Here is a 72089-nt window from a genome sequence, read left to right on the forward strand (position 1 = left end):
CCTTACTAAGGCTCAAACACAATTATAATCATTAGCATATTAGCCTTGGGACTTAGCCGGGTGGAATTCAAATACTCATACACACATAATCAATAATCATACACATCCATATTTCATCTCACATAATTCAAGTAAGGTCACTTCTTGAGGACTTACCTCGGATGTTGTCGAACGGCTTTTACGGCTATTCGATCACTTTTCCTTCCCTTGTCCAATTGTGGACCTCTTAGCTCTTGAGCTAATTCAAACAAATTCAATTTATTAAAACCTCATTGTGCTAGCTTATGGCGAATATGACAAGGAATTTAAATGGTCATATGGCCACTCTTTAACTTGAATACACAATGGTCATGCACATTTTATACTACATCAAGCAATTCAATACAATTTATTTGAGCATCAAGGAAATGCTAAGGCCTTCAATAGGCTACCCAAGGCGAATATTCATGTACATGTTGAGGCCAATTATGCACTTAATACCTCACAAAAACAGCATGCATTTTACTAGTTAATGCTTTTCATATTGTGGCTCAAAACTTATAATATAGCATCAAGCACTTATATGTGTGCTAGGCCGATTTGTGCTTGCAATTTCACAATTATTCTTCAACATCTTCTTCGTTAAACAAACTTATTCATCACTTCCTTCATAACCAAAACATCATGTGCAAACATATATATACATATATGAGCATGGCGAATTTCAAGGTGTCCATAGCCATCCAAAACACAAATTTTAACTAACATGCAAGAAGCATGAACCATGCTCATGAATGCATCATGGCGAATATGACAATCATGCTCCTTTTCAACTTCAATCATGATAAAACAAAAGAAAGCTCAAAATCTTACTCAAGAGTAGACAATCCATCATTGCATGCATCATCATCAAGCTTCACACTTAGCATGCAATGGCTTTATCACCATAACAACTTTGGCCAAATACCATTTCCATGGCTTAACAAAGATTTGAGCCATGGCTAACATGCACATCAAGTTAGCAACCAAAACATGCATGAAACTCCTAACACAACCTCATACATACCTTAGTCTTGATGCAAACTTAGCCAAATCTCCTTCTAGATCTCTTCCAAACCAAGCATGAAGCAAAAATCCTCCTTCTTCCTTAGTTTTGGCTCAAAGAAAGGATGAAAAAATTTTTTTTCTTTCCTTCTCTACAACTCACGGCAATGGGGGGGATTACCACACTCACACACATTTTTTTTTCATTTTTTTATCACCCATACACCTTTGTTTATTATTTCACCCTAATGCACCAACAAAACATGTTTCATGACATGTTTAGCCCATCCTCCTTGTCATGGCCGCCACCACCTATAAAGGGGAATTTGACATGCAAGTCCATTATTTTGCATGCATGCTTTAATTAGTCATCACACATTTCCCTATCATACTTTCAAAGTTCATTACTAAGTCCTTTCTTGTGGAATTCACCCTTATAACACTAAATCAATCATCATAAAATGTCATACATGAGCACACACATGTTATAGGCATCAAAATAAATTTTAATTATTTTTATGCCTCGGTTTTGTGGTCCCGAGACCACCTTCCGACTAGGGTCAATTTTGGGTGTCACAACTCTCCCCACTTAAGAAATTTTCGTCCCGAAAATCTTACCGTAAATAGGTTTGGATATCGCTCTTTCATAGAGTTCTCGGTCTCCCAAGTAGCATCTTTTATCCGTGCTTGAGCCATAACACTTTTACTAGCGGAACCCGCTTGTTTCGCAACTCTTTCACTTCTCGTGATAGGATACGAATCGGTTCTTCCTCATAACTCATATTAGCTTGAATTTCAATTTCGATGGACTAATCACGTGCGATGGATCGGATCTATAGCGTCAAGCATCGAAACGTGAAAGACATCGTGAACCTTTTCGAGTTCGGGGGCAAAATCAAACGATATGCCATCGGATCGACTCGCTTCGGATATCTCGATGGCCCAATGAACCTCGGGCTCAACTTGCCCTTACGGTGAATCGAGTATCTTTTTCCAAGGCGATACCTTGAGAAACACTTTATCACCCACGATACCGATATCCTTACGCTTGAGGCCGCGTCGACTTCCGACGATCGGAGGCTATCTTCGAGACTTTCACGGATTACTTTCACTTTCTGCTCAGCATCTCTAATCAAATCCACCGAAAATCTTACTTTCACCAAGCTCGGTCCAAAACAATGGTGTACGGCATTTACGACCGTACAAGGCCTCGTAGGGTGCCATCTTAATACTTGATTGAAAGTTTGTTGTAAGCGAATTCAATCAACGGCAAATACCGTTCCCATGAACCACTAAACTCGAGGACGCAACATCTTAACATATCCTCAAGTATCTCGAATTATCCGCTCGGATTGACCCTTGGTTTGGGGGTGAAAGGCGGTCTTGAAATGCAACTTGGTACCCAAAGCCTCTTGCAATTTCTTCCAAAATAGCGATGTAATCTTGGGTCTCTATCCGACCACGATAGAAATAGGCACCCCATGCAATCGAATAATTTGGGAGACGATAATTCGCCAATTTATCGGCGAAAAATCCGTGCGGACGGGGATAAAATGAGCGAGACTTGGTCGATCTATCAACAATGACCCAAATCGCATCTTTCTTACTTGCCGAACCGGTAATCCGGATATAAAATCCATTGTCACTCGATCCCATTTCTATTCGGTATCATGATTGGTCAAGTAATCCCGATGGCACTTGATGTTCCGCTTTCACTTGTTGACATATCAGACACCTTGAAACAAATTCAGAAATGTCTCATTTCATACCGGGCCACCAAAATTGGCGTTTCAGGTCATTGTACATTTTAGTACTACCCGGGTGGATTGACATTCGACTACTGTGAGCCTCGCTCAAAATCATCGAAACAAGTTCCGAATTCCTTGGAATACATAATCGACCCTTGAACGTCAAGCAGTCATTGTCGTCAATCTGAAATTCCGATTCTTCATCCGAAACACATTCGGCTCGCTTAGCGACCAATTCAGCGTCGACCTTCTGAGATTCAAGTATTTGATGAATCAATAACGGTTTGGCCTCTAATTCGACTACTAGCACCTCCTCGGGTGAAACGGATAAATGAGCATCCATCGCTCTCAAAGCAGACAGTGCCTTGCGACTTAAAGCATCAGCCACCGCGTTGGCCTTTCCCGGGTGATAATCAATGATGAGTTCATAGTCTTTCAACAACTCAAGCCAACGTCTTTGTCGCGAGTTTAAATCTTTCGAGTCATCAAATATTTTAGACTCTTGTGGTCCGAATAAATATGACACCTTTCTCCAAACAAGTAATGCCGCCATATCTTCAAGGCGAACATTATGGTGCTAGTTCAAGGTCATGGGTCGGATAGTTTCTCTTATGCGGCTTTAGTTGTCTCGACGCCGAAAGCCACAACTCGACCTTCTTGCATCAACACACAACCTAACCCAAGCAAGGATGCGTCATCAGTATATGACAAACTCTTTACCGGACTCTACTTTGTACTAGCACGGGGCCTCGGTTAAACAAGTTTTTAGTCGATCGAAACTTTCTTGACAATAGTTCACCACTCGAACTCAACATCTTTTGGAGTAGTTTTAGTCATCGGTAGCAGCTATCATCGAAAAACCTTTCACAAATCGTCGATAGTATCCGGCAAGCCCCAAAAGCTCCTAAATTCGGTAACATTCCTCGGAGGTTTCCAATTGACTATGGTCAAATTTTGTTCAGTCCATCCCGACACCCGATCACGGACACCACGTGCCCCAAAAAAAGCTAACCTCTTTCACCAAAATTCACATTTACCAAACTTTGCGTATAATCGCTTATCTCGTAAGATTTGCAACACTAGCCTCGGTGTTCGGTTTCATCTCTCGAATTGACCTAAATGTCATCGATAAATACAACTACGAACCGATCCAAGTATGGCCTGAAAATTCTATTCATTAAATCCATAAACACCGCAGAGGCATTAGTGAGCCCAAACGACATCACCAAGAATTCAGTAGTGACCGTACCTCGTTCTAAAAGCGGTTTTGGGTATGTCCGATTCTCGGACCCTCAACTGATAGTACCCCGACCTTAAATCTATCTTTGAAAACACCAAGGCTCCCTTTAATTGATCAAACAAATCGTCAATTCGTGGCAACAGATATTTATTCTTTATCGTCACTTTATTGAGTTGACGATAGTCGATGCAAAACCTCATGCTTCCGTCCTTCTTTTTCACAAACAATACTGGTGCGCCCCATGGAGAAAAACTCGGTCGAGCGAAACCTCTATCCGTTAATTCTTGCAATTGGACCTTCAATTCTTTTAACTCCGTTAATGCCATACGATACGGAGCTATCGAAATTGGAGTGGTACCAGGTACCAATTCGATGCCAAATTCTACTTCCCGAACAGGTGGTAAGCTTTAATTCTTCGGAAAACATTCGGGTATTCACAAACCACGGGCACAGATTCGGGTTTCTTTTCTGATTCCTTGTCATCGAGCACGTACGCAAGGTACGCTTCGCACCCTTTTCTTACATATTTCTAGGCCAACATCGCTGATATTACAGCTGGCAACTCCTTTAAGTCCGTAGACTCAACCCGTATTATCTTGTTATTCGCGCTCCTCAAATCGATAGTCTTGCTCTTGCAATTTACAACCGCATCGTGCATGGTCAACCAATCCAAACCAAGAATAACATCGAACTCATCGAACGGCAAAAGCATCAAGTCCGCCGGAAAACAAGAACCTCGGAACACTAGGGGACTTTTCTTGCACACTTTGTTGACAAGCACGTAATGACCCAAGGGTTTGACACCGAATTACAAACTCGATGAGACTCAATGGGCAAAGTCTTCTTTGGATGCTAAGGTTTCACATATATATGAATGAGTAGAACCGGGGTCAATCAAAGCAATCACATTTGTATTGAAAAGAGTGAAAGTACCGGTAATAACATCTGGAGAGGCAGCATCCTCGCGTGCGCGTATGGCATAAGTCCTAGCAGGAGCACGAGCCTCAAATCTGATGGTAGCATCTCTAGATCCTCTCGACCGCCAACGACATTGCCCATATTTCTAGGTGGCCTACCTCGGCGATGGTAGCACCGGGTTTGCACTCGACTTACATTCTGCTCATGCATCCTCGGGCAATCCTTCATAAAGTGGTCGGCCGATCCACACTTATAGCAGAGCGATCACGAAACCAACAGCTCCCGAATGCCATTTGCCACAATGTGGGCACTCCGCCTCTCTCGGCGATCATTTCCACCACCGTGATCGAGGTGACTCGTGTGGTCACAGGGGTCGATCGCGTCCTCGTCTAGAAAAGCCCAAACGCCTCTAGACCGGCTCACATCATCTCGAAATCTCTTCGATGCTTGTTGAAGAGACTTTCCGAGGACCTCTTCGAATTCTCCGGTTCCCACATCAACTTTTTGTTTCTCCTTTCTAAGCTCTTGACTTTACAAGCTCGCTCAACAAGTACTACGAACTCTCGTATCTCGAGAATGCCAACGAACATCCTTATATCATCATTCAGCCCATCCTCGAGCGTTTACATATAATAGCTTGGACGAAATGCATTCTCAGCGTCTGCTAAGCCTCACAAACTTTCGTTCGTAGTCGATAACGGACATAGAACCTTGCTTAAGATCAAGAAATTCCCTTCGCTTTTGGTCGATGAATCTCGACTAATATACTTTTTTGAACTCGGTTTGAAAGAATTCCCAAGTCACTTGCTCTCTAGGCACCACGAAGTCGAGTACTCCACCAATAGTAGGCGGACTCACGTAGCAAGGAGATGGTACACTTTAAACACTCATCGGTGTACAGGATAGCTCATCGAGCACCGGATAGTGTTATCCAACCAAAATTCAGCTCGCTCGGCATCATCATCATCCGTAGCCTTAAATTCAGTGGCCCCATGTTTTGAATCCTATCGATTGGGGCTTACTTGACCTTATTTGGTCATCCACCGAGGTATTGTGGGTGCGGGGTTGCATTTGTCGGGAATGGAGGTTGTGGAACAGTAGTGTTAGTTCGAATGTATTGATTAAACCATTCGTTCATCACACTATAAAAGGCTTGCCTAGCCTCATCATTCGGATTGCTGGCCATAGGTTGAGAGTCCGTCGGCACTGTCCCTTGTGCGGGAGCAGCGCCACACTCTCACACCATCAGCTATCGCTTCGGTTGGGATCGGATCCATTCTAATAACAAACACAAAGTCAAATTGTCAGAAATCACCACACTATCGATTCATCATTTAATGGCATGTATAGCTAGACCCCAAACACATCACGGTAGTCCTAGAATCGACTAAACCGGGCTCTGATACCAATAAAATTGTAACACCCCGAACCCGAGACCATCGCCGGTGTCGGACACGAGGGGTTAGCAAGCTAAGTTCACTTGTTTTGCCCATCCATTGGACATTTCCAGTCAGGCTGGAAAAACTGCGTCACTGTCGCCTTAAAAATCATATCTCGAGTTTCAAAACTCGGAAACTGGTTTCGTAAATTTTCCCTGAATTTAGACTCATATATCCATCCATGGGTTTATTTCTAGAATTTTTGGTCGGGCCAATTGGTACAGTTTATTAGTTAAAGTCACCCATGTTACAGGGATCGACTGCTCTGACCTTCGTGCGGTATAACTTGAATATCTCTCTGTGCAGGGCTTTAATGCTGGTGCCGTTTGTTTCTAATGAAACTAGACTCAAAATGGAATCTGTACATATAAGGTATGTCTCCTAATTCTTTTGGATAATTTATAGTGAATTTTTAAAGTTGCGACAGGGAACCCAGAAACCATTCTGGCCCTGTCTCACAATAGCTTTAATATCTCTTAACCTGTAACTCCTATGACCATTTCGTTTCTTCCATAAGAAAATAGACTCATCAAGGTTCATTTACATAGCTTATTCACTATTTAATTCCATTCCTATGAATTTTGGTGATTTTTCACATTCACGCCACTGCAGCTGGCAGCATCTGTTTTTAAGGTAGGGCTTACCTATTTGGTAGTCTCCATGAATCAACTAGTCTTGCCATACATAGGTTCATATATGATCATTTTAACCATACCAATGGCTGATCATATGACCAACATTCCTATTTCCAAGCCATAGCCACATCATGACACCAAATATATATATATACAAACCACAATTAGTCTAAGTTCATGCTTCCTTTTTGAGCCATTTTCGCATGGCCGTACATACTTACATTACAACATATTTAACAAACATGAGGTAGTCCTATACATGCCATCTCAAGTTCAACCAATAATTTATACCAAAATGGAGGCTTGATAGTGTGGATGACTTCGACTTCAACAATCCCAAATCCGATTGCTTGAGCGAAATCTAGAAAACGAGAGCCAAAGCAACGGGTAAGCATTTTATGCTTAGTAAGTCTCAAGGAATATAATCAACTCTAATTAAAGCAATACATTCACATAACCAAATGCATCATTTCATTAATGCACATTCACATAATCGTACTTACTTCACCATCCCAACACTTATGTTCATACACAAATAACGGCTTCATTAAGGCCGATAACTCGCTCCATCATAGGAGCGGATATTCATACGCTCTTACTCCTAGCGCAAAGCACACACCGCACTTACCTTGTCATTGGGAAATTTCACAAGTGCATTAGCTGAAATTTTCCAGCAAGCTTATAATTTTCAAATCACATACCTTCGAGTTTAACCGGACGTCGCTACTCGTTCAATCGCCTTGGGACATAGCCGGTTATGATAACCCGCACCAAGGCCTACGGGACTTAACCCGGATATCACGATTTGCACAAATGCCTTCGGGTCTTAGCCCGGATTTAACAACTTGCACGAATGCCTTCGGGTCTTAGCCCGGATATAGCTACTAGCACAATTGCCTTGGTCTTAACCGGATATAATTTTCAGCATAATTGTCTTGGGGCTTAGCCCGGATATCATTCAATTTCTCATGCACACATACATCAATAATCATTGGACATACATATTTCATTTTCCTTACTAAGGCTCAAACACAATTATAATCATTAGCATATTCGCCTTCGGGACTTAGCCCGGGTGGAATTCAAATACTCATACACACATAATCAATAATCATACACATCCATATTTCATCTCACATAATTCAAGTAAGGTCACTTCTTGAGGACTTACTCGGATGTTGTCGAACGGCTTTTACGGCTATTCGATCACTTTTTCCTTCCCCTTGTCCAATTGTGGACCTCTTAGCTCTTGAGCTAATTCAAACAAATTCAATTTATTAAAACCTCATTGTGCTAGCTTATGGCCGAATATGACAAGGAATTTAAATGGTCATATGGCCACTCTTTAACTTGAATACACAATGGTCATGCACATTTTATACTACATCAAGCAATTCAATACAATTTATTTGAGCATCAAGGAAATGCTAAGGCCTTCAATAGGCTACCCAAGGCCGAATATTCATGTACATGTTGAGGCCAATTATGCACTTAATACCTCACAAAACAGCATGCATTTTACTAGTTAATGCTTTTCATATTGTGGCTCAAAACTTATAATATAGCATCAAGCACTTATATGTGTGCTAGGCCGATTTGTGCTTGCAATTTCACAATTATTCTTCAACATCTTCTTCGTTAAACAAACTTATTCATCACTTCCTTCATAACCAAAACATCATGTGCAAACATATATATACATATATGAGCATGGCGAATTTCAAGGTGTCCATAGCCATCCAAAACACAAATTTTAACTAACATGCAAGAAGCATGAACCATGCTCATGAATGCATCATGGCGAATATGACAATCATGCTCCTTTTCAACTTCAATCATGATAAAACAAAAGAAAGCTCAAAATCTTACTCAAGAGTAGACAATCCATCATTGCATGCATCATCATCAAGCTTCACACTTAGCATGCAATGGCTTTATCACCATAACAACTTTGGCCAAATACCATTTCCATGGCTTAACAAAGATTTGAGCCATGGCTAACATGCACATCAAGTTAGCAACCAAAACATGCATGAAACTCCTAACACAACCTCATACATACCTTAGTCTTGATGCAAACTTAGCCAAATCTCCTTCTAGATCTCTTCCAAACCAAGCATGAAGCAAAATCCTCCTTCTTCCTTAGTTTTGGCTCAAAGAAAGGATGAAAAAATTTTTTCTTTCCTTCTCTACAACTCACGGCAATGGGGGATTACCACACTCACACACATTTTTTTTCATTTTTTATCACCCATACACCTTTGTTTATTATTTCACCCTAATGCACCAACAAAACATGTTTCATGACATGTTTAGCCCATCCTCCTTGTCATGGCCGACCACCACCTATAAAGGGGAATTTGACATGCAAGTCCATTATTTTGCATGCATGCTTTAATTAGTCATCACACATTTCCTATCATACTTTCAAAGTTCATTACTAAGTCCTTTCTTGTGGAATTCACCCTTATAACACTAAATCAATCATCATAAAATGTCATACATGAGCACACACATGTTATAGGCATCAAAATAAATTTTAATTATTTTTATGCCTCGGTTTTGTGGTCCCGAGACCACCTTCCGACTAGGGTCAATTTTGGGCTGTCACAAATTCAATCCGAATCGAAATTCAAATACGAGTACATGATACGTACCTGATCAACTTAATAGTTTAGGCATATCTAAGTGAAGTTATATCGCAAATTCTCATAGTCGAAGCTTGCTACAGCTCGATCGGGATCAAGATTCATTACAATACAAAGAACCACCTTTTACTAGTCAAAATCATCACACTATCATTTTATCACTTTATAGCATGTATAAATAGACTCACGCGTGCTACGTTAGTCCTAGAATCGACTAAACCGTAGCTCGATACCAATAAAATTGTAACACCCGTGCAGAGACCGTTACGGAGTCAAACACGAGGTGCTAACCGACTAATTCATTTACTCGCAATTCAATTAAAATTTTTCCAGACGGTCGCTAACTGCGTCACTGTCACCTTAAAATCATAACTTGAGTTCCACAACTCGAAAATCAGATTCGTAATTTTTCCCTGAAACTAGACTCATATGTCCATCTACATATTTTTTCTTAGAATTTTTGGCCAGGCCAATTAGTAAAGTTTATTAGTTAAAGTTTCCCCTAATCTAGGGTTCGACTACACTGACCTTCACACATTACGAATTGGATATCTCCCTGTACAGGGCTTCAATACTGATGCCATTTGTTTCTATAGAAACCAGACTCAGAGAGGAATCTATAAATATATGGCATGACTCCTAATTATCTCTGGTTAATTTACAATGAATTTCCAAAGTCGGAACAGGGATTCCAGAAACCGTTCTGGCCTTGTTTCACAAAAACCTAAATATCTCTTAACATACAACTCATATGACCCGTTTCGTTTCTTCCATATGAAAGTAGATTCATCAAGGCTCATTTACCTAATTTATTCACTATTTAATTCCATCTCTACTATTTTTAGTGATTTTTCACATCCACATCACTGCTGCTGCCAGCATCTATTTTTAGGGTAGACTTTATCTAACACATAGTTTCTATGACTCAACTAACCCTCTTGCATATATAGTCCAAAATATAATCAAGATGAACCATTCTAATGGCTGATCGTTGCCAAACATTTCCATGCCTCTTAATGAGCATATACATATCGAATGATTATAACATTATGCTCAAAACATTTATAAGCCATTTTCGCATGGCTATCTAAAATTATACAAATCCAAAGGGTCCATGACCCACAACAAAAGGGGTAGTCCTATACATTGACCAAAATATCCTCTCACTACTAGTCTATTCCATACATGCCATAAGATATTCCAAAACGTAGCAGTACCAAACGGTGGGTAGTGATAGTGTGACTAGTTGCTGACGATCCCCGAGCCTGTAGCTTCCAATGAGATCTATAAAACAGAGGAAACAAGTAAACAGAGTAAGCATTACAATGCTTAGTAAGTTTTAAGCAAGTCAACAGATAACAACCAAATCATAACATAGTTGTTCGTATTTTTATTTCACTCTTCCTTCGGGCATACTATCCCCTTTTCCTAATATGGACATCTCATCATATACAATAGGCGATAAACTCTCACATAAAAGTGAGCTCATGTGACATAGATATATCGTATCATTTCACATAACCTCTCACACTAAACCGATGTCACATAATCATAGGAATAGTCCCATAGATTGCTCTCGTGTGCATCATATATAAACTTGGAGTACATACTGTTTAACCTTTCGCATTGCGTATATTTATAAGCAATTCTTATTACGAAGTCTTACCCGGACATAATCTCCACACGTAGTCATCGGGTCTTACCCGGACATAATCTCCACACGTAGTCATCGGGTCTCACCCGGAACATATTTCCAAGTTTCATGTACATTTAATCACATGTTACAACATTCACATTAGCCATTCGGCTTTACCACACATACACATCACACATATATTTCACATTAGCCCTTCGGCTTTACCACATATACACACCTTCACATTCATCACATCGGCCATTAGGCCTTATCACATATATACTCTTTCACATTCATCACATTGGCCATTAGGCCTTATCACATATATATACACCTTCCCATTCATCACATCGGCCATTAGGCCTCATCACATATATACTCTTTCACATTCATCACATTGGCCATTAAGCCTTATCACATGTATATACACTTTAACATTCATCACATTGGCCATTAGGCCTTATCACATATATATACACCTTCAGATTCATCACATCGGCCATTAGGCCTTATCACATATATACTCTTTCACATTCATCACATTGGCCATTAGGCCTTATCACATGTATATACACTTTCAAATTCATCACATTGGACATTAGGCCTTATCACATATATATACACCTTCACATTCATCACATCGGCCATTAGGCCTTATCACATATATACTCTTTCACATTCATCACATTGGCCATTAGGCCTTATCACATGTATATACACTTTCACATTCATCACATTGGCCATTAGGCCTTATCACATATATATACATCTCCTACATATTTCATACTTTTCTTGTACATCAATTTCAGCAATAGCTCATAAGCAACTCAAATAATTTCATCAAAGTTTACAACAAATCACCTATTCACTACAAGCAGTTTTCTTTTCCTGAGCAACAGTTGCTAAATTGTTTATAACTGGAGCTAAAAAACTCAAAATCAATTGCCGTTAATTTTCCCCGAATGTAGACTCATGTATCTTTCATCCATAAAATTTTCAGAATTTTAGGTTTGGCCAATCAATACCAGATTTTTCTTAAAGTTTCCCCTGTTTCACTGTTTGACCAATCTGACCACTCTTCACTATGAATTAAATTTTTCATTGTACAGAATTCATAATGTGTTTTATTTGATTCCATTTGAAACTAGACTCATTAAGGAGTCTAAGCATATAAATCTTATCTCATAACCATTTTTGTACAAATTATAATGATTTTCCAAAAACAGAATAGGGGATTTCGGAGTCATTCCGACACTGTCCTTCACAACTTTAAATATCTCTTTATAGGAAATTCCTTTGCTTCCACGGTCTCTTTTATAAGAAACTAGACCAACTAAGATTTGATTACATGTTTTATTCAGCCTATAATTCCACACCAACAATTTATAGTGATTTTCTAAAATCACATTACTGCTGCTGTCCAAGCAATTTATTACAATTTGCTCTTAACTTTCCAAGTCCAAACACTTATGAACTTACCATTTGGGCTTAAGACATATCATGGCCACATCATATCTTATCAAATCAACTCATTATGTCCTATTATGATTGAATTTACTCAACGATTAATCGCTTAAAACTTACCTCGGATGTGGTCGAACGATTTCGGCGGCTATTCGATCACTTCTTCCTTCCTTATCCAACTTGATCCTCTAGGCTCTTGAGCTTAATTAAACAAACAAATTGACTTAATCATTTGAGCATCGAAAAGAGGAATACAAGATACTTAGCCAATATATATACTCATTAGGCATCAAAGTCGCATATGTGCGAAATCATGAATCGAACTCAACACATTAGTTAATATTCCTCTTAGTCAATTTTCTAAGCCAAGAATAGACATCAATATGCTTGCCTCTAACCGAATGCATGCACACCAATTTCCCCTCATGTGGCGAATATACATGTCCATGTTGAGGCCAATTATACACTTAATACCACACAAAAATAGCATACATTTTACTACTAACGCATTACATATCGTAGCTCAATACACCTCTCTCATTTACTTCATAACCAAACATCATCACAAGCAAATATACACTTGAAATAGTATATATGTCATACCAATACATCATGTGCAAACATATATTCATGTAGGTGCAAGGGCGAATTCTCAAGTGGCTTATATCCAAATATATACACATATCCAAAGCTTAAATCTTACTTACCATGCAACATGCATGAATCATACTTATGGATATACCATGGCGAATACCACAACACCATAATTTTGGTCATGATTAAACAAAGAACTTAGTATCTCCTTCAAAATGCTAAAAGAAAATCTAAGAGTCCTCAATCTCCCATCACATGTTTCATTATCAAGCTTGATATTTAGCATGCAATGGCATTAACACCACATTCACTTTGGCAATTTCATTCCCATGACATAGCAAAGATTTGAACCATGGGCTAACAAGAACATTAAGCTAGCAACTAAAAACATGCATGAATCTCATGGCACAACCTCAAACATACCTTAATCTTGATGCAAGTATAGCCAACCTCTTCCTAATCCTCTTCAAAACCAAACATGAAGCAAAATTCCTTCCTTCCTCTAGTATTTTCGGTCAAGGGAGAAAAATGGATGAACAAATTTTTTTCTTCTCTTTCCTCAATACACTGCAAAGGGGGTTCACTTACACATTTTTTTTTTCATTCTTTATTACCCATACTTATTTGTTTATTGTTTCTCCCTAATGCACCAACAAAACATGTTTCATGACATGTTTTGCCCATGATTCCTTGTCATGGCCGGCCACTAGAACTTGGGGGGGAAATTTGACATGCAAGTCCTCCCCTTTGACTACATGCACTATTAGGTCCTTATAGATTAGCCTTTCACTTTTCAAAAGTGTCACACAAGTCCTACTAATTGAATTCACATGCAATCGGCTAAATCGGAACTTGAAATTTTCACACATTCATAATTACATATTCTAGACAATAAATATTACATTCAAACATTTCGGTGACTCGGTTTAGCGGTCCCGAAACCACTTCCCGACTAGGATCAATTTTGGGCTGTCACACATAGACGGATTTGGTGTGTCGCGGTTGGATTATTGGGGTCGGTTGCACAGCATTGCATGTATCATATTATTGTGATATTATTACGATGTGAGCTTCGGCCCAACTGAGGCTAAGATGGGCTAGGCCCAATTGATTTTGTTATGGGCTGTGACCCAAATGATATTGCAACGGGCTTTGGCCCACGTATGCTCTGAATCGGATCTGTCATCATTCGTAATGGGCTCCACTTCGATTGATTCTAAATTCATCGCTTATTGACTGTTACTCTAGTAAGGGGATTACACACTGAGTTTTCGTAAACTCACCCCATTTATTAACTGAGCAGGTAATCCCCAATGTTAGGTGGATTGGTGTCGCAGAGGGACTCGGAGATGACCACACAACTGCACATGTTTTTCTATTTCGTTTATTTAGTTAAGCACTTTGGTTTTTGATTTGGGTTTTATTAGCTCCTTTATTTTCTTAACCTTTTATTTGGGAAATTTATTTAGTATGCTTAATATCTGTTAGAAGTAGGGCACGGTTTTCCAAAACAACAACTGGATTTCAAAATATCTTGTTTGCGCAACTGTTTAAAAGTAAGCTTCCGCAGCAAGTAAGGTTTTAAGGGAATTAACATTTCACAAGTTTTAAAATGGCCAGAGGTTTTGAGTAGTAAGAAGGGTTTTCAATGAGAACATGGTTTTCGAAAAACACTTCAATGTGACACGCCAAATTCGGGCCTAACTTCTATGCCGAGTTTGGGGTGTTACATTTTGACTTGGTTTTTAATGATTTCTATGTTTGTGAGATCATTGCTTCGTACTCTAGCTAGCCTGTATCTTAAATTTTTAAACTGTTAAAGATTTAACATGTTGCCATTGTTGAATGTTTGAGTAATTTGATGGTTGATGGTGGATTTTGAATAGTTGTTAATAGTTAAACTAGTTTTGTAAAGTTATTTTTGACAAAAATGTCAAAAAGGGATTAATTTGGAAAAATGTAAAATGTGGTGGTTAAAAGTGTGAATAAATTGAAAATATGGGCTTCTAGTAACATGTATTAAATTCGGTTAAGCATGGGTTTGTACTAAATTGCATGAATTTGCAATTTATTGTGATAAGAACTAAATTATGAAAAATGTGAAAGTTTAGGGGCAAAAGTATAATTGTGCCTTAAAAAGTGTTTTGGACTAAATTGAATGAATAGATGATTAAATAAGTTAATTTTGAATATATTTAGATCAAGAAAGCAAAATACGGACTTGGATCGGGGAAAAGATAAAGTTATCGACTAATCGACTCGATTTACTGTTTTCACATCCGAGGTAAGTTCGTATGTGATAAGCATTGTTACAATTATGCTTTAAATGTTTTGATATTGCATAAATTATGTTTATGGACTTATAGTCATGTTTGACGATAATTTGGATATATATATGTGGCACTCAGTGTGTGATTCAGAATAGCTTCGTGTATATATGGCACTTAGTGTGCGAGCCGAGATAGTTTCAGCTATGTAAGGCACTTAGTGTGTGAAATTATAATATCTTTGGCTATGTATTAGCACTTAGTGTGCGAGATATCGAGTATTCGACAGTGTTTCAAAAAGCTATGAGTTGTTACAAATTTGTACAGGTATTTATATGTAAAGTTTGAGATGCAAGTATAACAAGTTATGTAAAAGCTCGATTTAGACCCTATTTGGAATGGTGGTTTTTAATACCATGAATCCGAGTTAGAAAAATATTTTAAAATTATTTTCTGTGTTTTTTATGTGTGAATTTATATCTGTGAAATTTTTGTGATTTAATTTTGTCGTTTGAGTGCTTGATTTAATAAAAAGGGCTTAATCGCTTAAAATGAAAATTTGATAGTTAAATGTGAAAGGGGCCAAACTGACGTTGTCTTTATAGCATGAGGTATTTAAGTTGCAATTATACCATAAATATATAGGATGGACGGATGTAACCTTATGTTATAATGATTTTATATTTTGAGTTAAAGGTTAAAAATGTAATATGTGTAATAATATATGTTATAATAAAACATTAAAAATTAAAAGCCATTGTTCATATTTTCTCTCATGACCGAACAAAAAAAATAAAGAAAAGAACAAAAGCTTAGGATATTCGGCCATTAGCAAGCTTGATTCAAGGTGAGTTTTTGCTCGGTTTTTGATAATTTTTACATTTTTTAGATTGTTGCAGTGTAATGTACAAAGCCCATGCTTTAATTTTTTTTATTTTGATGAATATTTTGAATTATGCCATTGATGAAATTTGAGCTTTGTGATGTTAGTTGATGAAATATGAAAGATATGTTTTGGATTAACATGTTTTGTATTGGAATTTTTTATGATTTTGACTAATTAGGACTAAATTGAAAAAATAATAAATTGAGGGACTAAAATGTGAAATAAATAAAATGTATGGACTTGTATGAACACAAAGAAAATTCAGCCTAAGCATGGTGTGTGCAAATTTTTCATGTTTTGTGTTTTGTGTAATTTGGACTAAATTGTAAAAAGTGTGAAATGTCAGGGGTAAAATGGTAATTTTCCTATTTATGTGTTTTTGGACTAAAATGAGTGAAAATATGTTTGAATGAGTTTAATTTGAATATGTTTAGATTAAAAACCAAAGAAATCGGATTTGATCGGAGGAAAACTAAAGTTGCCGATTAACCATCCCGTTCCGATTCTCGTTACCCAAGGTAAGTTTATAAGCAAATAAATGCTGTAAATTTTGAATATATGTGAATGTAATACGACGTTCGAATTCCCCCCGTACGAACCTTAGGAATAGTTAGGATACATATGTCATGACATAGGATTTTTGATATGTGTTCTCGTGTAAGACCACGTCTGGGACGTTGGCATCGATATATGTGGTTACATGTAAGACCATGTCTGGGACATCGACATCGTATTTGATTAGTGTAAGACCTTGTCTGGGATAGAGGCATCAATATGTGACAGCATGTAAGACTACGTCTGGGACGTTGGCATTGTACGATATATGTGATTATCCGAGTATACTATTTAATTCCAACTGGTTCAACAGGCAATGATAAGTTGTAATTGGATGTGTAAAATGAGCTAAAATGATCAGGTATGAGTTAATTGATTACCTATTTGAAAATAAGGTAAGTTGGCTATTTGATATGTGATGCAAATTATACAAGTTACTAATGTAAACATATATACATTTGTATAGTATATTCGGCTATATGCTATGAATATGTTTGTGATGTTATATTTTGATTCATGAGCATATATATATATATGAATGTAAATGTACTTGGTTATATAATGACATTTTTGGCTTTGAAATTGAAAGATACTTTGTTAATATATATATACACATTCGCCATGAATAAGTTTATATGTGAAAGTATATGTTACACATGAAATTGTAAGTTTGAGATTTAATGTGATTATAATAGTATAATTTGGTTTGGTTAAAATGAATTGATTATGTCATTGAGTTGTTTATTTGCTTATGACATACTAAGCTATGATAGCTTACAGTGTGTGTTTATGTTTATCTCTGTTTTATAGATTTTGGAGATTAGTTACGAGCTCGGGGATCGTCAGTAAAGTCCATCACACTATCGATCGTTTTTGGTAATTTATAAGTTTAATCTTGAACCTATGGCATGTATAAGCTAGGATATATTTGGTTAAGCTTGAAGTTGTGTATATATTAAGCCATGCGAAAATGGCTAATATGCTATGAGAGTATATAAAACTTTAGTCAAGTTTATATGTGTTATATGTATTGATGATGGTTGGTGAATTTGGATGTGGTTTGATTGAATCGGTCATGGTATATACATAAGTATGAATTATGCTTGTTATGTTACTTTTGGTTAAAATGATTTGGTTATGTCTTGTATTTAATAGTAAAGGTTTAATTTGGTTGATGAGTATATTTGGCTACATGATGAATTTAGGTAATGAATGTATTTGATTGAACATTCGGCATTAGTATATATATATTTTAGTTATGGCTTAAAATTTGCTTAATTGGAATGCATGATTCGGTAAAGAGGTAATGTTAAGCATAATGTATAATCAACTATGTTACTAAATTATTTTTAGAAGTGTTTTTATGGCATATTTTATGTAATGGATTAGTATGATTCTTGTGTATACATATTTGATGATTGAAAATTATGGCCATTTGAATAGTGAAGAGAAATGTTAAGTTAATGCTTATAATCAGATAGTTATAAGTAAAATAAGTATATTCATAAATGGTACGAGCATGTGTACTGGTCATATGAGTGTTATTTATGTTTGATAATTAGCTTGCGAATGGGATGTACTTTGGGTTGTAGTTTGTGCTCATATAACGGTGCATAGTGGTATGCTAAAATATGCACTATATATATCACATTGAAGTTATGTTCGGCCATATATTAATGGTATTAAGGTGGCATATGTGTTTGAACATTAATTGGTGTGCAATGGTATGTTTGATTTTTAACATGCGCACATGTAGAGTTATTTAAATGGTATGTTTGATATTTATTAAATTAAATAGATACATTAGCATGTATTAGATATATGTGTTGGAATGTCTTACTGTTTGTTCATGGAATTTGTCATGGGAATATCTATGTTATAATTTGATTATTTGAAGGTTATAAAGGAGATGTACAAATGATTCATACAATTGAGTTTATATTACCTTAAACATGAATAGTAATGAATGACTCTCTTAAGCTTTGAACTGTTCGGTAATGCCTCGGAACCCTAATTCGGTGACAGATATGGGTTAGGGGTGTTACAAGTTATGAATTTGCATATAAGTATATGATTGAACATATGGAATGTTTGTTGTTTTCATGAATTATATGTTATATAGTTAAAACTGATGATTTCTGTATTATGATTGTTGAGTATATTTCATACGAACTTACTAAGCTTTATAGCTTACTTTGTTTATTTTTCTATGTTTTATAGTCTTTCAAAGCTAGCTCCAACCCGGGAATCGTCAGAGACTTCATCGCACTATCAAACATCTATTTTGGTACTTTTGAAGTTATGTATATATGGTATATGGAATGTATAGGCTTGAGTCATTTTGAGCATGTTTGATGAACATGTATCTATAGGCCATTTGAGTTGGCTTGTGATAATGAATTAGTTAATGTATTAAGTTGTGTAAATGGCTTTGTTTTGAGTTAGGTGATTGACCTATATTGAGTGAAAGAAGTTGAATTGATAATGCATGTTGGAATGGTTTAACCATATGAATTATATGTGTGAATTATGTTTAGTAAAACAAGTTGAGTTGATAGGTACTTGAATAGGTAAATGTTATTGAATTGAGTATTGAAATGGTTGAAATGAATATATTATGCTTGTTTATTGATTAATGACTTTTGGCTGCATAAAATGGTACCAATTGAGCTTGTATAGGTATGTAAAAAATGGGTGGCAAAATGGCTTGGTAAATGGCCTATTTTTGTCCACACAGGCAGAGACACGAACATGTGTCTCAGCCGTGTGCGACACACGGTCATGTTTCACGGTCATGTGTCCCCTGGTGTTAAAATTAAAATGAAGTCACTATGCTCCACACGGTCTCACACACGGGCGTGTGATCGGTCGTATGGTACAAGTAGTATATCCCTTAATTTTGCACATGGCCTAGCACACAGGCGTGTGACTTGGCCGTGTTGCATAAGTCAGCATACCCTACAGGTTTGGCACAGCCTAGTACATGGCCTGGCACACGAGCGTGTGTGGCCACTTCTTATGGCACATGGGCTAGACACACGGGCGTGTGGTTGCCCGTGTGACCCAAGTCAGTATGTACCTCTTGTTTTGACACGGCTTGTGACAAGGGCATGTCTAGTGGTCGTGTGAGACACACGGCCTGCCCATACGGGCGTGTGTCCTCTATTTTAAGAAAAATTTTCAAAGTTTACTGAAAGTTTCTTGAGTTATCGGTTTAGTCCCGACCATTTCCAAAGTATGTTTTGGGCTTTGTAGGCTCGTATTAGGGACAAATTGATTGAGTTTGAATAATAAATGTATGAAATAATGTTATGTATACTAAATGGTTGTTTAATTGTTTTGTAAGTCTGGTAATGCTCTATAACCTTATTCTGGTGTTAAATACGGGTGTGGGGTGTTACAATTAAGTGACACGTGCAGTATAGAATAAAAAGTTTTTCCAAGTTGCAAATTTTACTTTGGGTTCTAGATGAATGAAAGGAATCTTGGAGTTCGACCCCACCCAAAACTCAAACAATCCAGGTTAGAATTAAAAGGGTTGCAATACAAAACAGGCAATAAAAGAACAAGGAAATTGAATGAAAATTAGGGTTCTAAGTCGATTAAGGAAGCACTTGTTCTTAATGAAATTCAAAGGGGTCAAGGCTGACAATAAATTGAAAATAAACGGTTGGACAGATTTGAAGAATAAAGATCAAAATCGAATGAAATCACAAGAAAGATTAAAGGAAGGCCCGACCAGCAAAGAACATGAAGAATCAAGTATATTAAAATGATTTGAACCTTTCTTGGATGAAAAAAAGATTCTGAATTGATATCTAAACAAAAGAAATAAAATAAATTAGATTTTTGGTTAAAAGAATGAAAAAAGACTAATGTTTTGGGGTTTACAATTTAAGATTTAGGGTTTTAAGGTTAGTGGCATGAAGATGTTCTAAGAATCCTTGAATAGATGTATTCTCAGGATTACTCAAAATCAAAGTTTCATCTTTCATCTAGAGCCAAAGAGCAAATCTGCGACTTGGACAAACTTGGAATCCTATTCCATACGTGTCCTTATCAATTATTCAAATCTTTTCTTAGTCGATTGTTTTCCCTTCTTAGCATCTTTACTTCGTTTGGAATTTATCAAGAACAAGTCCTTTTCATGAACTGATTTGATCTCTTTTATAATCCTTATTCTTGCTCGGTTTACTTGTTCTTTTTCTATCACAATCAATTGAATTTATTCGATGTTCTTTAGTTATTAAATTTTAATCAATCATTTATAACGTGACATGTGTGTTACATGATCAAAGTTTTTCCAAGTTGTAGATTTTACTTTGGGCTCTAGATCAACAAAAGGAATCTTAGAGTTTGACCCCACACAAATCTCAAACAATCAAAGTTAGAATTTGATAATGCTCTAGAATAACGTATTTTTATGTATTAATCATGTGTTTATTCTGAGCTTGATCCTACTAATTTGAGCTATTTATGTCTTTTTCTCTTTTAGGGTCTGATTTGGAGGCAAAAGCAAAATTAAGGGAGAAAAGTACGAATTTGGAGACACAATGGGCTGATATGCGACACAGGAAAAAGATTGTGCCAAAAGTACGAGCATGGAAGACACAAGGACTAAAAATGCAAAAAGAAGAGATTTTATTTTATAAGACTCCATTTTATTTATATTAGGATAATTATTAGGATTATTTAAATTTTAGGATTTTATTTTAATTATCTTTAATTAATTGTATTTATCTTTTTAGAATTTAAGTTCAATTAGATTATCTCCCTAGCACTATAAATAGGGGGTGAAGTGACTCTACTTGGGGTGTTCATCTTTTTCTGTAAACACTCTCCCCCTGAAAGTCTAGGCTTTTGTTTCTTCATATTTTCTTTCAAAAAAATTCCCTTTTCCATTTTTATATTTAGTTTCTTTCCCACCATTACCATGAGCCACTAAAACCTATCTAGCCAAAAGTTGTCAATATTCCCCAAAAAAGGTTCTTGAAGCCTAGATTCCATACTTAGCCTTCTCGCCAAGTATTTATCATTTCTCCACACTACAGGCTGACGCTTCCGTCCATGGCCCTTAAGAAGTAAGCTTTTCAGCATATGCAAAGGTGGCCGCTTTGTATGTTTTGGAAGGATTGCACAGTCGGTTCGTTAACTTACTGCGTCAGAGGTTGGTGAGCCAAAGAGACAAAATGGCGTGGGATTCGCCATTGAGAAGCGTTGATCTAGCATAGATTACTGGCTAAAGTCAGGTTCCCTAAAAATCGTAAGTCTAATCTTTGGAGCTGGTGGTCGTAGGCGTCCTCTTCCACTATAACTGGCTTACTTGAGTTGAGAAGGGTCATTTAAAAGCTGAGGATCGAACCCAAGGCGGAACGAGACAACTGGAGGCTGGAATCTACCAATAAGAATTTCTTTTCCTTCAACTCTCTTTATTACTTTTATTATTTTCGTAATCACAATTTCAGTCAACTTTAGTGTGACAGCCCAAAATTGACCCTAGTCGGAATGTGGTTTCGGGACCACAAAACCGAGGCATAAAAATAATTAAAAATTTATTTTGATGCCTATAATATGTGTGTGCTCATGTATGACATTTTATGATGATTGATTTAGTGTTATAAAGGTGAATTCCACAAGAAAGGACTTAGTAGTGAACTTTGAAAGTACGATAGGGAAATGTGTGATGACTAATTAAAGCATGCATGCAAAATAATGGACTTGCATGTCAAATTCCCCTTTTTACAAGTGATGGCCGGCCATGACAAAGAGATATGGGCTAAACATGTCATGAAACATGTTTTGTTGGGCATTAGGGAGAAATAATAAACAAATAAGCATGGGTAAGAAAAGAATGAAAAAAAAATGTGTGTGAGAGAGTAGCATTCCCCCATTGCCGTGCAACCAAGAAGAGAAAACAAAAAAATTTGTTCATCCTTGTTCTCTCCTTTTTGGCCAAAAATACTAAGAGGAAGAAGAGATTTTTGCTTCATTTCCTTTGTTTAGAAGAGATCTAGAAGGATATTTGGCTAAACTTGCATCAAGATTGAGGTATGTACGAGGTTGTGTCATGAGATTCATGCATGTTTTAGTTGCCAACTTGATGTTCATGTTAGCCATGGTTCAAATCCTTGTTATGCCATGGAAGTGGTATTTGGTCAAGGTTGGTATTGTGATAAAGCCATTGCATGTTAAGTGTGAACCTTGATGATGATGCATGCAATGATGGATTGTCTACTCTTGAAATTTCTTTGTAGCCATCTTGAGTAAGACTTTGAGTTTTCTTTTGTTTAACCATGATTGAAGATAAAAGGGCATGATTATGATGTATTCGCCATGATGCATTCATGAGCATGGTTCATGCTTCTTGCATGTTAGTTAAAATTTGTGTTTTAGATGGCTATGGACACCTTGAAATTCGCCATGCTCATATATGTATATATATGTTTGCACATGATGTTTTGGCTATGAAGTAAGTGATGAATATGTTTGTTTAAAGAAGAAGATGTTGAAGAATGCTTGTGAAATTGCAAGCACATTCTACCTAGCACACATATGAGTGCTTGATGCTATATTATAAGTTTTGAGCTACAACATGCAAAGCATTAACTAGTAAAATGCAAGCTGTTTTGTGTGGTATTAAGTGCATAATTGGCCTCAACATGGACATGTATATTCGGCCTTAGGTAGCCTATTGAAGGCCTTAGCTTTTCCTTGATGCCCGAATGAATTGTATTGAATTGCTTGATGTAGTATAAAATGTTCATGACCATTGTGTATTCAAGCTAAAGGGTGGCCATTTGACCATTTAAACTCCTTGTCATATTCGCCATAAGCTAGCACAATGAGGTTTTAATAAATTGAATTTGTTTGAATTAGCTCAAGAGCTTAGAGGGCCACAATTGGACAAGGGAAGGAAAAGTGATCGAATAGCCGTAAAAGCCGCTCGACAACATCCGAGGTAAGTCCTCAAGAAGTGACCTTAATTGAATTATGTGGAATGAAATATGGATGTATTGATTATTGATTTATGTGTGTATGAGTATTCGAATGATACCCGGACTAAGTCCCAAGGCGATTATGCTAGTGATTATAATTGTGTTTGAGCCTTAGTAACGAAAATGAAATATGTATGTCCAATGATTATTGATGTATGTGTGCATGAGAAATTGAATGATACCCGCTAAGCCCAAGACAATTATGCTGAAATTATATCCGGTTAAGACCAAGGCAATTGTGCTAGTGGCTACATCCGGCTAAGACCAAGGCATTCGTGCGAGTCATTCTATCGGGCTAAGACCAAGGCATTCGTGCACGTGGTTATATCCGGTTGTATTCAAGAAGCTTGGGCTGGAGGTGAGTGTTGGTTGCTGTAATAAATTCAATTAGTACGCTCGAAAAGCCCAAAGAATAAGGTACGCTTATATGTGCATTGGAAAGTCGACATATTTGAGCAACATTCGCTCAATCGACTAACAATTTCAGCTATTGGAATGGTTGATACTTTGTGAAAGTATATAATAATGAAGTGTGAAGTAAGAATGATTATGAGAATGTGTATTAATGAAATGATGCATTTGGTTATGTGAATGTATTGCTTAAATTAAAGCTGATTTTATTCCTTGAGACTTACTAAGCATAAAATGCTTACCCGTTGCTTTGGCTCTCTGTTATATAGATTACGCCGATAGCAATCGGATTCGGGATCATTAAAGTCGAAGTCATCCACACTATCAACGCCTCTATTTTGGTATAAATTTTGGTTGAACTTTGAAATGGCATGTATAGGACTACCCTTGTTGGTTTAAATATGTTGTGATGTATATGTGTACGGCCATGCGAAAATGGCTCGTAAAAGTGAAGTACTGAACTTAGACTATTTGCGGTTTGTATATATATATATGGTGTCATGATGTGATTATGGATTGGAGATGGGAATGTTGGTCACATGATCAGCCATTGGTATGGTTAAAATGATCATATATGAACCTATGTATGGCAAGACTAGTTGGTTCATGGAGACTACAAAATAGGTAAGACCTACCTTAAAAACAGATGCTGCCAGCTGCAGTGACGTGAATGTGAAAAATCACCAAAATTTGTAGGAATGGTATTAAATAGTGAATAAGCTATGTAATTGAACCTTGATGAGTCTATTTTCATATGGAAGAAACGAAATGGTCATAGGAGTTACATGTTAAGAGATATTAAAGCTATTGTGAGACAGGGCCAGAACGGTTTCTGGGTCCCCTGTCGCAACTTTAAAAATTTACTATAAATTATCCAGAAATAATTATGAGTCATGCCTTATATGTACAGATTCCATTTTGAGTCTAGTTTCATTAGAAACAAACGGCACCAGTATTAAATCCCTGTACAGAGAGATATTCAAGTTATAACGCGCGAAGGTCAGAGCAGTCGATCCCTGTAACATGGGTGACTTTAACTAATAAACTGTACCAATTGTCCCAACCAAAAATTCTAGAAATAAATCCATGGATGGATATATGAGTCTAAATTCAGGGAAAATTTACGAAACCAGTTTCTGAGTTTTGAAACTCGAGATATGATTTTTAAGGCGACGGTGACGCAGTTTTCCAGCCTGACTGGAAATGTCAAATTGGGGGGCAAAATATGTGAACTTGGCTTGTTAACCCCTCGTGTCCGACACCGGCGATGGTCTCGGGTTCGGGGTGTTACATTTAGATTCTGTTTTTTATTTTTTCCAAATCAAATCTTTAATTCTGTTATTTTTTATTTTTTTCCTGTCACGCAGGTTTTCTTGGGCACAATTCTGCCTAGTATTTTGAAAAATAAGCATTCGTATAATCCGATCCCTGAGGATTCGACCCTACTTCCCCTTTACTGTTCTTTTTCATTATTTTACAGGGAATAGGATATTTTTGGTGCTCTCAACGACGCATCAAATTTTGGCGCCGTTGCCGGGGATCGGTAACGTACTAATCTAGTTTTTTGTTTCTTATGACCAGATCTGCTCCAGGAACTCTTGCGTTTGATTCAGAGAACGAAAAGACTGCGAGAGCTAATCGCAAGGAAACAAAGCTAAGAAAAAAGCAGCCAGCAGTGGTTGGAACTCAAAGTAATCCACCGCCAGAAATCAGAATCGACGACGAAGTAGAGTCTAGGGTTAATGAAAACCTTACACAAACTTTTGAAGGTGAAAAAGTAGAAGTCGATTCCCCAGAAGAAGTGCTTAACGCTAGGGTTGACGTAAACCCAAATTTAGCACTCAACCTATGGCTCAGGCAATTTGGCAATTGGCTGAAGCGCCAACAAAACAACAGCCACTGTGCATCGCATATCCTACTATGGATACTGATTTCGAGCTGAAGTCAGGATTGATTCAACTATTGCCAACTTTTCGTGGGTTACAAAATGAAAACCCCCATAAGCATTTAAAAGAATTTCATATTGTTTGTTTGAGTATGAAACCTCAGGGAGTAACTGAGGATCAAATTAAATTGCACGCTTTCCCTTTTTCCCTAGCAGATTTAGCTAGGGAATGGTTATTTTATTTACCTCCTGGATCGATTACAACTTGGGCTGATCTATCTCACTTATTTCTTAACAGGTTTTTCCCGGCATCACGTGCAGCTGAGTTAAGAAGAGAAATCGTGGCCATAAGGCAAAAAGACGCAAAGACTCTGTACGACTATTGGGAGCGATTTAAGAAGTTGTTAGCAAGTTGCCCACAACATGGTATAACGGAACAGTCTTTGCTCCAGTACTTTTATGAAGGCCTGAAACCCATGGAGATGAATATGGTAGATGCCGCGAGTGAAGGAGCGTTAGTCAACATGACTCCGCAACAAGCAAGAGCCTTGATCTCTACGATGGCTACAAATTCTCAGCAATTCTGAGCCAACCCTGAACCCCCTAGAAGGGTTCATCAGCTAAGTAATTCAACCTTAGAAGATAAAGTTGATAGAATTGCTAATATTTTGAATTCTCTTATTGTAGAAAAAGCAAAGACAGGCCGGTTATGTGGAATATGTGCTACCCCTGAACATACAACTGATGCATGTCCCAGTTTGAATGATGATACTATGGCTCATTTAGATGCTGTGGAAAATTTTCCTAGGCCACCAGAAAGGCGATACGACCCTTACGCAAATACCTACAACCCAGGATGGAGAGATCACCCTAACTTAAGTTATGGGGCCAACCCACGATATAACCAACCATACCAGAACCGAGTTCCACAACAACCACCAAATTCAAGTAATTCTCTAGAAACTTTGGTCAATAAATTAGTAGCTAACATGCTTGATTTTCAACAGAAAACCGAAGCGTCTATAAGAGAATTGACCACGTCAATTGAGAAGATGAACTCTCAAGGGAAGTTGCCATCGCAAACAGAACCAAACCCGAGGCAAAATGCAAATGCAGTAACGCTGAGAAGTGGAAGGGTGCTGGAACCAATTCTTGGCAGAAATCTTAGCCAAAGTGCCCAGGAAAAACCCGAAAACGATGAACAGGCCCCAGTGAAACCCCCACTGCCGAAAATCCAACCTCCATTCCCAAGACGATTAAATCAGTGTCAAAAAAGTAAGGAAGACAAGGAGATCCTCGAAACATTTAGGAATGTCGAGATCAATTTACCACTATTAGATGCCATCAGACAGATTTAGCGGTATGCCAAGTTCCTCAAAGAGCTTTGCACCAACAAACGAAAACTAACAGGTAATGAAAAGGTGAGTGTTGGTGAGAATGTTTCCGTAGTGCTACAGCGAAAAATGCCAGTTAAATGCAAAGATAGGGGTATGTTCGCTATTCCATGCAAAATTGGCCATTTAGGAATTAAAAAGGCTATGTGCGATTTAGGGGCATCCATAAATGTAATGCCTTATTCTATTTATGAATCACTTAACGCGGGTTTTTTGATAAAGACAGGTGTTACCATTCAATTGGTAGACAGGTCCATTGTGCATCCTGAAGGGGTCCTCGAGGACGTATTAGTCAAAGTCAATGGGCTATCTTCCCTGCAGATTTTTATGTGATAAAAATGGAGGAGGATAACACTCCTAGGTCTTCAGACATCTTGTTGGGGCGACCTTTCCTTAGTACTGCGAATACTAAGATTGATGCATGAAGTGGAACCCTCACGATGGAGTTTGACAGGGAGATCGTGAAGTTTAACATTTATGGCACTATTAGTCACCCAAGTGAAGTCTTGGACGTAAACCGTGTCGACATAATTGACTCATCAGTAGAAAAAACTTTTGAGTCATCTTATGGAGATAAACCTAAAATGATGTTTGATGATTTTGAATCTGTTAATAAATTATTGGCTCCCATGAATACTAAACTTCTACCTCCTATTGTGTAGGCACCAGATCTGAAATTAAAACCACTTCCCGAACATCTCAAATGCACATTTTTGGAGAATGATGAGACCATTGCTGACTTAAAAGGGATCAACCCCTTGGAGGAAAATACGGAACCAAAGAAAGAGGTGCAAGGACGACTAAATCCAAATATGTTGGACGTGTTAAAAAATGAGAATTTCCAAGCTCATAAGAACAAAAGAATTCAGCTGGAACAGCCTCAATACTAGTTGGGGCGTCAAGCTAGTGACGTTAAACAAGCGCTTGTTGGGAGGCAACACAATTTTTATTTTTTATTTTTATTTTATTTATTTTATCTTATTATTTATTATTTTTAGATATTAATAAAATTCTCTTCTTTTGTCTAGGTAAACCGAAGCAAGAATAGGGAGAACTTATTACCATAATGCGCGAACGACAATAACTACATGGGGAGTTCTTCTAAACTTTTCTTCTACCTATTTATTTATTTATTCCACATCAAGGACTATGTGGCTTAAGTAGAGGGGAGGCATTCCTTATTATTTCTGTCGTTTAAGATGCTGAATCTTTGTTTTTGCTGCTGATTCGGTTGTTGCTGCCCATATAATTTTTTTAAGAATATTTTGCCTCTTTTCATACCCAAGAATTTGACCACGACTTGCCCACTGTTTGACCCATATGCATGATTCTTATTTACTGAGTTAATTATGATTTTGCTTGATAGATTTCATCTCCACTGTTTTATTTCTTTTAGTTTAAATAACTATGATTAATGGAGTTAACCCTATCTTGATTTGGGTAAATTTGATTAAGTCTAAATACAAAGAGGACACTTAATTGCATGCTTAAAATATGTTTATGACTATTAAGGTAGTTACTGAAACTTGTTTTTGACACTTGATTGTTTTTCCTAAGTCCTCCAAAATTAAAATTTCGTTTAATAATAATAATGTTTCCGTGGTTATGAGTGCAAATTAAGACGTGACTAGCTGAGTAACCAGGGTAGGGTGCTTAGGTTGTCATCCTATTTTGCGTCAAAAGGTTGTGTGACGTGTTAGGTAAAACTCCGCTAACCGGAATTAATTTCTGAGAATGTGTTGGGCTGAGTAACCAGGGTGAGGTGCTTGGGTTGTCATCTCTCTTCGCACGTCAAAAGGTTCGATATGTTCCTAGGACTAATAGAAAAAAGTAGGAATGTGCTGGGCTGAGTAACCGGGGTGGGGTCTTGGGTTGTCATCTCTCTTCGCGTCAAAAGGTACAATATATTCCTAAGTAAAAATAAATAAATAAAATTAAAATTCTATAACAAAAAGGAAAAAAAGAAAAAAAAAGAAAAAAGTCATATTAATAAAATGTGAGGACTAAAGGTAAAATCGAATAGGGTGTCTTGATAGGTTTGGTAAATTACCTAATTTTCATGAAATAATCCAAGTCCATCTTAATTTTGTTTGTGTTAATTAGAACACTTTTTCAAATTTTACTTAAATCAAGCTAAGGGTTCTCTTTATTTTTCGTATGCATTTTGACTAATTTTTATAAAACTTTGGAGTAGAATTTCTTTCATGGCAGGATTTAATTTTCACAGTGGATAGGAACCATACTTGAGGGCAAGCATGGACTAAGTAGGGGGAATTTGATAATGCTCTAGAATAATGTATTTTTATGTATTAATCATGTGTTTATTCTGAGCTTGATCCTACTAATTTGAGCTATTTATGTCTTTTTATCTTTTAGGGACTGATTTGGAGGAAAAAGCAAAATTAAGGGACAAAAGTGCGAATTTGGAGTCACAATGGGCTGATATGCGACACAGGAAAAAGATTGTGCCAAAAGTACGAGCATGGAAGACACAAGGACTAAAAACGCAAAAAGAAGAGATTTTATTTTATAAGACTCCATTTTATTTATATTAGGATAATTAATATTAGGATAATTATTAGGATTATTTAAATTTTAGGATTTTATTTTAATTATCTTTAATTATCTTTAATTAATTGTATTTATCTTTTTAGAATTTAAGTTCAATTAGACTATCTCCCTAGCACTATAAATAGGGGGTAAAGTGACTCTATTTGGGGTGTTCATCTTTTTCTGTAAACACTCTCCCCCTGAAAGTCTAGGCTTTTGTTTCTTCATATTTTCTTTCAAAAAAATTCCCTTTTCCATTTTTATATTTAGTTTCTTTCCCACCATTATCATGAGCCACTTAAACCTATCTAGCCGAAAGTTGTCAATATTCCCCAAAAAGGGTTCTTGAGGCCTAGATTCCGTACTTAGCCTTCTCGCCAAGTATTAATCATTTCTCCACACTCCGGGCTGACACTTCCGTCCATGGCCCTTAAGAAGTAAGCTTTTTAGCATATGCAAAGGCGGCCGCTTTGTATGTTCTGGAAGGATTGCACAGTCGGTTCGTTAACTTACTGCGTCAGAGGTTGGCGAGCCAAAGAGACAAAATGGCGTGGAATTCGCCATTGAGAAGCGTTTATCAAGCATAGATTACTGGCTAGAGTCAGGTTCCCTAAAAATCGTAAGTCTAATCTTTGGAGCTAGTGGTCGTAGGCATCCTCTTCCACTATAACTGGCTTACTTGAGTTCAGAAGGGTCATTTAAAAGTCGAAGATCGAATCGAAGGCGGAATGAGACAACTGGAGGCTGGAATCTACCAATAAGAATTTTTTTTCCTTCAACTCTCTTAATTATTTTTATTATTTTCGTAATCACAATTTCAGTCAACTTTAGATTCTGTTTTTTTTTCCTAATCAAATCTTTAATTCTGTTATTTTTTATTTTTTTTCCTGTCACGCAGGTTTTCTTGGGCACGATTCTGCCTAGGATTTTGAAAAATAAGCATTCGTATAATCCGATCCTTGAGGATTCGACCCTACTTCCCCTTTACTGTTTTTTTTCATTATTTTACAGGGAATAAGATATTTTTGGTGCTCTCAACGATGCATCAGAATTAAAAGGGCTACAACACAAATCAAGTAGTGAAAGAAAAAGGAAACTGAATCAAAATTAAGGTTCTTGGAGGACACCAAGTCGATTAAGAAAGCATTTGTTCTGTATGAAATCCAAAGGGGTCAAGGCTACCAATTAAGTGAAAACAAACGGTTTGATAGATTTGAAAAATAAAGATCAAAACTAAATGAAATCACAAAAAAGATTAAATGAAGGCCTGACCGGCAAAGAACATAAAGAATCAAGTATATTAAGATGATTTGAACCGCTTTTGGATGAAAAGAAGATGCCGAATTGAGATCAAAATAAAATAAAAAACCAAATTAGATTTTTTGTTAAATAATGAAAAAGTTAGGGTTTAAGGTTTAGGAATATAAGGTTTAAGGTTTTAGTGGTGTGACAGCCCTAATTTGACCCTAATCGGAAAGTGGTTTCGGGACCACAAAATCGAGTCACAAAAATAATTAAATGTTATATTATATGTCTATTATATGTGAAATTGCATGTGTGTAAATTTCATGCTTTGATTTTGTCATTTGCATGTGGAATTGTTAAAAAGGACTTTTGTGATAAAACTTAAAAATGTGATAGATAAAATTTAGAGGGCCGAATAATGCATGGTATATTACAAAGAGGACTTGCATGTCAAATGGACCACTATTAAATTAGTGGACAGCAATGATGATAGATGATAAGTAATTTATGTATTTTGTGTTAGTAAAATAATAACTTAATGGATATTAGATGCATTCCATATTAGTATTATAATATTTAATGATTTTATAAGAGGAAATATATTAATTAATAAAAGTAAATAGGTGATGAAAATAAAGTTTTCATCCATTCTTTCTTTCATTTGCCGAAATCAAAAGAACAAGGTAAAACAAAAGGCTCTTTGATATTCAGCCTTGGTGAATCTAATTGGAGGTATGTTTGATTTTATTTCTTGATAATTTATGTGAAATTGAGTTAATTGCTAAGCTCTTTTCATAGCCCATGACTCAATTTTTGTTATTGGTTTGAAGTGATGCATTCGGCTATGGGTTGTTTGAGTGTCTTTGAAGGTGTTTGATGTTTTTGGTATTAAATGTGATGATAGATGAGTTGAGCTTGATGAATAAGGATAGTTGTGGTTAGATAGAAAATGGTAATTGGCTATTAGAGTATAATGCAAGAATTGTACATGGTAGTTTAAAATAAGGCTTGAATAGGAGATATAATTGCCAAATGATCAAATAGTTAATGAATTGAATAAGTGTTTAAAATGTTATTCGGGTATTGGTGTTAAGTTGTAAAAATTCTTGTTAATTGTTGGAAGTATGTGTTTATTTGTTAAATTAGCTTACTCCATGGTCGAATGTAATTGGTCAAGGAATGGTTTAATTGAATAAATAAAAGATGAGAGCATTCGGTCATGGTGTTATGTGCTAGCATGATATGTATGTGTGATTTAGGTGAAAAATAATAATCGGTTATTGTGTCAAAGTAAGTAGATTTTGTTAAATGTTAAAAAAAATGTTTAGATGATAATTCTGTTTGAATAATTACCGAATGACATTTTGGTGAATGAAATGAGTGATTGTTTGCAAAGTGAGATTATTGAAAGTTTGAATTAGATGATTATAGTAATCGGCTAATGTGTTTATGTGGATATAGATGTCAAATGTGGACTTAAGAAATTAATTGGAAAATTTGTTGTTTATTTAGGTGATAGAAAGTATGAAATGGTCTTATGTGATACGTGTATATAAGTAGATGGAAATGAAGTGTCGTATATTTTTGTGTATGGGATTAATTGCACTTTGATTATAATGTGCATGATTATTACTATGTTTAATATGTGTGAAAGCGAATATACTCATGATACAATGCTTGGACTAGTTGATCAATATGTGTTAAGGGAACGTGAATAAATATCTATTTGATGAGCTATATATATTCGGCTATATGGTTAAGATATGCATATGAAATTATGATAAACCATATGAGTTTTGTGTTTGTGTATGTGAACTAGGTATACAATGAATATTCAGCTATGAAGGTTAAAGGTTAAGTCATGGGAATTTTGGTGATATACATATTCGATCATTAGGGTTATATGTACTTTGGCTATGTGGGTTATGTGATAAGGTAAGTTACTTATTTGATATGTGTATTCGGTCATAAAGGTGTACATGAGGAAATGTTAAATTAATTGTATTAAATTGCTTAATGTGATTAAAAATGTGTATGACCATTTTGTATTTGAGCTAAAAGTAGCTATATGATCTATTAAATTTCTTGTCATATTTGGCCATAAGCTAGCATGATGGGACTTTAATAAGTTAAATATGTTTGAATTAGCTCAAGAGCATAGAGAACCAAGGTTGGACAGGGGAAAAGAGAAAGTAGTTGAATAGCCGATCCGAGACTGTTCGAAAATATTCGAGGTAAGTTTTAAGTAATTAAATATAAATAATATTCAATAATGACCTGACATATTATGAGAATTAAGTATTACTTGTAATGTATGTATATGGCCGAATGGCAAATATAATATGGAAGTAAAATGTGATATGCTTTTATGATCAAATGATAAGTGTTAGTTGAATATGAATGAGATGTTATGTGTAAACTATCAAATGATAAGTGTGAATGATGAAATGAAATAAAAGTGAATAAAATGTGGGATGATATATTCGAATGATGCTAGTACCTAATTTGGTGTGATTGTGTTATATGAAACTTGTTGATTTGAATATTGTATGGTACTATTCGGGCCTTTGAGCCTAGCAGGCTATGATGCCGGTGAGATACTATTCGGGCCTTTGAGCCTAGCAGGCTATAATGTCGGTGAGATACTATTCGGGCCTTCGAGCCTAGTAGGCTATAATGCTGGCAAAATTATATCGGGCTTCGAGCCTAGCAGGCAAAATGCCGGTGGATGAATTCGGGTTTAAAACCTAGTAGGCTAAATGCCGGTGATTTGATAAAAGTCTAAGACTAAGATACCCCGTGTTAGAATGACAAATGAATACATTCAATACGTTAAGTTGGCCAGGTACGTATTATGTACTTATATGTGAGTTTGATTTGAATTGAATCATAAGTGTATAATGTGATACATTTGTGAATAATTGTTATAACTATATCTATGATCATGATACATTCGATCAAGGTGTGAAAGTATGTGAAAGTATTTGATTTATTTATGTTATATGAATTCAGATTAAGTGAAATAAGAATGCTAAATGTGCATTACTTTTACTTGTGGGTGGAAAAGATTTGTTTATGTTAGAATGGCAGGTGTAGAATGAGGTAAAGAAATGAATGAGTGAAGTTTTGTCATGGAAAAATGTTGGACCGATTGCCAACATTATTGCCATGGCAATTCCAAGAACCGAGTCAACACTCAATTTGTGCCACTCTCAGCCAGTTGTACTTGTACTAGAAAGATCTACCTAAAAAAGAGGGAGGAAAAATTGTGTGCCGAGAGGGGAATCTACCCTATAAAATGTGAGGAAGATCTGGAAGAGAAAGGAGAGAGAAAACAAGCCTTTTTTAGAGGAAGGATCTTGAGGCGAAAATAGAGGGTAGCAGTAGTAGCTGAAAAGTAGAGCAAAACAAGAGGAAGAGGATGAAGGCAGTCAACTAGGTCTTTACAAAACATTGCAATGCCACAGTTGAGGGCTAGATTAGTGAAATCATGCTTCCTAAAGTTCTTTCGTATTTTCTTTTACATTCTTCTTTGTGCAATTAAATGTTTAAGATGTTGAATGGTATTTCAAATTTGGATTTGATTAATAACTCATGAGCTAACTGTCATTGGGTTGGGTTTACTGGATGATACTCTAATTTTCCATCAATTTTGAAGCTTTGATCTGATTTATTTTACTGTTTCGTTCAATTTGTTCTTCTTGAATTGTATGCTTGCAGAATCTAGACACAAATGAATGTTTAGTATGCTAATAAACATAATCTAATTCTTAAAATGTTAGGTTATTTGGATTGAAATTGAATGATACAAGTGGTTGTTCGATAAAATACCCATAGCAGTTTCTAGACATAGAGTAGTGTTTGTACAGTAAGAAGAGAAATCAATGCTGGGAATCACATCTGAGACCTATAGACATATACTGCTTTAAGTAGGGTAACATGAGGTTCTGCTCTCAAAAGAAGCATACTATCTTATATCTGTTTTTAGCAGTAAAATGGTTAAGAGTTTTTTAATGCATTTTTGGTTTATAAGGGTGGATTCCTATTAATCCCAATATTCCCATTCAGCAGATTTGATCATCTCATTCTTGCCCTGATATCTTTGCAATAGTATTTTTTTAATCTTTGTTTGTTTACATTTTGCATACATCAACATCATTTTAATTATCATTACATTTTTGTCACAGTTTTGCCACAACATAATTCATACACTTTATAGTGGTAACGTAGCCAAATTAATCCTAATTGATCCCATGGAGACGATATTGGATATCATTATAATACTTTATTCGACGTGTATACTTGCACATTTCGCGTACTATTTTCACACGTGACAACACACATTCGTATGATGTGCCCGTGCATGACACACGGCCATGTGGCAGCTCATGTGCTACACCGCATGGACCTAAAAAGCCTGCAAAATCAAGTTATTTCAAACCCAAGTCTTGCAAACCAAGACACACCTTTTCAACATATTTCCACATGCATATAAACAATTGTAAAGACACCAAAAACATGCCAAATTCAGTCATCCTAAACCTAACCAATATGCCTTCATTTGGTACTAGAACTCATATACCAAAACAATCAAAACCAAACCTATACTTTCATGTCACAAGTCTATACCAAATGGTTTGCACTTAAGCTCAAAAACTATACATTAACTCATGTCAAAACTTACCATAATTCTTCTCATTCAACAATTTCATTTGTACCGTAATTCAAACATCTTTGTAAATTTTATATCAAGTGATCAATGAGCCCAACAAGACCATAAACACACCAAGGTCTAAAACATGATTACAAACAAGCTATTACAAAACATAAACATTATTTTATCAATGTAAACAATACCACATATAATACACAACCAAAGCATATACAAATTTCACCTATTACACGACAAGTTCCACACCATATTTGAATTTTCATAACAAACCATGAACTAGCACATTATTAACTAAAGTATATATTCATCACACAAGAAGAGAACATACCATTTGTAATAAGTACTTAAAACATATACAAGATACTCCTATTACATGCCACATATCCCAAAATTAAATGTTTTCAAAATCTACCAAAAAGAATATAGATAGTGTGATGTTCGCGTTAGTCCAATTGCTAGATTCCATAAAATGTTATCTACAAGGAAACATGAAATGACACGAGTAAGCTTTAATAAGCTTAGTAAGTTCGTAGGTTAAAATGATAAAACTCACTGAATAAACATAACAAATCATTTAATAAAAATGTTAATAGACATTAGTCTTGTCAACCACAATCAATCAATGGTGATTTACACAAATATACAAGTTGCATAATCTATTCAATCAATCAAATTAAATCAATATCAAGTCACGACATACTATCATAAACCAAGAAAATATTTATACAATTCAATATGCAAGTCATTTAGCCATTTTAAATCTGCCTGATGAATGATAAAATAGATTTGGAATGCAGTTATCCATTGAAACACACCAAAACGCTCCAACAAGCCAAACCAATTGAGAACATGTCTTGGCACCAAATCCTAGCCAATAGGCTAACATCCCTCTAGAGCACAGCTTGGCACCAGTTGCCAAGCCCGAAGGCTTTACATCTGCCCCGATAACATGCTAAAAACACTGTAAATACAACATGATAGTTTGCAACAAATGCTGGACTTCGGTATATTCAGTGGACATGAATAAATTAGGAATCCTCATCTTATCTCAAGTCAGACCTGTACAGTGCACAATATAACCTATTGGCATGCCAATTGTATCCTATCCTATCTTATGTTCATCCAGGCTTAATAAAGTAATCGTATAACATTTTACAGTTCAATTCATTTTCTCACCTTGTTCCAATTTATTATAATTCAATTACATGTATATATTTATTAACATAACACAACTTAGAAATCAATATAATAATATAAATCATATCTAATTAAACCATAAGAACTTACCAGGGTTAAACTGCAAAGATAGCAAAATTTAGGGACTGATAAGTAATTTTTTCATTTCCAGAATTTGCTATTGGTTCTCTATCTATACAATAATTTTTATTTCAACTATCAGTCCCAAATACATTATAAAAGTCCGTTTAATAAATATGATTTCTTAATTGACATTTTCACCATTTTCCTAAAGTTTTACACTTTGTTCAGTTTACTCCCTAATCCCGAAACTTTAACATTTATCACAATTAAATCAAATTCAAGAAATTCAAATTCTTTCATACATAAACAACCCATAATTATTTAAATTTCTTAAGAATTTCATGTTAAATTTTTTATTTGATCAATTTAGTTCTTAAACTTTAAATCACCTAAAATCACTTTACAAAAAAGTCTTAATCAACAATCAATACCTCAAATTCATCATTTAACATAAAGAATAACAAAAATTGATCAATGGAATAATCCAAAATCTTTAATAGTTTCGAAAACGGAGATACGGGTTAGTTGAACTTAGTTGCAACAATATTAAAAATACAAAAATTGTTAAAAATGGGCTTAAAAAACATTACCATGCAAGAAAAATGTTTTGGTCGAAAGTGAGAAGCTCTCAACCATGGCTGTTCAGTGTTCAAGATTAAAAGAAGAAAATGCCACCATTCTTTATGTTTTCTTTCTTTTATTTTCACTTATTTTGTTTTTTATTATTTTAACTTATAAATTAACATATATAATCAATAAATATATACCTTAACTATCAACTACAATTGAAAACATGGTATAATTACTTACGAATCCTCATACATCTACTAAATAAACTATTTATACAATAAAATTCAATAGTGATTAGATTTTACGACTTTTGCGATTTAGTCTTTGTTTAATTAATTAACTATCTAAACGCTAAAATTTCTGGACCAAACTTTCACATATCAAAATAATAACTCCACAAATATTTAATAAAAATATTTACAAGCTCGATTTTTGGGAACGAGATCCTGATACCTCATTTTTCAAAACCACTTGACTTTTAAGGTAACCACCTATAACCAAACATTTATTTAATTAGTTAAAATTTATCTAATCAAAAGTCAATATAAAACTATAATCGACTAGTGTATTATTAATATGGATTTACTCATCAGATTTTTAGTCCCAAAACAATTGGAAAACGGCTGTTACACTATGTACTTATTCAATATATACAACTAGTAACTAATTATCTAATTATAGTCCAAGCACCATCAATTGCACAAAATAAAAAAAATGATTTTTTTTGGGGATTTTTAAAGAATTTAAAATAAAAACAAGAAATATTTTTTGATTTTTTCGATTTTTTTGAAAAAGGCAAAAATTTTAAAATGAACATACAACTAACATAAAAAGTATGAAAAATAAAATATATAACACTATGTGCGCCCCCCACTGTAACATCCTAATTTTCGGGTTTTTCGCGATTCTCGATATTTTGGTAAAGTTTTTAAAATTTGGTATTTGGTTGTGGAATTCATAATTTGAGTAGGTAAATGGGCTTATGGAAGGCCCATGTGCTGGCCAAAACCCGGTTGAATTTTGAATTTTGGATTTAAGAGGTTAGGGGCTTTGTATAGGTGGTCTTATTAAAATTTGTGGGTGAAATGTAACACAAAAGATCCTCTGGTAAAGTGCTATGTGACGCCACTAGGGAGCTATAATGGTGGCGTGTAAGTGTTGGGGGAAGACCTGGGTTCGATTCCCTGTGATGGCAAAGGTAATGTTATTTTTATGCTTGTGCATGTTAGAGTTTAAAGCTGGATGGAACTCCGTGGGAGAGAGTTTGAATCAGTCAAATGCATGAATTAAGGAGGGATAAGGGGAGAGTTTTTAGGGATTTGAGAGGAGGATAGAGCTTAGCCGAATTGAGGGGATTAGAGAGGGGATTTCGGCAGAGGGGTTTTAGTTAGGGATTTTCGGCAATAGGAATTAGGGTGTGTCGTTTTCTCCTTTTGGTGTAGTCTTTTTCTCTATTTTCTTTTCTAGCCAAATCTACCTTCCTCCCATTCATCTTTTCTTTTTTTTTTTCTTCTTTTCCAAAACCAGCCCACTACTCCCCTTCGTTCACCTATTGTTTTTCTTACCACCACTACTACCGAAATACCGCAAAAGCCAAAATCTGTGAAGCTAGGTGGTGCCGATTTCTTGTTGACCAGCAAACCTCTTTTTCTTTTCACTTTTTAGTGGCCAATTCCCTTATCTTCTAGGCATAAACAGATTCAAGACGAGAGACTGTGGTAAGTGCTCGAACTCTAAACGATTCCTATAGTAACTGTTGACAAAAGCCGAAACCCCTATAGTTTAGGGGATGGCCGAATGTGGATATAGGCTCTATTGGATTTTTTCTTTTAATCTTTTTATGGTTTGTTTAGTGGAGGAGCAGCAAGGCGTAGGGTCGAATTGGATTAGTTTGGATCATCGGAATGGCTAGAGCTAGTCATCAATTTCGGCAAAGGTAAGGTTCTTAAGGCCATTATGGAGGGTAGCCGAATGTGTAAGTGTTGATATTAGATGGTTCTCGATTTGGTTCAATTATTGTGAGCTAATCAATTAACGGTTGATTATAGGAGAAATCATGTAGGAGATCTCGTCAAGGAATATCGCAAAACAGGTGTGTAGTGAACCCCTATTCATAGCTTAAAATGATAAATGCTGAAAAGCCGAAATGCCGAAATTCTAGCATTTCGAGGACTTGTGAGCAAGCGAATGCTCATTGGTTAGTTAGATTCACCGGGTTGATGATCGCGAACATTGGAAAAGGTAAGGGCATGATTTTGGCATTCATGGTAAGTTGGGCCTCGAGCAGCTAAAATCGGGCCTAATGGGCTTCCGGGCCCGTTGGGTAGAAATGATAGAAAATGGAATCTAGAAGAGTTGCATGTTAACACGGTTAGTACTGTTGTAAAATTTGAGTTAAGTGGGTTTAGTGGGCTAAGTCGGCATTTGTAGGGCCCATTAGGGGTTTTTGGCCCAATAACTCGGTTTCGCTAAAAATGGGCCAGAATCGCTTTTTAAAACATAAGAATGGTTAGTAACTAATAATGAACATGGAAAACCCTAATATTTGGTAAATTTATGAAATTACCTTTATAATATGAAAATGACTGTTTTGCCCCTAGGTAAAAATGACCATTATACCCCTAAGGTTTAATTATAAATTGATACGTGGGATATGATATACATGATTGATATGATATGCACATGATATGTATGATATGCACATGATATGTATGAAATGCACATGATGTAATCATAAATGCATTGGGTTGGGTTTTTATATGGATGGAGGTAGTGCAAAAGGGCTATGCCCCAGTTTATTGAAAAGGGCTTATGCCCCAGTTTATTGAGAAAGGCTTATGCCCCAGTTTATTGAAAAGGGCTTATGCCCCAGTTTACCGAAAAGGGCTTGGCCCCAGTTATTAAAAGAGGCTAGGCCTCCAGATATATGATAAAGCAGCTATGCTGCCAGTGGTGTGTTGGTTGGGTGGGTTGAGTTATTCCCTACATGGTGTGTTGGTTGGTACAGGTGGAGAGTAGCGGATGGTGGGTCGAGTAGTCTCCCCAATTGGGCTTGCATTCATTCTTTCATTGACATTACTCGTGATAATGCAATGGGCCTACGGGCCATACCGATTACAGTAAAAGCTTCGGCCCAGTATATGTTGAGATTGGATTTGGGCTTAGGCCCAGCAGGCTGATATTGTTTTGGGCTCTGAAAGAGGCTTGTTGCACACTGAGTTTCCAAACTCACCCTCTTTCCTTAACCTTGTAGGTGAGCCTTGATTTGGGGACTTAGAGCCGGAGGAGATTCAGAGTGGCCACAGTGATCGCCTTTGGGCTTTTGAATAAGTGTTTGGTTTTCATTAAGTTTGCTTTATTTGTTATTTATTTTTGGGTTGTAATAAGGCCATTTTGACTTGATTTTCTTTCTTTTCTAGGATTATTTTATTTTTAATAACTCTAATCTGTTTGTTAATAAATGGGCTAGACTTAGGACGTGTTTTCAAAATGATAATTGTTGTCAAAATAATACCACGCCACGATTATCCGATTTATCAAAGATTTCAACTTAAATAAATTTCAACTCGATTTAACCAAGTGTGGCAATGGTTGTGGGCATGTCTAGGATTGGATCCATTCGAAGAGCTTGGTACTTAAGCAGACTTTATGGCTCACCTCCTCTGTTACGGATTCCTACCTGGTGCCCAGCTTCCATTCACTTTTTAGCTTAACAAAAGTCGATTTTTAAAGCACTAAAACGAAACATGGATTTTTAACTTCAATGTGGCACGTCAGATTCGGCCATAACGTCTGGCCCGAGTTTGCGGTGCTACATTTAGTGGTATCAGAGCCTGGTTACAATAACTCAGCTGTGGATTAGGTTTGAAAAACTTTTCGAAATAAAAAATTTACCAAGAAGGGTATTTTTAGGAAATAGTTTTGAAAAGATTTTCTCAAAAATGTTTTATAAAGGTATACATGATAAAATGGTTTAAGTTTTTCTGGGTTTTTTTTTAAAACGAGTCTAAAATCAAGAATTTCAAAACAAAGGTGTTTTTTTTTTCAAATTTTAAGGAAATCTATTTTTTTGATTAAATACACGGTTTGTGGTTTTTGGATTGGAGACTGAAGTGGCACTGAATCTCCGGCACAAGTCTGTAAGTATACTCTCTTTACGTTATGTGATTTTGATATGATGCTATAAATAGAACTGAGACCCTACTATGATACTTTAGATAGGGTAGAACTGAAAAACAGTAGGAATGAAACTGTAGCTAGGCTACGACGATGCGAAAACTATCCTTGAACTGTTATATTTCCATAAGACATCTCGTAATAAACAATTTAACATTATACTAATGACATAAAATTCGTAATCAGATAAGTCGATATGAGTACAAGAGGAACTTATGGACGAGGCCGCGGACGTGGTCACAGAAGGGTGCAAGCTGAATTTCATCCTCAGGGCATAGGCCAGCTGAGGAGGCATCTGTGCCACAGGCAACAGAGACTGGGTCTTATGATCTGGCTGCGGGGGATGATACTTTGTCCCAAGCCATGTTAAGGGTTTTAGAAGGAGTTGCTGGAACTAGCACTGGGACAGTAAATAGGGGATCCATCTCCGAGCGACTTCGGGCTAACGAAGCAGAAGTTTTTAGGGGCGTATCTGGAGTAGCCCCAAATGTGGCTGAATATTGGCTAGAAGCAACAGAGCGAATCATGGACGATTTAGATTGCTCTGTGGAGTAAAAACTGAAGGGGGCTGTGTCGTTGCTACGTGACGAGGCATACCGATGGTGGATCACCCTAAGGGAGAGTACCCCAATTGAGCGAGTAACCTGGGAATTGTTCAAAACTGCTTTTAGGGGGAGGTATGTTGGAGTGAGTTATATGGATGCTCGTCGGAAGGAATTTTTTAGTCTGACTCAGGGTAATAAGACTGTCACGGAGTACGAGGCAGAGTTTTTGAGGCTGATTCAATATGCCAGGGGGATAGTTGCAATTGAGTATGAGCGCAGTGTTCGATTTGGGGATGGCCTCCACGATGAGCTTAGGATATTGATAGCTCCACAGAGGAGCATGGTTTTGCTGCGTTAGTAGAAAAGGCTAAGATAGCCGAGGAGGTAAAGTGAACTGAGCGGCAGAATCGTGAGAAGGATCGACCCAGGTCTAAGAGGGATTTTAGACCCTCAGGTGCTACGAATTGGAACGTTAAAAGAGCAAGGATGGAGGAACCGGTTCGAGCAGTTCCAATAAATACTTTTAAACCGCAGGCTTGTAGGGACTGTGGTAAGGTGCATATGGGGGAGTGCTGGAAACGAACTGGAGCATATTTTCGATGTGGGTCCAAGGAGCATAAGTTCAGAGAATGTCCTCAGAGAACAGCTCAGGAACTAGCTGCGGAGCAAAGGGATGTCCAACCACAGCGAGGAGGACCACCACCACAGAGAGGTCGTGCGCAAGGTAGAGGTGATAATGGTAATGGACGAGGACGTGGGGCACCTGGCATGGGTGCTGGGCATGCTGAAGCTCGACAGCCGGCATTGGTTTATGCTGCACGACGTCGTGAGGAGGGTGACGCTCCTAATGTTATAACCGGTACGTTCTTCATTCATAGTACGCCTTTCACTACTTTGATTGATGTGGGTTCCACTCACTCGTATGTTGCTTGTGATGTATCTGGGGAATTGGGTGTGCTTCCTAAGGAGACTGTGAGTGGGGTATCGGTGATAAGCCCATTAGGACACTCGGTTAAGGTAGATAATCTCTTTAGGGTGGTGCCTTTAGAGGCACAAGGTAAGATTTTTGAAGGAGATTTGATGGAGCTGCCATTTGGGGATTTTGATCTTATCTTGGGAATGGACTGGCTAACTAAACATAAGGCGACGTTGGATTGTGCTGCAAAGAGAATGGTACTAAGAACTGCCAAAGATGAGGAGATAATGGTCATAGGGGAACGAAGGAATTATTTGTCTAATGTTGTTTCGGCTTTAAGAGCCGAGAAGTTGATTCGGAAAGGTTGTGAGGCATACTTGGCTTTTGTAAGTCAAACTGAACTGGATAAGATAACGGTAGAGTCGGTTAGGACCATTAAGGAATTTCAAGATGTATTACCAGAGGAACTTCCTGGATTACCCCTGAGCAGAGAAGTCGAGTTCTTAATCGACTTGTTACCTGGAACAGCTCTTGTGTCCATTGCGCCTTATAGGATGGCACCTAAGGAGTTGGTAGAATTGAAAGCTCAAATTTAGGAACTGTTGGATAGAGGGTTTATAAGACCAAGTGTTTCCCCATGGGGCGCACCAGTGTTGTTCGTAAAGAAGAAATATAGGACTATGCGAATGTGTATTGACTATCAGCAATTGAATAAACTGACCATCAAGAACAAGTATTCGTTACCAAGAATCGACGATCTATTTGATCAACTAAGAGAAGCCTCAGTATTTTCTAAGACCGACCTTCGGTCAGGATATCATCAATTGAGAGTTAAAGAAGTGGATATCTATAGGACGGCATTCAGGACTTGATATGGTCAATACGAGTTTTTGGTAATGCCTTTTGGTTTGACTAATGCACCGGCAGCATTCATGGATTTAATGAATTAGGTGTTCCATCCATACTTGGATAGGTTCGTAGTCGTTTTTATTAATGATATCTTGGTGTATTCGGAAACGGAAGAGAAGCATGATGAGCATCTTCGTGTTGTGCTACAAGTGCGAAGGAAAAAATAACTTTATCCAAAGTTTAGTAAGTGCGAGTTTTAGCTAAAGGAAGTCACTTTCTTGGGGCATGTTGTGTCTGCTGAGGGGATCAAGGTGGACGCTTAAAAGATTGAGGCAATTCTAGAATGGAAACCACCGAGGTCAGTAACAGAGATCCAAAGTTTTCTGGGGTTGGCAGGTTATTACCTAAGATTCGTGGAAGGATTTTCTGTGTTGGCAGCACCGTTAACTAAACTTATAAGGAAGGGAGCACCTTTTGTTTGGACAAATAAGCAGCAAAAGGCTTATGAGAACCTGAAGAAGGTTTTGACAGAAGCGCTAGTGTTGATTCAACCAGAGTCTGGTAAGGATTTCACTATTTACAGCGACGCGTCGCATGTAGGTTTGGGCTACGTGTTGATGCAAGAGGGTAAAGTGGTCGCTTATGCTTGATGACAGCTTAAGCCTCACGAAGTAAACTATACTACACATGACCTGGAGTTGGCAGCGGTGATTTTTGCGCTTAAGATATGGAGGCATTACTTGTATGGAGAGAGATGCGTTACCTATACGGATCACAAAAGTCTTATGTACTTGCTAACTCAGAAGGAGCTGAATCTTAGACAGCAAAGGTGGATAGAATTGTTAAAGGACTATGACTGCTCGATCGAGTATCATCCAGGAAAGGCAAATGTCGTGGCTGATGCGTTAAGTCGAAGGACTGTGGCAGAGTTGAAGGCAATGTTTGCTCGTCTAAGTTTGTATGACGATGAAGCTTATTGGCAGAGTTACAAGTGAGGCCGACTTGGATAGAACAGATTAAGAAGCAACAGTTGGAAGATGAGTCGTTGGTTTCTCAGTTTCAGCAAGTGAAGAAGAAGGAGAATCCAGACTTTGGGATAAATAGCGAGGGAGTTCTTTGTTTTAGAGGAAGAATTTTATGCCGAAGGACTCTGACTTGAGATTGATGATTTTGAAAGAGGCACATAATGGACCTTGTGCTATGCATCCAGGAGTGAGAAAGTTGTATCGAGACTTGCGGGAGCTATATTGCGGGAGCAAGTACTTGGGCCGAAATTGGTAACAATACCGAAGACAAGATTAAGGTGATCAGGAATCGGTTAAAGGAGGCAGTGGATCGACAAAGGTCTTATGCCGATCTAAAGTGTAAGGATATTGAATATGCAATTGGGGACATGGTCTTTTTGAAAGTTTCACCTTGGAAGAAGATATTGAGTTTTGGTAAGAAGGGTAAGTTGAGCCCACGGTTTATTGGGCCTTACTGAATTATTAAGCGGATAGGGCCTGTGGCTTATCAACTAGAGTTACCTCTAGAGCTGGATCGTATTTACGACATTTTTCATGCGTCCATGCCAAGGCGATATCGTTCGGACCCAACTCATATCGTGCCAGTTGCAGAAATCGAAGTACAGTCGGATTTGACTTTCGAAGAGGAACCTATGCAAATACTTGATCGCAATGTCAAGGTGTTGAGAAGGAAGTCAGTCCCATTAGTGAAGGTACTTTAGAGGAACCATGGCAAGGAAGAAGCTACTTGGGAGACCGAAGAGGCGATGCGTCAGCAGTACCCTCAACTGTTTGGATCAGGTAAATTTCGAGGCCGAAATTTCTTTAAGGAGGGTAGAGTTGTAACATCCTGATTTTCGGGTTTTTTGCGATTCTCGATATTTTGGTAAAGTTTTTAAAATTTGGTATTTGGTTGTGGAATTCATAATTTGAGTAGGTAAATGGGCTTATGGAAGGCCCATGTGCTGGCCAAAACCCGGTTGAATTTTGAATTTTGGACTTAAGAGGTTAGGGGCTTTGGATAGGTGGTCTTATTAAAATTTTTGGGTGAAATGTAACACAAAAGATCCTCTAGTAAAGTGGCTAAGTGACGCCACTAGGGAGCTATAAAGGTGGTGTGTAAGTGTTGGGGGAAGACCTAGGTTCGATTCCTTGTGATGGCAAAGGTAATGTTATTTTTATGCTTGTACATGTTAGAGTTTAAAGCTGGATGGAACTCTGTGGGAGAGAGTCTGAATCAGTCAAATGCATGAATTAAGGAGGGATATGGGGAGAGATTTTAGAGATTTGAGAGGAGGATAGAGTTAGCCGAATTGAGGGGATTAGAGAGGGGATTTCGGCAGAGGGGTTTTAGTTAGGGATTTTCGGCAATAGGAATTAGGGTGTGCCGTTTTCTCCTTTCGGTGTAGTCTTTTTCTCTCTTTTCTTTTCCAACCGAATCTACCTTCCTCCCATTCATCTTTTCTTTTTTTTTTCTTCTTTTCCAAAACCAGCCCACTACTCCCCTTCGTTCACCTATTGTTTTTCTTACCACCACTACTACCGAAATACCGCAAAAGCCAAAATCTGTGAAGCCAGGTGGTGTCGATTTCTTGTTGATCAGCAAACCTCTTTCTCTTTTCACTTTTTAGTGGCCAATTCCCTTATCTTCTAAGCATAAACGAATTCAAGAAGAGAGGCTGTGGTAAGTGCTCGAACTCTAAACGATTCCTATAGTAACTATTGACAAAAGCCGAAACCTCTATAGTTTAGGGGATGGACGAATGTGGGTATAGGCTCTATTGGGTTTTTTCTTTTAATCTTTTTATGGTTTGTTTAGTGGAGGAGCAGCAAGGCGTAGGGTCGACTTGGAATTAGTTTGGATCATCGGAGTGGCTAGAGCTAGTCATCAATTTCGGCAAAGGTAAGGTTCTTAAGGCCATTATGGAGGGTGGCCGAATGTGTAAGTGTTGATATTAGATGGTTCTCGATTTGGTTCAATTATTGTGAGCTGATCTATTAACGGTTGATTATAGGAGAAATCGTGTAGGAGATCTCGTCGAGGAATATCGCAAAACAGGTGTGTAACGAACCCTTATTCATAACTTAAAATGATAAATGCCGAAAAGCTGAAATGCTGAAATTCTGGCATTTCGAGGACTTGTGAGCAAGCGAACGCTCATTGGTTAGTTAGATTCGTCGGGTTGATGATCGGGAACGTTGGAAAAGGTAAGGGCATGATTTTTGCATTCACGGTAAGTTGGGCCTCGAGAGGCCAAAATCGGGCCCAATAGGCTTCCGGGCCCATTTGGGTAAAATGATAGAAAATGGAATCTAGAAGAGTTGCATATTAACACGGTTAGTACTGTTGTAAAATTTGAGTTAAGTGGGTTTAGTGGGCTAAGTCAGATTTTGTAGGGCCCATTAGGGGTTTTTGGCCCAATAACTCGGTTTCGCTAAAAATGGGCCAGCATCGTTGTTTAAAACATAAGAATGGTTAGTAACTAATAATGAGCAAGGAAAACCCTAATATTTGGTAAATTTATGAAATTACCTTTATAATATTAAAATGACTGTTTTGCCCCTTGGTAAAAATGACCATTATACCCCTAGGTTTTAATTATAAATTTGATACGTGGGATATGATATTCATGATTGATATGATATGCACATGATATTTATGAAATGCACATGATGTAATCATAAATGCATTGGGTTGGGTTTTTATATGGATGGAGGAAGTGCAAAAGAGCTATGCCCTAGTTTATTGAAAAGGGCTTATGCCCCAGTTTATTGAGAAGGGCTTATGCCCCAGTTTATTGAAAAGGGCTTATGCCCCAGTTTATTGAAAAGGGCTTATGCCCCAGTTTACCGAAAAGGGCTTGGCCCCAGTTATTAAAAGAGGGTAGGCCTCCAGATATATGATAAAGTAGCTATACAGCCAGTGGTGTGTTGGTTGGGTGGGTTGAGTTATTCCCCACATGGTGTGTTGTTGGTACGGGTGGAGAGTAGCGGATGGTGGGTTGAGTAGTCTCCCCAATTGGGCTTGTATTCAATCTCTCATTGACATTGCTCGTGATAATGAAATGGGCCTACGGGCCATACCGATTACAGTAAAGGCTTCGGCCCAGGGTTATGAAATATGAAATATGAAAAGGCTTCGGCCCAGTATATGTTGAGATTGGATTTGGGCTTAGGCCCAGCAGGCTGATATTGTTTTGGGTTCTGAAAGGGGCTTGTTGCACACTGAGTTTCCAAACTCAGCCCCTTTCCTTAACCTTGCAGGTGAGCCTTGATTTGGGGACTTGGAGCTAGAGGGGATTCAGAGTGGCCACGGTGATCGCCTTTGGGCTTTTGAATAAGTGTTTGGTTTTCATTAAGTTTGCTTTATTTATTATTTATTTTTGGGTTGTAATAAGGCCATTTTGACTTTATTTTCTTTCTTTTCTGGGATTATTTTATTTTTAATAACTCTAATTTGTTTGTTAATAAGAGGGTAAAGTGGTCGCTTATGCTTCACGACAGCTTAAGCCTCACGAAGTAAACTATCCTACACATGACCTGGAGTTGGCAGCGGTGATTTTTGTGCTTAAGATATGGAGGCATTACTTGTATGGGGAGAGATGCGTTATCTACACAGATCACAAGAGTCTTAAGTACTTGCTAACTCAGAAGGAGCTGAATCTTAGACAGCAAAGGTGGATAGAGTTGTTAAAGGACTATGACTGCTCGATCGAGTATCATCCAGGAAAGGCAAATGTCGTGGCTGATGCGTTAAGTCGAAGGACTGTGGCAGAGTTGAAGGCAATGTTTGCTCGTCTAAGTTTGTATAACGATGGAAGCTTATTGGCAGAGTTACAAGTGAGACCGACTTGGATAGAATAGATTAAGAAGCAACAGTTGGAAGATGAGTCGTTGGTTTCTCGGTTACAGCAAGTGGAGAAGAAGGAGAATCCAGACTTTGGGATAAATAGCGAGGGAGTTCTTTGTTTTCGAGGAAGAATTTGTATGCCGAAGGACTCTGAATTGAGATTGATGATTTTGAAAGAGGCACATAATGGACCTTGTGCTATGCATCCCGGAGTGAGTAAGTTGTATCAAGACTTGCGGGAGCTATATTGGTGGCCTGGGCTTAAGCGAGAAGTGACCGAATTTGTAGGGAGATGTTTGAGGTGTCAACAAGTGAAGGCCGAACATCAACTGCCTTTAGGATTGTTACAGCCGGTAAGGATACCACTTTGGAAGTGGGAAAGGATAACTATGGATTTTGCAAGTTGGTTGCCATTGAAAACTTCTAATAGGGATTCGGTTCGGGTAATCGTGGATAGGCTCACGAAATCTGCCCATTTCATACCCGTCCAAATCGATTATTCACTTTCGAAGCTAGCTAAGTTGTATGTGGCAGAGATAGTACGGTTGCATAAAGTGCCAGTATCGATAATTTCTGACCGAGACCCAAGGTTTACGTCTCGGTTTTGGCAGAAGTTGCATGAGGCGTTGGGAATGCGATTGGACTTTGGTACGGCTTTTCACCCTCAGTAGGATGAGCAGTCAGAGAGGGTCATCCAGATTCTAGAAGACATGTTGAGAGGTTGTGTTATTGAATTTAGGGGTAGTTGGGAGGACTATTTGCCATTGGCGGAGTTCGAGTATAACAACAGTTACCAAGCAAGTATTCAGATGGCTCCTTACGAGGCACTATATGGGAGAAGGTGTCGTTGCCTACTTGTTGGGCTGAATTGGGGGAAAGGCAAGTACTTGGGCCAGAATTGGTAACAGATACCGAAGACAAGATTAAGGTGATCAGGAATCGATTAAAGGAGGTAGCGGATCGACAAAAGTCTTATTCCAATCTGAAGCGTAAGAATATTGAATATGCAGTTGGGGACATGGTCTTTTTGAAAGTTTCGCCTTGGAAGAAGATATTGAGATTTGGTAAGAAAGCTAACTTGAGCCCACGATTTATTGGGCCTTACTGAATTATTAAGCGGATAGGGCCTGTGGCTTATCAACTAGAGTTACCTCCAGAGCTGGATTGTATTCACGACATTTTTCATGTGTCCATGCTAATGCGATATTGTTCGAACCCAACTCATATCGTGCCAGTTGCAGAAATTGAAGTACAGTCGGATTTGACTTTCGAAGAGGAACCTATGCAAATACTTGATCGCGACGTCATGGTGTTGAGAAGGAAGTGAGTCCCATTAGTGAAGGTACTTTGGAGGAACCATGGCAAGGAAGAAGCTACTTGGGAGACCGAAGAGGCGATGCGTCAGCAGTACCCTCAACTGTTTGGATCAGGTAAATTTCGAGGCCGAAATTTCTTTAAGGATGGTAAAGTTGTAACATCCTGATTTTCAGGTTTTTCGTGATTCTCGATATTTTGGTAAAGTTTTTAAAATTTGGTATTTGGTTGTGGAATTCATAATTTGAGTAGGTAAATGGGCTTATGGAAGGCCCATGTGCTGGCCAAAACCCGGTTGAATTTTGAATTTTGGACTTAAGATGTTTCGGGCTTTGGATAGGTGGTCTTATTAAAATTTGTGGGTGAAATGTAACACAAAAGATCCTCTGGTAAAGTGGCTAAGTGACGCCACTAGGGAGCTATATAGGTGGCGTGTAAGTGTTGGGGGAAGACCTGGGTTCGATTCCCTGTGATGGCAAAGGTAATGTTATTTTTACGCTTGTGCATGTTAGAGTTTAAAGCTGGATGGAACTCCGTGGGAGAGAGTTTGAATCAGTCAAATGCATGAATTAAGGAGGGATAAGGGGAGAGATTTTAGGGATTTGAGAGAAGGATAGAGCTTAGCCGAATTGAGGGGATTAGAGAGGGTATTTTGGCAGAGGGGTTTTTGTTAGGGATTTTCGGCAATAGGAATTAGGGTGTGCCGTTTTCTCCTTTTGGTGTAGTCTTTTTCTCTCTTTTCTTTTCCAGTCGAATCTACCTTCCTCCCATTCATCTTTTCTTTTTTTTTTCTTCTTTTCCAAAACCAGCCCACTACTCCCCTTCATTCACCTATTGTTTTTCTTACCACCACTACTGCCGAAATACCGCAAAAGCCGAAATCTGTGAAGCTAGGTGGTGCCGATTTCTTGTTGACCAGCATACCTCTTTTTCTTTTCACTTTTTAGTAGCCAATTCCCTTATCTTTTAGGCATAAATGAATTCAAGAAGAGAGACTGTGGTAAGTGCTCGAACACTAAATGATTCCTATAGTAACTGTTGACAAAAGCCGAAACCCCTATAGTTTAGGGGATGGCCGAATGTGGGCATAGGCTCTATTGGGTTTTTTCTTTTAATATTTTTATGGTTTGTTTAGTGGAGGAGCAGCAAGGCGTAGGGTCGACTTGGAATTAGTTTGGATCATCGGAGTGGCTAGAGCTAGTCATCAATTTCGGCAAAGGTAAGGTTCTTAAGGCCATTATGGAGAGTGGCCGAATGTGTAAGTGTTGATATTAGATGGTTCTCGATTTGGTTCAATTATTGTGAGTTGATCAATTAACGGTTGATTATAGGAGAAATCGTGTAGGAGATCTCATCGAGGAATATCGCAAAACAGGTGTGTAACGAACCCTTTTTCATAGCTTAAAATGATAAATGCCGAAATACCGAAATTCTGGCATTTCGAGGACTTGTGAGCAAGTGAACGCTCATTGGTTAGTTAGATTCGTCGGGTTGATGATCGGGAACATTGGAAAAGGTAAGGGCATGATTTTGGCATTAACTGTAAGTTGGGCCTCGAGGGGCCAAAATCGGGCCCAATGGGCTTCCGGGCCCATTTGGGTAAAAATGATAGGAAATGGAATCTGGAAGAGTTGCATGTTAACATAGTTAGTACTGTTGTAAAATTTGAGTTAAGTGGGCTTAGTGGGCTAAGTCGGCATTTGTAGGGCCCATTAGGGGTTTTTGGCCCAATAACTCGGTTTCGCTAAAAATGGGCCAGAATCGCTGTTTAAAACATAAGAATGGTTAGTAACTAATAATGAACATGGAAAACCCTAATATTTGGTAAATTTATGAAATTACCTTTATAATATGAAAATAACTGTTTTGCCCCTAGGTGAAAATGACCATTATACTCCTAGGGTTTAATTATAAATTTGATACGTGGGATATGATATACATGATTGATATGATATGCACATGATATGTATGATATGCACATGATATGTATGAAATGCACATGATGTAATCATAAATGCATTGGATTGGGTTTTTATATGGATGGAGGAAGTGCAAAAGGGCTATGCCCCAGTTTATTGAAAAGGGCTTATGCCCCAGTTTATTGAGAAGGGCTTATGCCCCAGTTTATTGAAAAGGGCTTATGCCCCAGTTTACCGAAAAGGGCTTGGCCCCAGTTATTAAAAGAGGATAGGCCTCCAGATATATGATAAAGCAGCTATGCTGCCAGTGGTGTGTTGGTTGGGTGGGTTGAGTTATTCCCCACATGGTGTGTTAGTTGGTACGGGTGGAGAGTAGCGGATGGTGGGTCGAGTAATCTCCCCAATTGGGCTTGCATTCATTCTTTCATTGACATTACTCGTGATAATGAAATGGGCCTACGGGCCATACCGATTACAGTAAAGGCTTTGGCCCAGGGTTATGAAATATGAAATATGAAAAGGCTTTGGCCCAGTATATGTTGAGATTGGATTTGGGCTTAGGCCCAGCAGGCTGATATTGTTTTGGGCTCTAAAAGGGGCTTGTTGCACACTGAGTTTCCAAACTCACCCCCTTTCCTTAACCTTGCAGGTGAGCCTTGATTTGGGGACTTGGGGCCGGAGGGGATTCAGAGTGGCCACGGTGATCGCCTTTGGGCTTTTGATCAAGTGTTTGGTTTTCATTAAGTTTGCTTTATTTATTATTTATTTTTGGGTTGTAATAAGGCCATTTTGACTTGATTTTCTTTCTTTTCTGGGATTATTTTATTTTTAATAACTCTAATCTATTTGTTAACAAATGGGCTAGACTTAGGACGTGTTTTCAAAAGGATAATTGTTTTCAAAATAACACCACACCACGATTATCCAATTTATCAAAGATTTCAACTTAAATAAATTTCAACTCGATTTAACCAAGTGTGGCAATGGTTGTGGGCATGTCTAGGATTGGATCCATTTGAAGAGCTTGGTACTTAAGTAGGCTTCATGGCTCACCTCCTCTGTTACAGATTCCTACCTGGTGCCCAGCGTCCATTCACTTTGTTAGCTTAACAAAAGTCAGTTTTTAAAGCACTAAAATGAAACATGGATTTTTAACTTTAATGTGGCACGTCAGATTCGGCCATAATGTCTGGGCCGGGTTTGGGGTGTTACACCCGCACTTAGACTACACATTGCCCCCAATGTGTCCCAAGAAAAAGATAAGAGGTTATCACACTTCCCTAGAATGTAGCATTAGACTAGCTCAAGGGTCCATGTCCTCATTGAAGCTTGTAATGTTGTGTAGTCTTTCAGCGTAATACGCTACACATAAGACAATCATACAAACAAAAACAAAATAACTAAACACAATATGAAAAAGAAAAGGAAAAAGAACAATAAACAAATCCAAAAGTATTTAATAGTTTACATGCTGCATAAAAAATTAAAATAAATGCAAAAACATGTAACTAAGCATTGGGTGTGCCATCCTCCGAGTTGATTTTATCAACTCTAGATATATTTCTTCTTTTGAGAGCAATTTTGTTGGTGCACAATCGGTGGATGGTTGTGCTTTGCTTTCCCAGGTCAACACCCTGTGCAGGTGTGAATACATCCTCTGTGGCCTCTGCATAAGAAGTCGCCTCATCACCCTCTAACGCCTCATCATCTACTGCTCCACCTTTTTTACTCCCCTTTACACTGGTTTCATCTTCATCGTTATCCTTTCCCTCATATGAGTCAGTTGACCTGACGGGCCATTGTATGACCTCTGACCCTTAACTTGCCTAAATTTGTTTATCGAGGTGTGTCCCCTCTTTCAACAATGACAAAGTCCTCACAGGATTTACCAGTAAAGTATGGGCTAAGGAATGGTCTCCTCCAAAAAGCCAATGACTTTCATAATACTAAGGTTGCTAGTTCAGAGGAAACAATCAAGACTAAGGATCAAACTATAATTGAGTTTCGTCGAACTGGTCAAATTTAAAAGGACAAAATTAATCAACTCAATTCTTGCATCACTGCCTAGAAGACAATGTTCAAAGATATTCAGGCTAAGTGCAACCTATTAGGAGGGAGAGCCACAACACTAGAGGAGAGTGAGTCCTCACAAAAGTAGCAGCCAAAAGCTTAGGAGCTATTCCATTGAGTTAAGTTGGATGGTCTGAACAATCCAGTGAAAAAGCCATCAGAAAGTATCAAGAAGATACCACAAAGAACTTTACTAAGACTTCGCTGGAGTTAAAGTCCAACTTGGTTCTTAACCCTCAAGTGGCCTTTGGCTCAATGAATTTAATTCAGGTAGACTTTGATTTTCTTAAGGATATCCCTATTGATTCTCTAAGCTTCACGGAATACTATCCTGAAGCCAAAGACTAGGAGGACTTTCAAACATGTTGGAAACAAATTGCTAGTGTTTTTTCCACAAGTATGCCTGAAGTAGATGATGACGAAGAAAATTTAGAAGACTCAGTTGACTTAGAGAAGGCTCCAGAGGACTTGGGACAAACAGAAGAGGTCCCTGTTGAACCTATTGAACATCAGGTTGAGGAAGGGAATTGTAATTTCTTTTTATTTTGTCTTGTAACTTATTTTTCCATATCAATATAGTGGTTTTCAAAGTTCATCAATGAATTTACCCCTGTATTTCTCTTTATTTTACTTACCACAGAATTATTTTACTAATTGTCTTTTACACAAATATAAATTTCACATACCTAAAGGACTAAGCTAGATTGAACGTATTAGCATATAGAACTACTCACTTACTCACTAGAGGATCGGCTAAACTTAGATTTGATACCTACTTGTAGTGCCCTTAACTCGACTCGATTTGTTGGGTTCAGATCTCGGGAGTTACTATACACAATACTTAATAAATTAACAAATCAGTTTCCAATTTTTCATTTCTTTAAAATGTTTTATTTATAAATTTAAGTGAATATCTTAACATCTAAAAAAAAAGAGATGTTTAAAAATAACTAATTATATCAGTCTTGATATTGATCATTACAATATAAAAGTTAGTTAACCACTGACACAAAACAGCGTATCTTAACTACGCCACATTGCACTATATGCATAATGACCCACTTCCCCACTACTCTAGTGTACTCCTGGCAAAATCTCTTTCCAAACACTTGAAAATAATAACAAACCTTATGAGTATAAGATTACTTAGTGAGCTTCATCACATCATACTCTCACGGATCTTTTATATTCTTGGAAGAACATTTAAGTTTCAACCATTATTATGAACCACTTATATCAGGCGGATACCATTACAGTTTTGATACAAACATATACACCAATTATCAAACCCTTACATATTGATTCTTTTCATATTTGACTAATTGAAGATTCTTTAGAACAGTTCTTAATTCTATTTGTTACATAAGTACTCCTCAGCAAAACGTACCTTCAAAATCTGTTTTATATAGACCACATCACTTATCTCAAAACAGTTTATCACAAACATAAATCATGGGAAAATACATACACATTTTGGCTAATACATATGTAGATCTAAGTACCATCAAATTATTAATCAAATTATAATTTGAATCAATGCCACATAACCCACACTGATAATATACTACGTAAGCCAATCAGATGACTTTCATGCCATTTTACCTTTAAACCCTAAACCCTAAACCTACCACCCAAATATGAAAGATTGCAGGTGACTCTGATTCAACTATTTCATAACGAATCCATAATGACAATTTCTTAGGTCACACATAAATATGAATATATCTATATCCAATATTATGAGACTATCGTTGCAGATACCTTTATTAACATACAGATACACATTTCTTTTCAAAACTTATTCAATTATTTCACAGATCTTGCTCAACCCTTAACCCTAAGCATATAAATATATTATTACACCCATACATTATTACAAAACTAACAAAATTTATCCATAATTTACCATAAAAACAGATATACACATCTTACTAGACATACACAATAGATTACACCACAAGGGCCAAACAGAAAATGTTGAAAAGGCATTATATAGAATCTCATTTTACTGTCTCGACGAACTTCACAAAGGATGCCATGGGTTTCTCCCTTATGGACTTATGCAAAATTTCACGTATCATGACCTGCCATTTCGATTTACACATTATCAAAGGCTACACCATGAATAATACATACAGACATATCATCTCATGCCATGGGTCTTAACCACATATTCATGTATCGTGTTTTACCATTTCATTTTTATGTATCGTCTTAATCATATATTCATGTAAAGTTTGTTAACTGCCATGGGCCTCTACCTTATGGTCTTACACTCATTTTCAATTTGTGACATCCTAGTCTGGTTAGCAATATAACTACCCTACCAGAGGCTTCATAATGGAACATTAGCTTAGCATCAACTTACCTAGACAATCATTTTCTTGCTATCCAATAGACCTTGTATACCAAAATTTATTTGCGTCTTATCAAACATCATTCTGTTAATGGAACTTTATACATATCATTACAACACATCTATCATTTTTACTACACTTATTCCCATACTATTTTTCGTAGACATCATCATCCCATTTATTTATGTATATACATATTTATACTTCTTATTTGAACAATTCATGTAAAAAAGTCAAGATGAAAACTCAGCTGATTCTCACCTATTGCAATTCTAAGCTCTAGACTCAGACATCCCTATTGAACCAGCATCAACAATAGCTTAAAAATATAATTTCACTATTATAACTCTTATACATACAATTTACTTATCATTTCAATCGCTGACATCCTTATGCAAAAATTTGTACTTAATGCTTTGTTATTCAAATAACTCTTACAATCTTACTTTTTCAGAACTTAACATGCAGAGCTGAAATACTTACCCAAAGATGAAATAACCACTGATTAAACCCAGAACCATAGCTTTAGCTTAAGAAGGAAGAGAAACCATTTGATTTAAGAAAAAGAATCAGAGAACAACATTTAAGGAAGAATAAGAACCTCTTTCAGAACCATCTCACTCATATATATATAACCTAACCTACTTAGTGGAACTTAACAAGTGTCACACGTTTCAGAATTTGCCTTCTAAATGGTCTAAAATTTTCGAGAGAAACATAAGTAAGTACCTGCATTCACAATTATTAGGCTAGGCTATAAAGTTCATTTTTAACTAGATTACTTCTAACTAGCACAATACTTTAGACAAACAAGACGGAATATACCTTTGGCGAAAACTAATACCATAGATACCCTTTTATCGCTTAATACAAAATTTTCTTTGTAATATCCTGATTTTGGGCCTAGTCGGAATAGTGGTTTCGTGACCACAAAATCTGAGATATAAATAATTATTTTATGATTATTTTAAGGTCTATGATATGATTGCATGATTGTGTGAAAATTTCGTGAAGAAATTTTATGCATAAAGTGCTTAATTTGAAATTTGGGACTAAATTGAATAAATTGCAAAACTTGTGTTCTAGAAGTATTTTGCATAAAATTGAATTAGATTATTAATTAGAGGTCCTTAAAGAGTAATTTTACCAATTTCTAAGTCTATGGACAAAATTGGACATGGATGGAATTTTGGAAAGTTTAGTAGTAAGGGCATTTTGGTCATTTAGGGTAAAATGAATTAAAATACAAAATTAAAAGCCAATTTTGCTCATCTTCAACCCCATGGCCGAATATAGCAAGGAGAAACCATGGCTAGGGTTTTCAAGATTCCAAGCTCGATTGTAAGTTCGTTCTAGCCTCGTTTTTAATAATTTTTACGTTTTTGGAGTCCCTAGAGCTCGATTTAGCTTATGCTAGCAATAATTTAACCTAGGGTTTATATTTGGAAAAATACCCATAGGTGAAATTTGTGTATTTTGGTGTTTTATGATAGAATATGAAGTTTTAAATTATGTTAGACAACTTGTGCTACTCGGTTTTAAGTGAAAACGAGCAAAAGGGCTTAATCGGTAAAAATACCTAATAGTCATAAGTACATGTTAGAGTGAGAATTTGATGTTGCCATAGAAGGAAAAATGGTCAGCATGTCATAAAACATAAGAAAATAGGCTGAATTTTAATTTACGAGCTTTGGGGCAAAAGTGTAAATATGCAAAAGTTTAGGGGCAAATTGTAATTTTTCCAAAATATGATTTTGGGTCAATTTGAATAATGTGAGTCCTAATTAGACTATATTTTAAATGATAGAGCAAGGAAAACTGAAATTCAGGCTAAAATGGGGAAAATACCAAGTTGTGGACGAAATGGTAAAATAGCCATTTTCAGCATACGAGGTAAGTTCATATGTAAATGTTGGTAACATAGTTATTATTTTAAATGTTTTAATGTTTTTACATGATATGATAATTATTATGAAATATTATACTTGTGATAATTGTTTGATAATATGTCAAATTATGTGATATACTTGGAAAATATGAAATACTACCGAGTATCGGTATCGGCATTCCGTAGAAGATGGTTGAGACACATGATTGGGAAAAAGGTCCGTTGAACCTTAGGAATGGATTAGGATACAAGTGACATGTCACTGGGGTATTTGGGCATCCGAACTCGTTGAGTTGAGTCCGAGTTCACTTATGGATGCGAGCGTCCGAACTCGTTGAGTTGAGTCCGAGTTCGTGAGATGTAACTAGGCATCCGAACTCGTTGAGTTGAGTCCGAGTTCACTTACGGATCTGAACGCCCGAGCTCGTTGAGTTGAGTCCGAGTTCACTTATGGGCGGGTTACATGGTAGCTTGGCTACATATGTGGCACTTATGTGCAAACTTTCCATGTATCCGAATTATATTCGATGTGTTCAACGGGTAAAGTTCTACTCAAATGGAGGAATACTCAAGATGAAAGGGACGTATTGGTAAGTGTTGTGAAATGAATAATTTGAACAGGTATGTACTTAACCCTCGGGTTGAAAACTCGATATAACAACAATATGGTAAGATGATAAATGAAAAGGTGATATGAATGTCTTGGCGATGATTATGCAAATGATGTTTTATGTTTGCTTATATGGTTATGTTACTTGCTATTTGCATGTGAGCTTACTAAGCATTTATGCTTACTCCCTCCTTTTCATTCCTTGTAGTGTTGACAAGCCAACTCGGAAATCGGAAACGGTCGGAGGCATGCTCACACTATCCGTATACCATCTTGACATAATGGCTTGTATATTTTGAGTATGGCATGTATAGCATTATAATCATTTTGTATATATGGTCTTAGGATATGGTTATTGAGTGGTATGGAAATAGAAATGCTTGGTAATGATTAGCCATTGGAATGGCTAATCATGATCATATTTGGTATTATGTATGTCAAATTGCTAGCTAATCCATGGAAACCATGAAATAGGTAAAATTTACCATAAAATAGATTCAGACAACAGCAGTGACGTGAGTTTGAAAAATCACTAAAAATAGTAGAAATGGAATTAAATAATGAATACATTATGGAATCGAAGTTTGATGAGTCTATTTTCATATGGAATAAGCAAAACAGGTATATGAGCTATATTTTATGAGATGTTTAAATTTTTGTGAAACAGGGCCAGAGCGATTTCTGGATCCCCTGTTCTGACTTTGGAAATTCACCATAAATTTTACAAAGATAATTAGAAGTCATACTTTATATGTACAGATTTCTTATTGAGTCTAGTTTTATTAGAGATAAACGGCATAGTCATTGAAGCTCTGTACAGGGAGATATCTGATTCGTAATACACTGAGGTCAGAGTAGTTGAACCCTGAAACAGGGGAGACTTTAACTAATAAACTGTACTAATTGGCCCAACCAAAAATTCTAGAAAAAAATTAGTAGATATATATTTGAGTCTAGTTTCAGGAAAAATTTACGGAATTGGATTTCGAGTTTCGTAACTCGAGATATGATTTTTAAAGCGACTATGATGCAGTTAGCCAGCTTGTCTGGAAATTTTAAAATGAATTGTATGAGCTGTTTAATTAATGAATTAAGTCCGTTAACACCTCGTGTTCGACTCCGGCAATGGTCTCGGGTACGGGGTGTTACATTTAGTGGTATCAGAGTAGGTTTAGTCGGTTCTCGGACTAACCTAGCATGTGTAAAAGTTTAGCTATACATGCCACTGATCTGTGATAGTGTGATGTCTTCCGACGCGTATAAGTACCGTCTTATTTAGACAGGGTACTCTCCAACCGAGCTGCGCCAACCATGTTCAATGTTAAGTAAATGTATTTGAGTAAAATTATGATTATGATAAGTCTCGGTTCAGAAAAGTATGAATAAATGTTTATGATACATATGTGATAATATGTGAGATGAAAGTTCATGTTGTGATAAATATTCATATTTGCTTAATGCTCATATGATGTAGTGTATGTGGCTTACTTGATAAGATGAACGGAATAAATAGAAAGTAGTAGAGGTATGAATAAAGGTCATAATATTATGATACGAATGAAAATGTCCTTGTCTTGATTGGATGTCGAATGTTGATGAATGTTAATGGTATATAATTTTTATGAGGTAAAGGATTATAATGAAATGAACTTATCTATGTTAAATTGTTGGACTGAATTGTATGATTGTAATGATATGTACATGATGATGCACGAAATGAATGTTGTGATTGTGATGCAAATATCTATGTTTGTTTGGCCTTATATAATGTCATGAGCATGAATTAATTTAATTAATTGAATGGATAAGTAAAGCTGTCTAGAAAACATAGAATGTATGCATAAGTATATTGTCTAAATGGGACAATAGGAAAATTGGTGTAAGCCAACATGAATGAATGACATGATTTTGATGATGTTACTATGATGATAGAAGTTGTGTCATATGTGTATGTATAAGAAAGTCGAGTCGAGGTCCTACAACCTCCCCTTACCAAAGTGGTACTTATAATGGAATTTCATGAGATTTGTATTGAATAAGTTTTCGGTTGAGAACCCAAAGAGTTCAAGGATAGAATAATTATAAGTATGATCCGAGATTGAAAATGAGCTGATAAGTAAAGTCGAGCCGAAAAGTATCGGATTGACGTAAAATTATTGGAGTTATGCAATCGTCCTAGTTAGAAAAGGAATTCTCCTTGGTAAATCGAATTACTCAAGTGCAAGGTCGAGAAAAGTGTAAATCAAAATTTATTCAGAATTGGCCTTTTTAGTGAATGGTTTAATATAAAATTTGTGACGGCAGAACTAGTTGGGGAAATGATATTTCAAATGTGAATTATCCGAGTGTGACAGTTATGACCGGACAGATTTAGCGCTCTCTTTTGAGATGTTCTATGTGTTCACCCGTCTCGTAAATATTTCTATGGCTATTGATCTTCGAAGAAATTCTTGTTATATGGGAATGTCTTCTAATTCGGTGTTGGATGAAAGCATTGGTAGTCTGATGGTTTATAATTTATATTGCTCTATTTTATCGGGTATTCTATTTCATTTCGTCGATAAGAATTGATGAGAGAATTCATATGATATTATGATTCTGCTTTCTTCTACTTGATGCTTCATCCGATATATATGTATGGGAAGATATATTGATCTTGTTATATTTGATTTCATGGGATTAAATGATGTTTTCTTTTGGACTTTCTTTCTTTGAAGAATTATCGTGGTATTCTGTATTTTCTCTATGAATTTGGTTCTCGATTCTCCCAAGCATAGTATCGTATCTTGGGTTTCTTTATCCCGGATCTCTTTATTCGGATTTCTTTATTCGGGTTTCTCTATCTTGGATTTCTTTATTCGGTTTTCTTGTTATCTTTGTTCCATAATTTGTCAATTACGACTCATGTTCAAGCACGTTCTTCACTCGTGATAATCATGTCAAATATGACTATACTTCTAATTTGATCTTGATAATGTGGTGATTTTAGTATTGGGATTTTTCTAATTTCTATGTAAGGATTTGACATCGAGAAAGGCATAGGTGATAAAAGCGAGTTTTAGTCGGTATGGTAAATTATTTATTTGAAAGATTTCATGTGACAATTATGTCGGATTATTTTTCCCAAGTCTGATAATAGAAATTCATTTTGTACGTATAAAAGAGTAAATAGTTTGAGCGAGAAGTGTATATTTAATAGAAAGAGTTGAATATTAGTTTAAGTCACTACGAATGATAAGGTTTCCATCTTGTGAAAGCTGAAAAGTTTATTACATGTTGACAGAGTTCGGATAGATGAGAATATTGGTAACCAAGCGTCCGAACTAGACTAGTCTACATTGAGCAATGACTTCGACTTTCAAGAATGTATTGTTGTATGAATTGTGATGTGTTTCAAGACAAGTGAGGTAATGTGATAGTTTAGAGCATCCGATGTTACATAAAATCGGAGTTGTTAAAGGGTTAAAGCCGAGCATTGGGATCTATCAAAATTATCCTTGTCAATGTTGATATTGGGATGGAAATGAGAAGGATTATTCTTGAGGCCATATCGTAATTATTTCTATGGTGGAAAAAGGAAAATGGGATGTATCCTATTGTTAAATGTTTGGCGAGATCTATAAATCACATCAGTATTGAATGAATTCCTACTCATCGATTCATGGAATTTCGTGTCTCTTTGATTGTTGGATTTCTTGGAATTCGGTCTCCATTAAATCAAGTTGAGATCCGGGTTTTATGTCATGATATCATGGGAAATTAAGAAGGGTTGAAAATTTAAGAACAGTTGAGATTTGAGACTGTAGCTTTTAGATCATATGAGAAATTGAAGAGATGTATTGGAGGTACAGTCTAAGTGCAAGTTCTTCGACACCAAATATGAGATTAAAAGTGAAGACCACTTTTTCGGTAAGATTTTGGGGACGAAAATCCTCGAAGGGGAGAGTTGTAATATCCCGATTTTGGGCCTAGTCGTAATAGTAGTTTCGTGACCACAAAATCTAAGATATAAATAATTATTTTATGATTATTTTAAGGTCTATGATATGATTGCATGATTGTGTGAAAATTTCGTGAAGAAATTTTATGCATAAAGTGCTTAATTTGAAATTTGGGACTAAATTGAATAAATTGCAAAACTTGTGTTCTAGAAGTATTTTGCATAAAATTGAATTAGATTATTAATTAGAGGTCCTTAGAGAGTAATTTTACCAATTTCTAAGTCTATGGACAAAATTGGACATGGATGGAATTTTGGAAAGTTTAGTAGTAAGGGCATTTTGGTCATTTAGGGTAAAATGAATTAAAATACAAAATTAAAAGCCAATTTTGCTCATCTTCAACCCCATGGCCGAATATAGCAAGGAGAAACCATGGCTAGGGTTTTCAAGATTCCAAGCTCGATTGTAAGTTCGTTCTAGCCTCATTTTTAATGATTTTTACGCTTTTGGAGTCCCTAGAGCTCGATTTAGCTTATGCTAGCAATAATTTAACCTAGTGTTTATATTTGGAAAAATACCCATAGGTGAAATTTGTGTATTTTGGTGTTTTATGATAGAATATGAAGTTTTAAATTATGTTAGACAACTTGTGCTACTCGGTTTTAAGTGAAAACGAGCAAAAGGGCTTAATCAGTAAAAATACCTAATAGTCATAAGTACATGTTAGAGTGAGAATTTGATGTTGCCATAGAAGGAAAAATGATCAGCATGTCATAAAACATAAGAAAATAGGCTGAATTTTAATTTACGAGCTTTGGGGCAAAAGTGTAAATATGCAAAAGTTTAGGGGCAAATTGTAATTTTCCAAAATATGATTTTGGGTCAATTTGAATAATGTGAGTCCTAATTAGACTATATTTTAAATGATAGAGCAAGGAAAACTGAAATTGGGCTAAAATGGGGAAAATACCAAGTTGTGGACGAAATGGTAAAATAGCCATTTTCGCATACGAGGTAAGTTCATATGTAAATGTTGGTAACATAGTTATTATTTTAAATGTTTTAATGTTTTTACATGATATGATAATTATTATGAAATATTATACTTGTGATAATTGTTTGATAATATGTCAAATTATGTGATATACTTGGAAAATATGAAATACTACCGAGTATCGTATATCGGATTCCGTAGAAGATGGTTGAGACACATGATTGGGAAAAAGGTCCCGTTGAACCTTAGGAATGGATTAGGATACAAGTGACATGTCACTGGGATATTTGGGCATCCGAACTCGTTGAGTTGAGTCCGAGTTCACTTATGGATGCGAGCGTCCGAACTCGTTGAGTTGAGTCCGAGTTCGTGAGATGTAACTAGGCATCCGAACTCGTTGAGTTGAGTCCGAGTTCACTTATGGATGCGAACGCCTGAGCTCGTTGAGTTGAGTCCGAGTTCACTTATGGGCGGGTTACATGGTAGCTTGGCTACATATGTGGCACTTATGTGCAAACTTTCCATGTATCCGAATTATATTCGATGTGTTCAACGGGTAAAGTTCTACTCAAATGGAGGAATACTCAAGATGAAAGGGACGTATTGGTAAGTGTTGTGAAATGGATAATTTGAACAGTATGTACTTAACCCTCGGGTTGAAAACTCGATATAACAACAATATGGTAAGATGATAAATGAAAAGGTGATATGAATGTCTTGGTGATGATTATGCAAATGATGTTTTATGTTTGCTTATATGGTTATGTTACTTGCTATTTTCATGTGAGCTTACTAAGCATTTATGCTTACTCCTCCTTTTCATTCCTTGTAGTGTTGACAAGCCACTTTCGAAATCGGAAGCGGTCGGAGGCACGCCACACTATCCGTATACCATCTTGACATAATGGCTTGTATATTTTGAGTAGCATTATAATCATTTTGTATATATGGTCTTATGATATGTGTAACACCCTTACCCATTCTTCGTCATTTAACAGGATACAAGGTATTACGAACATAACATATACCAAGATAGAAATATGTCATCCCATTTGATAATGCATCGTATAACATATATCTTGAACAATATTAGCCAACTTTTATGGCTTGTACAAAGTAATCGGTCGAGTATCAGTAACTAATATTTTAAACCTAGACAAATATGACACATAACAAAATAATTTTTGCCTACTATACATGCCATAATTCAAAACATTTAGTTCAAATACCCCAAAGTATGATAGTGCGGGTAGATCTTCACGATCCTTGACTCCTGAGCAAGCTGGAGAACACTATAAGACAAAAGAGAGAAAACGAAGTAAGCTTATAGCCTAGTAAGTAGTATGTAAATACTAATTTAAGAATCTAACATGTTTACACAACAATTCAAGTATGTCTACTTTAACTTCACTACTTATTCCACTTCGATTAAGCTGTCTCTGCTGTGTCATATTCACTAAATAAATCATAACTCGAGTTACAAAACTCGAAATTCATATCCGTAAAATTTCCCTGAATCTAGACTCATAAAGCTTCTTGCTAAATTTTTTTTATAATTTTTGGTTCAGCAGATTAGTACAGTTTATTAGTTAAAGTTTCCCCTGTTACACAGCTCGACTGGCCTGACCTCTGTCCACTACGAATTGAATTTCTCTCAGTACATAACTCAAACAACCCTGAAGTCTGTTGTATTTAAAACTAGTCTCAATAAGGAATTTAGGCATGTAAACTATATTTCTTAGTTTGCTTTGTACAATTTTTAATGATTTTTCAAAGTGGAAACAGGGGATCACGTATTCATCCTGAGCAAGTCAGTTACAATTGTAAATATCTCAAAATATAGAATTCCTTTGCTTGCCCTGCTTCTTTTATATGAAAGTAGACTCATTAAGATTTAATTTCACATCTCATTCAACCTCTAATTATATTCCTCCTATTTTGGTGATTTTTCAAAATCACGTCACTGCTGCCATCTAAAAACAGTTTTAATACTAATTTCACTCTTTCACACATTCTTTATGCTAACCTCATTTTATCGTATATATGTATATGCCACAATTCATTTTCACCACATTTCATTCACTATAAGTGTAGGTCCAAACCACAATGTCACCACAAAACCATCCCGTTGAACAATTCGGATCAATCCTCGATATTTAACGGTTTCAAAGACACACCCCACCATCATACTTCATTTAGTTCGGCTCTCTTGTACACATGGGGAACACTTAGTACCACTCATGCGACCTAGCCGATTTGTCTCGTAGCTCTCTTGTCTACATGGTGTCCTTCACTTGGAATCACGCATGCGACCTAGCTACATTTATCTTTCACGTAGCTCTCTTGTCTACATGGTGTCCTTCACTTGGAATCACGCATGCACCTAGCTACATTTATCTTTCACGTAGCTCTCTTGTCTACATGGGATACATCTCGTATCACGCATGTGACCTAGCTACTACAGGTGTCTCAGTAGCTTTCTTGTACACATGATGTGCACTCAGCATCATACATGTGACCTAGCTACGCCCTCTATTTCATTCGATCTCTCCAATGTTCAACCGGATCTCTCTCTCTATTTATTTCCATTCTTCCCATAGTCAATTTATATTTTAACATCAGCTAGTATATTTATATAATAGGCTGAAATATAAGAATGTACATGAAATTATTGTAATATTTACATACAACTTACCTTGGTGCAAAATATGGAAATTTTGCAATTTAGTCCAAAACTTTTCTTTCCCCGCTCGAGGTCGGTTCGCCTTTCTTGATTATGGAGCTTGAAAGTTGAAGAATCCTAGCTATGGAGAGAGTGAAGTTTCGCAGCAACTAAATAGGAAGATGACTATTTTGTGTTATTTTTCCCATTTTATTTCATTTAATATCAAAATGACTAAAATACCCTTACTACTAAACTTTCCAAAAATTCCTTCCATGTCCTAAATTTGTCCATGAACTTAAAATTGGTAGAATTTCTATTTAAGACCTCCTAATAAATATTTCAAAACAATTTCATACTAAAATTTCTAGTATGCAAATTTTGCAACTTATTCGATTTAGTCCCTACTTTCAATTTAAACACTTTAGGCATAGAATTTCATCACAAAATTTTCACACAATCATGCAATCATATCATAAACCCCAAAATATTTATAAAACAATTATTTCTATCTCGGATTTGTGGTCACAAAACCACTATTCCGATTAGGCCCTAATTCGGGTTGTCACAATTCTCCCCCCCTTTAGAGATTTTCGTCCCCGAAAATCTTACCGGTAAAGAGGTTTGGGTACTGTTTCCTCATAGCTTCCTCAGGTTCCCACGTAGCCTCTTCTATCCCATGTCTGTGCCACAATACTTTCACTAAGGCTATACTTTTGTTTCTTAACTGCTTAACTTCTCGAGCCAAAATCTTTATTGGTTCCTCCTCATAGGTCATATCCGATCGAATCTCAATTTCATTGGGAAATCACATGTGAAGGATCGAACGATAACGTCGCAACATTGATACATGAAACACGTTATGAATCTTTTCTAACTCTCCGTAAGGCCAACCGATATGCCATCGGTCCAATTCTCTCATAATCTCGTGCGCCCAATAAAACGCGGACTCAACTTGCCTTTTCGACTAAATCTCGAATCTTTTTCCATGGTGACACCTTCAAGAACACTTTATCACCCACTTGAAATTCAATCTCTTTTCTTTTAAATCGCATATGACTTTTGTCGATCTGAAGCGACTTTCAAGCAATCCCAATTACTTTTATTTTCTCTTCGGTTTCTTTAACTAGATCAACTCCGTGAATCTGCTTCTCACTAAGCTCGGTCCAATATAAAGGAGTCCGACACTTACGACCATATAAGGCTTCAGACGGTGCCATTTGTATACTTGATTGATAACTGTTATTGTAGGCAAACTCAATCAAAGATAGATATTTCTCCCAACTACCTCCAAATTCTAAAACACAACATCTAAGCATATCTTGAGTACCGGATTACTCTTTCCGTTTGACCATCTGTTTGTGGATGAAATGCGGTACTAAAGTTCAATTTTGTACCCAAAGCTTCTTGTAACTTTTTCCAAAATCTCGAGGTAAATCTTGGATCTCTATCGATATTATAGACATAGGTACTCGTGCAACTTCACAATTTCAGCAATATATAATTCGCTAATTTATCAAGTGAGTAATCGGTACGTCTTGGTATAAAGTGGGCTGACTTTGTTAATCTATCAACCACTACCCAAACAAAGATCCTTCTTTTTAGGAGTTAAAGGCAAACCGTTACAAAATCCATGGTAATCTTGTCCCATTTCCACTCGTGCACCATTACGGTTGAAGTAATCCTCAAGGTACTTGATGTTCACTTTTTACTTGTTGACGATCAAACACTTAGTTACAAATTCGAAATGTCCCTTTTCATACCGCCACCAATACTGACTTCTTTAAATCATTATACATTTTGTGCTACCAGGTGAACTGATAAACAGCCATTGTGCGCCTCATGTAATATTTTCGAATCAATTTATCATTTTTCAAGACACATATTCGTCTCGAAACATCAAACAGTCATCCGTCCAACTCGAAAATCGAGTCATAACTCGATTCGCATTGAGTTCTCTTGATCCGCAACTCACTATCATTCTTTTGAGCATCACAAATCAACTGGAGAAATAACGGTTTAGCTCTCATCTCGCTAAAATTGACCCGTCATCGACAATGCTAACCCGTGTTCATGGCTCTCAAAGTGAAAAGAAATTTTCTACTCAAGGCGTCAAGAACTTCATTTGCTTTTCCGGATGATAATCAATCACTAGATCATAATCCTTTAATAATTCAAGCCATCTTCGCCGTCGCAAATTTAGGTCCTTTTGATTCATCAAGTACTTCAAACTTTTGTGATCGGTAAAATTCGCATTTTCACCGTATAAATAATGTCGCCAAATCTTCAAGGCAAAAACAACAATGCCGCCCAAATCATGTGTAGGATAGTTCTTCTCATGCGGTTTTAACGCCTCAAGCATAAGCTACTACTTTGCCCTCTTGCATCAACACACATCCAAGGCCCATCAATGATGCATCACTATAAATTACGAACTCCTTTCCGACTTTCGGTCAGTACTAAAATTGGTGCTTCACTCAATCGTGCTTTCAACTTTTCAAAACTCGTTGACATTTATCATCCATTCAAACTTAACATTCTTCGCAACAATTTAGTCATAGGAGAGGCAATTATCGAAAATCCTTCAACAAAACGCCTATAATACCCGGCCAAGCCTAAAAGCTTCTAACCTCAGATACATTCTTGGCGGTTTCCAATCAACGATCGCAGAAATCTTGCTTGGATCCACCGAATACCATCACCGAGACTATATGCCCCAAAATCCGACTTCACGAAGCCGTAACTCACTTTTACTAAACTTGGCAAACAGTTTCTTTTCTCTCAAGATCTGCAATATAGTTCTCAAGTGTTCGGCATGTTCAAACTCATCTCGAGAATAAATTAAAATGTCATCTATAAACACTACTACAAACTTATCCAAATATGGCCGGAAAATCCGATTCATTAAGTCCATAAATATGGTGGAGCATTTGTTAAGCCAAAAGGCATCACCGAAACTCATAATGTCCATACCTTGTCCTAAAGGCGGTTTCGACATCCGACTCCTTAACTCTCAAATGATAGTAACCGGACCTCAAATCAATCTTTGAAAACACTGTGGCCCCTTTAACCGATCGAATAAATCATCAATCCTCGGCAATGGGTACTTGTTCTTTATAGTCACCTTATTGTCGACGGTAATCAATGCAAAGTCTCATTGAACCATCCTTCTTCTTCTGAATAATACAGAGCACCCAGGGAGAGAAACTCGGTCTCACAAATCCTTGTCCGTTAACTCCTGCAATCGAGCCTTCAATTCTTTTAATTCAATGAGCCATTCTATATGGAGCAATCGAGATCGGTGCAAGATGCAGCAACAAATCAATGGCAAAATCTATCTCTCTGCTTGGAGGTAACCTGCAATTCCTCCGAAATACATCCGAAACTCACGGACTATAGGTATCGATTCAAATTTCAGTTGAGACATCTCAACATTCATTACATAAGCCGGATAAGCTTCACACCTTTTCTCATGTATTTCAGCAGACATGTGCGAAATCACCATAGGCAATTTATTTGATTCGTCTGTTTCAACCCACGAATTTCTCCATTTTCACATTTTAACTCTAGTGTCTTTTGTTTACAATCTACCTTAGCATCATACAATGTTAACCACCCATTCCCAAGATAACGTCAAACTCACCAAATGGTAACAAAGATTAAGTTGGCGGAAAACAAAGGACCTTGAATCATTAATGGGCAATTCTTGCAAACCTTGTCAACTAGCACATATTGGCCTAAGGGTTCGACACTTTAATCGTAAACTTAGTAAATTCAACAGCAACTTTTTATTGGATACTAAATTCATGCAAATATAGGAATGGGTGGACCCGGATCAATCAATGCAATAACAGTAGTATCATAAAGAGAAAATGTACCAAGAATGACATCGGAGATGATGTATCTTCTCGAGCACGTATAGCATAAGCTCTAGCAGTGCTCTAGCTTCGATCTTGCTGTTAAATCTTTCATCACGCTTCTACTACTAGTCCCACCTCCAAGATTTCTCGGTGGTCTACCTCTACTAGCGGTGGTATTCATCTAACACTCAAATCTTTCTTCTTTAACCTTCTCCTGACAGTCTCTAATAAAATGCTCATGAGAACCAAGACTTTGAAACAAGCTCGCTTCGGTCCCCAACACTCACCATAATGTTGCTCGCCACATTGTCGACACTCGGGCTTTCTAGGTCGCATATTACCCACACTTGCCACCAAGTAGCTTGAGCTTTAGACCCGAATATGCTCTACCACGATCTCTGTAAATCCCCAATTGAAACTGTCATTCGAGGGTTTGTCTCTTTGGACCTCTTTGGTTGAGACCGAAATGGCTTACTTATCTGTCTTTTTCGACATCTCGAGCCTCAATAGCGACTTTTCTTCTTTCTTTGTTCAATTCTTCGACTTTAAGAGCTCGATCAACCAATACTACAAATTCTTTCAACTCCAAAATCCTACAAACACTTTAATGTCCTCATTCAGCCCATCTTCAAATCTTCTACACATAATGGCCTCGGTGGACACACATTCACAGGCATACTTCTTTGAGTCTTACAAATTCGCGTTCATACTCTGCGATGACATTTTCCTTGCTTCAATTCAAGGAACTCCTTCCGTTTTGATCAATAAATCGCCGACTTATGTATTTCTTTCTAAATTCTTCCGGAAGAAATCCCAAGTAACTTTTTCTTTTGGCACCACTGCAACCAAAGTCTTCCACCGGTGGTAGGTCAATCTCTCAAAAGTGATACAAAGACACTTTAAGCATTCCTCGTGTACATGAGAGCTCATCAAATACACGGTAGAATTTTCAAGCCGAATTCCGCTTTCTCAGATCATCATCAACCTTTGCTCTAAACTCTTCGCCCCTTGTTTTCGAATCTTGTCAACCGGAGGCTTGTTCATTCTTACCAAATTTATACCTTGAGCAACTCTGAGAATCGTCCGAGGTATAGGAGGG

The sequence above is a fragment of the Gossypium arboreum genome, chromosome 1 (assembly GCF_025698485.1).
Source record: "Gossypium arboreum isolate Shixiya-1 chromosome 1, ASM2569848v2, whole genome shotgun sequence".
NCBI lineage: Eukaryota > Viridiplantae > Streptophyta > Magnoliopsida > Malvales > Malvaceae > Gossypium > Gossypium arboreum.